A 72,089-nucleotide genomic window follows, 5' to 3' on the forward strand; every position below is an offset into this window, starting at 1 on the left:
GATTTTCTTAATTTGGTTTGATTCAGTTTCAAAATTTTGTTGTTGCAGGTGAAGTAAAGTTTTTAAGTTTGTCGAAGTAGAATTCCGAAGATGGACTTTTAATACTTAAAAGTGATGAAAAATTTTGCAATGTCCACCAAATATTGCTGTTGAATTCCCAAGTGTAGTCATTACTTATAGTAACTGTTCATGTAGTTGATGTTAATGAAGTTGGATGGCCAGACCGGCCGTTGCAGCTTGCGTCCAAAGGGAGGCCGCTCGGACCCCTCAAGTACCCTGAGATACCGCTCGCCCGCACTATGAGGGGAGCAGAGGTGTTGAAACACGCCGCGCCCGCGGAGAACATATACAGGCTGCGGGCAAGTAGCAGGTCGTGCGCCGCACATCAGCCTTGGCCGGGAGGAGAGCTCCGGCTCGCCGTGCACATGTCGTCCTCGCTGGGGCCGAGGGGGCCCGTCCTCGAACCCAGCTGCGGCACAGCGCCGCGCGGCTGCGGGGGCACTGAAACATTAACGCTAGGCGCCAGAATTGTGTTGGACCATCATGTTTTTGAGGGCACAGGCTTGGTGAAGAGGTTGAGGGGTCAGCGGCGTGCAGATGTCCATGGCATTTAATATAATTCAGCCACAGTGTGTATTGGAGCAGGAGACGGGAGCGTGGTAATGGCCGAGGCAAGGACAGAATGGCAGTTTAACGGATCGGGGAAGGTTTTACAAAAGGCTTACATATAAGACAAAATATTATAGAAGGGGCAGAAAGCCTTAAAGGTTGAACTCAAAAAAAAAATATAACCTTCATATTCCTTTCAAATTATATGAAGCAAGTTGACACAAAATTTACACTGGTTTCACCTGTGACAGGTGAACCCTAAATATCCTCTCGGTGGCTGGATTGCTTACTAACAATGTAACCGGCGTGAGAAAATCGAGAATGATGCATGGCCCATGAAATCTGGGGGCAAGCTTGCCCGCGGGAACAAAATTCTTGACCATCACCTGGTCACCTACCTTCAAAGTGGTGGGTCTCCGTCCACGATCATACTTTTCCCTAACCTTTTCATGAGATACCTTAAGATTGGCTTTAGCCTTCTTCCAAAGATCTTTAATATTATCCGGATCTATTGTCTCGGGTAGAATGTCACTCAGAGACCAGAGGTTAGAGAGCGGCGAGTTGGGAACAAACTTGAACATCAAAGAAGCTGGAGTGAATTTATGGGATTCATGAACCGCCGAATACAAAGCAAAAGCTAACCAATGCAGGGACGTGTCCCACCTGGAATGATCTTCATGATGATATGCAATAAGTGCGGACCTGAGATTACGATTAACCCGTTCAGCCAGAGATGGTTGAGGGTAATAAGCAGAAGTAGTTACATGAGAGATGGATAAGTCAAAACAGAATTTACGAAATAAGTTAGATGTAAAAGCCTTAGCATTATCAGATACAATATATTGGCACGGACCAAAAGAAGCAAAAATAGAATTTAAGCAAGTAATGGTAGACTGAGCGGTAGCCAGCTTAGTCGGAAATAACCAGGAAAATCTGGTAAAACCATCTACACACACAAGGATGAACTTGTTGGCATTACCCTTTGACTGGGGGAATGGTCCTACATAATCAATATACAGGCGTTCCATGGGGCGCGACGCTTGCTGAGAAGACAAGAGGCCTACCTTGGTGGACATGGTCGGTTTACTAAGCAAACAGGATTTACAAGCCTTTACTAGTTCACGGATTTCACCGTCCATACCTTTCCAGATGAACATTTCACGAATCTTTTCACGAGTTTTAAAGATACCAAGATGCCCTCCTAATGGGGTCTCATGATAATACTTGAAGATCATAGGTACAAGAACGGCTGGAACAACAACTTTCATCATCTTATCATGCCTCGAAGGGCAACATAGAACACCATTCCTCAGAACATAAGGGACAACATGTTCCCCAGAAGAAAGGGTTTCCATTATCGGAGCCAGCGTCGGATCTTCACATTGGTATTTCTCGATATCCCTAAAGAGCATGGGGGCATCTGTTAGGATGGCATTAACCTTAGATAGTATGGACTCGGAAGATGATGAACTGTCGACCGGTTCGTGGGTCTCGACGTCGTTAGAAAACATACGGCTGAGTCCATCAGCAACAACATTTTCGGTACCTCTGATATGTCTAACATCAAACTGGAAGGCAGAAATACGGATGGCCCAGCGGGCTATACGACCAGTACGACGCGGCCTACCTAAGACCCAGCTTAAGGCTTGATTATCTGTCTCCAGGTCGAATTTGACATGTTCCAGATAGAGACGGAACTTCTCTAAGGCGAATAAGACTGCCAAACCTTCGAGCTCATAGATGGAGTACTTGGCTTCTTGAGCCGACAATGTCCTAGACGCATAGGCGATGGGGCGCCTCCCTAGTTCAGTCTCTTGAAGAAGGACTGCAGCTACTGCTGACGACGATGCGTCGGTTTGGACAATGAATTTCTTCGAGAAATCAGGCATAGCAAGTACAGGGGCATTACAAAGAGCTAATTTAAGGTCTTCAAAAGCGGCTTGTTGAGAAGGTCCCCACTCGAATTTGATGCCTTTCCTACGAAGAAGGTTTAAGGGCGCCGCTCTATTAGCGAAGTTAGGAATAAACTTCCTGAAGAAATTCACCATACCAATGAACCTGGCGATACCTTTAATGTCCTTGGGAGGTTTGAAATCACGGATGGCCTGTGTTCTAGAATGATCGACTGCTACACCATCAGGTGACACAATATGCCCTAGGAAAGACATAGAGGGCTTAGCAAAGGCAACCTTGGACAACTTAACAGTTAACCCAGCCTTACGAAGGCGATCGAGAACCTCTCGCAGATGATCTAGATGTTCTTCAAAAGTCTCTGAAAATACAACGACATCATCCAAGTAGTGATATAAGTACTCAAATTTGATGTCGGAGAAGACCCTATCTAGTAGCCTAGTGAGTACAGCTGCTCCCGTGGGGAGCCCGAAAGGCACGCGGTTGTATTCGTATAAATTCCAGTCCGTGGCAAACGCTGTAAGATGTTTAGACTCTTCGGCAAGGGGAATTTGATTATAGGCCTGATTCAAGTCCAAGATAGTAAAGAACTTGGCCTTACGAAACCATGAAAAACAAGAATGAAGGTCGGGAAGGGGCACAGATTGTAACACCACCTTCCGATTGAGAGCCTTGTAATCAATGACAGGCCTGAAGCCTCCTTGGGGTTTCGGGACTAAAAAAATAGGCGAAGAATACGCTGACTTAGAGGGCCTAATAATACCGTCCTTCAACATCTGATCGATGATTTCTTTTAGAGCCTTCATTTTAGGTGGAGATAGCCTATAAGGTGGAAAACGGACAGGAATCGAATCCGTGACCTCAATTTTGTATTCAATAAGGTCAGTAACACCAAGAGTATCAGAGAACACCTCGGGAAATGACTGACACAATTTGCGAATACTATCAGCCTGCTCCTCAGGTAGATGTCTAAGGTCTAACAACATCTCATCCTGGGTAGGCGAAATAGAAGAACATGATGCAGAATTACACTTTAATAGAGGGATATTACAATTAGAGGCAAATTTGAAAGTGCAAGACCTACTCTGAAGATCGAGCACAAGACCAGTGTGAGAAATAAAGTCCGCTCCCAATATAATGGGGCAAGACAAATGCTTGGCCACAAACAATTTAACTTTCCATGTGAATTGAAAAATACGAATTTTGACATATAAGGAACCGAGAATTTCTAATGGGGATGAATTAGCCGAAACATATTGAACAGGAGATGAGACATAGTCAGGTAGTTTACAAACAGATTTCAATTTTGAATACCAATCAGCCGAAATAATAGAACAAACACTACCTGAATCTAAGAGAGCTGTTATAGGCTCGTTATTTAACTCGATCTTAAGAAAAGGAACCGGTGCGGGGGAATCCGCCGCAATCCTAAGACACTCTTTGGGACCTTCAAAAGATAAATTTGAAAATTGCTCGTTCCCTGAATTTACAACCTGTTTACCCGGGGCTGAGTATCGGGAAGATGGATTAGTCGACTCAGCCGAAGCCACTAGTCACTTTTTATTATTCGCATAGGTGGAATTTGCACCAGAAGTTGAGCAGGAGGTGGTGCTATTCGAATTGGGACAATTCTTGGCGATATGTGAGAAAGCCCCACATTTAAAACAGCCTTGTGATGACCCGGCTCCATTCCTTGTCCCACTTGACTTGATCAGTGGACACTTGTTGCGCAGATGGTCAGGCGACCCGCAAGCATAACATTTACGGGGATTGACTGGTCGGCGAGGTGGAGGCCGAGTATTACTAAAGGAAGGCGGGGGTTCTTTCGCGACACGCAAAGAATCGGCGTATCTAACTCCTTCCGCTGAGACGGCCAATGCTTCAAGTTCAGAGAAAGTTTGCGGGCACGCCGCGAAACACAAATATGACCTGTAGGGTGGTGAAATCCCTTCCACAATAGCTTGTACAATCTGATCCTCAGGGAAATGAAGAGCAAACACCCTAGTATAAAACTTAATGTCCTGTATGAAATCAGCCAAGTTTTCATCCAAGCGTTGTACACGGTAATAGTACTTCTGAATAAGGGAGGACCTGGCCCTAGCCGGGATGAAGTTAGCTGGCAAATGGGCATGGAAATCCTCAATAGATGATTGCTCGGCAATGGCTCTTACTATTTTATCTGAGAGAATACCAATAGCATACGGATAGATGATTTGCAAAATTTGACATGGAGAAAGAGAAAACACAAGGGCATGATCCTGAAATTCAACTAGAAATCTTAAAAAAGAAATTACATCACTGGTGGTATTAACGGAAAACTTAGAGATACCTCTGAGCAACATTGCCAATGGATGAGGCAAGCTGCTAAACCCGGGTGACATAGTAGGTAAAGGTTTCAATGGCAAGGAAGTTAATTCAGAACGGATGTTACTCAATGATGCACGACGTTCAGATTCGTTGTCCAATGGGGCAGGGATAGTTTGAGCAGCAACGGTTATCCTATTAACTTCTCCCTTGGGAGGCGCTTCCTCACTACCTGCATTCACTGTGGTGGGTAGATCGCTTTTGGGAGGAACCTCCCCTGTTAACAATTGAGTGACCTTGCTAGATAATTCAGACATATTTTCAAGCAGCGTACTAGCTTCCTTCTTCTGAACGTCATTCAACTTTAGAGACAACAGATCGTTAACCCTATTCGAAAAGTGATATAGCCTAGCTTGCACGCGCTTAATTTGATTAGGAGAAGGATCATTTTCGTCAAGAAAACTAACTACAGAAGCTAGCCCAGTAATATTCTCCGTGATCGTGGAAAGAGAGTCGTCAATTTCTTTCTCTCACAAATTGGGGATGGAAATGGGCAAATCTAGGGACTCTCTAAGCTTGTTTGTGTCTACTGCAACCGTGCCTCCAGATTGTACATTTCTAATAGTCAATTCATAGATCAACTCCTCCTTGCGCAAATAGTTAAGATGGAGAACATCGCGAGGGCCGGGCATGGTGACAGAACAATTTTGAAAAACTCAAAAAATTCCAGCAACTGGGAAAATAGTTAGAGTTCGGAACAAACAATGTTTAGCCGTCAAAAGGGGCTAAATTGAGACCCATTCAACCACGCTCTGCTACCACTTGTTACGGAGTTTTCCGTGGTAGGTAGAGGTGAAAGAAGGTGCGGGTGTGAATAGGTCTCCAGCTACGAAAGCAAAATTAATTTAAAATTTAACAAGGTTATATTTTCTTTTCAAAAACAAAGAATAACAAGCATGGCAGGTACAAAGTAGCAAGTTCAAAAGGGTAGTTACAATATTTACAGGATTTGGGCTTCACGCCCTGAAAACACAATTCTTGAGCAACTAGCCCAACTTTACGATATACAAATTTCAACAACGGGGCAGAAGACCCCAATCGAACCCTGGAGCACTTGCTCCAAATTGCACAGTAAAGCCTCCTCGAGGCATACAACATTCAGTTCTCAAAAGAGCCACTCGCTCTCAAATTTAAGCCTCTCCCAGGCCACACCAAACTCCACCTTCAAACTGTCCTCAACGGACATAAACACAGGGGTAAAATACCCAATCTACTGAGGTCTATTAAATGAAAAGCAGGTTAATTAAATGACCTCTAAAATAACAATTTGAGAGGAGGCGAACTTGCACTCCTAATACACTTTGATTAAGACCTACTTGGCACTAGGCCGTTAATACAAGGGCTAATCCCATACTAAAGAGGTGACTTAAGAAAAGAACAATTAGTTTTACGTTATCGAAGAATAGGTTGAGAAAAATAAGTTCACCTCAAAACAATAAGAGTGGGAGCTCGAGAGGGTTAGCACTCTCTATCCCAGTATGTAGCCTTAAAAGAGAATATATGAAAAGAGTAGTTACATTTAGGAAAAGGTTACATGGTGGAATGCTTAGAACCCGCCCCGAGAGTTAAACTGCTGAGCAAGCAAAGAAAGAAGTTATTAATCGGCCATTACCTTGTTGTTGACCGCTGCCGAGGAAAGAGGCGCTTCCCGCCTCCTGCTATGTACTAAATACACTGAAAGATGGAACAGAAGTGGCCCGGAGACCCTAAAATCAGCAGTTTATATCCTCTCGCGGAAGGTTCTAGGCGTTAGGGGAATGAAAACACCCTCCCACAAACTTTTTATTGGCTCGGGTACAGAAACATATCCAAGTTGGGGGAAGATACATCGGATTGGTCGGAAATAACTCAAAGAAATTCAGGATTGGTTAAATGCAAAACAAGGGGAAAGAGAGGGGTATACAGCCAACTTAACCAAAGACTAACAAAAAATTTAGCAAAGAACAAACATTTGAAATAAAAATTTCTCCAACAAAATAGTTCTTTGACTCCGCACTAGGTTGCACTATTGTTGATCTTCAGTAGTGTCCTCTAGAAGAGAAAGTTCACACTGCTTACTTCAAGCGAAACAAAACCACATCAAAAATGACACAGTTCAAAAACTCAAAATTTTCCACGTGGTGACATCTTCAGAGAAAGTAGAGAATTAATAGCGTAGATAAAGTTCAGACTTCCTCCAGCAGAGGAGTTTCAACTGGCGCACATTTTAAATTAGCGGAGTGGAGGTGTACCGCCCGGTACAATTATTATTATTACATCCCACTAAGTACTTTTCTATGGTTTTCAGAGACGCCGAGGTGCAGGAAGTTTGTCCCACAGGAATTATTTTACGTACCAATAAATCTACCGACATGAGTTTGATGTATTTGAGCACCTTCAAATAGCACCGGACTGAGCCAGGATCAAACCTGCCAAGTTTGGCTCAGAAGGCAATGCGCAATCCTTAATTACGTGCAACTTCCTTACAGTTACTAAGAGAACAAATCAAAACTAAGGTAACACTATCGTCGTTATTTCTTGCATATCATTTGTCTGAGGAAGAAGAGGGAGAGAAATAGAGAGATAGAGAGGGAGAGAGAGACATAATCCGGGACCACTTACGGTAGCAGTAGTAGCCTATAATTGTAAGTTTCCTGTGTACACCAACTTGATTTTACCGATGGCTGCTGGCGGCACAAATGAATCCATAATACAACCAGATAACTTGCAGATATTGCAATTGTACGTGCTCAAAGTGACAAAGTCCTCAGCACTACTGCTTGACTTTCCTGACAGGGTCCCTTTCCTGTTGTATCGGACAGCTCCTTAGTTGCTTCCACGAGAGAGAGTGAATACCCCTCCAGCCCTCAGTCCTGAGTTAAAATTCCTGGACTTACCAGAATTCGAGCCCGTGGCATCCGGATGAGATGCAGGCACGCTACCTCTACGCTACGGGGCTGGCCAAAACAAAATACAAGCAGTTTTTCTGGCATGGTATTCATAACTTACCTGACAGATGGGCGAAGTTTGCACTTTACAGAAACATAGATTTAAAATTTCACGCAAATCATATCAGCTGTTACCTTATACTGACGCAGAGCGCTTAGGATATCAGATTCCCGGTCACAATAATCAGTAAGACCATGCCCAGAGTCCCTTCAAATTCATACATGAGCATCAAATACGTTTGATCGTAAAATACATTCTATTACGTTGTCAAATACCTATCATTAAAAAAGACATTCTAGACTATTATATCACCGGGTTAATTGGCCGTGCGGTAAGCGGTGTGCGGCTGTGAGCTTGCATCCGGAAGATAGTGGGTTCTAACCACACTGTCGGAAGCCCTGAAATGGTTTTCCGTGGTTTCCTATTTTCACACCAGCAAATGCTGGAGCTGTAGGGTAAGATTGCCTAATTCCGTGAGAGTGTCTTACAAATGAAATTTTTTAATATTATTTTTCTGCTTTCATGCAAGTCGCCGAAGTTCAAATCATGGTTCACCTGCCTGAAATGTATGAAGGTTACATGACAAGTTATTTTTATGTTACTCAGTTTAATACATAAAAATTTCACAGTTCCGTGATACCGTCATATGTGCCCTAATTCCATGGTAGTGGTATCCCAATTCCGTGAGGCGTTTCCTCATTCCGTGATACATAAATAACTAAATGTTATATATTAACTGTACTTACATTCTTTCAGAAGGTGACTCTATAACTGAATTACAGTATTATGTTACAAAATACATACAATGATATATATCAAACTGTTGGTTCTCACATCAAAATGTTCACTACCTTTAAAACATTGTCTTTGTGAGTAGACCATTCTAGACTACATTCTAGACTATCTTATCACAAATGAAATATTTCGAAGCCCTGTATATAGACCAGTATTCCTTTAGAAATTTCTTGACAGCTAGTTCCACAGCCTGCTTTTCTTACTTCTCTTCGGGAGAATGCTTAGCATCTCCTGGTCCAGAGATGTGAGATTTCTTGGTTTTAATCATAACGCCACCTCTTTTAGCAATAATTGAAAATAAAATAAATGTACTATAGATGTGTGTAGGCCTGCATGTAGGAGTTCATCACGTTCCTGGTGTTACAATTTTAATTTTACCTTATAAAATTTCCACTCACATTGTAGTGTAGTATATTCGTCTCGAAATGCATATTGACGCTGGGTGAAATTATGTGTTAACGAAATTACAGATCCCAGTCCAATACAGAGCTTTAAAAGTTAAATTGTGTAGGGAGATATACTCTGTATATAACATGCATGAGAACAAGGCAGAGAAAACAAAAATAAATCATGAAACTCGAAAGAATCTACTGTTCTCTAGAAAAGTCTGTGAGTGAAAATGATAACAGATCTGGAAAACCTACATCTTCATCTACCGCATATACATAATACCAGGTGTATGCATTAGTTTTCTCGGTGAAAAAACACGTAATTTTCAAGGGAAATTGATCTTTTGATTTATTCAAAATATTGGCCATTCTACATACTTCGACCATCTTTCAGGTAAGTTATGAATACCATGCCAGAAAAACTGCTTGTCGTTTGCGGCAAACGATTTGTCGAGTCATTTTCCAACTTCCTAGAAATTGCTGGTGCTGCTCTGCAAGCGCGTGCCCCATTGATGCGAAGAGGTGATAGTCAGATGACGCCAGGTCGGGGTAGTACGGCGGGTGCGGAACGTTGTCCCATCCAAGCGATGTCAAGGTGTCCTTCACTGGTTTTTCTGTGTGAGACGGCGTATTGTCGTGTAACAAAATCACTTTTCCATGTCTTCTGGCCCATTTCTGTCGTCTTTCTATCAATTCGTGATTTAAATTAATCATTTGTTGGCGATAGCGTTGTGCATTAACGGTTTCGCCGGGATCGCGTACGTACATCATGCAAACATATCGTCGCTGCCGGGACAAAACCTCCTATGTGAAATATTTTAGCTTAGAACTTTGGCCGGTGAGGTGCTGTCATCTCAGGTGCAATATCGTGTGAATATTTTCAAGGCATTCTGGCTCTTCGTAATGAATGTGCTGCGGGTCAGTATATCACCAAAAATATTATCACATAGGAGGTTTTGTCCCGGCAACGACGATATATTCTTAGAGTGCGGTACGGTAAGGTTCATATTTCTTTATAGGAATGCAAAGGAAACTGGACGCAACGAATATTGGTCTGACGGACTAAATGTCCATATGTGCCTGGGAGGCGTGACCAGTCTTAAGGAAAGTAATGGACGGGAAGAGCATTGTGAGGTATTACCTTTTGCTCGAACAGCAACGATATATTGTTATCTTTACCTAATAATATTGATGATTTCCCAACTTACAGGCATAAAAGACAGAAACACATCTATATTCTCGCACCAGTTTAGAAATGACATAGTAAGGCATTCGCCACATGCTGGACCCACTTTTGAAAAGGCTAATTTCACGCTTTGTCTTGAGAGTTCTACGACGTGCACGAGGGATGCCTTTTGTCGCAATATTCAATCACAGAAAGTATCATGGAATTAAGGCTACCATAGAGTTAGGCATCCTTACCCTACCTTAATTAAAGCCACGACCACTTCCTTCCCACCCTTAGCCCTTTCCTCTCCCATCGTCGCCATAAGACCTATCTGTGTCGGCACGACGTAAAGTAAGTAACTAAGTAAGTAAGTAAGTAAGTAAGTAAGTAAGTAAGTAAGTAAGTAAGTAAGTAATAATAATGATGATAATAATAATAATAATAATAATAATAATAAAATAGACGGTTCTATCGAGTACAATAATTACTCTATGAAATTGTTAGGCATTGTATTGGTGTTAGAACTATGCAATGATGAAAATGCCTGGAAGAAACATATATAAGGTACCATTTCATTTCTTCTACCTTCATATAATTCCAAGCAGTATAATTGCATACGAAAGTATGTGCAGTTTTTCCGCGTAACGCGTCTATACTTGAACGCAAAACTGCTTTTACAATATGAAAGAGTTCGCTTAAATTACGTAAACCATTGAAACATTATTTCATGTGATAATGGCCTTAATTATGCTATCCAAAATTTATTACTGGTAAAGCTATCATGAACTAAAAGCTGGTGTACTGGTTGCCCGCAGTCAGTTCTTCAATTATTCATTGATGACCAGAATCGTATCAACTGTTCAAAGCTTAATAAGGGGAGAGTACTTATTTCGTCAACAATAATTTAGGGCAGACAATACTGCCATTTTGTGGAGAAGTATCATTTGTCTAAAAATGTGTTTTTTTCGAAAATAACTTTATGTAAATAATACTAAAATTCATAATGTATGTAGTTTTATACTTAGACCGTATACTTCGTTCCGAGTACAAAGACTGGGCGGAATCCTAACAGCTCCACTATCAGCTGTTGTAGATAGCCTAGGCCAGAGATGACGAACCTAAGACAGGCGTACCACTATAGCTCATTCCATGTTAAGGAAACAGTATTGCTTTTATGACAACAGGGTTGCTATATCGAACGGCCCTGCTCAACACCATCACGGGAATACAGAGGCATAAAAATTTGTGAAATTTAGTATTTAATTTCAAGACATAAAGCGGAAGTAACTAAGCTGAAAGTTATTTTATGAACTAAAGGTGACGTGGAGTTTACAGGGCCTGTATTTGTTTTGTGGTAAACTTCGGCACATAACAAACCTCAGCATTGAAGAGTAAGGCAAACTGGGAGGAAATAGAATTAAAATATTTTTTATGGGCTCGAGGGGTGAGGGATGCATTTAATTGCGTTTAATAAATTTATCCAGGCAATAAAGGCTAGAAACCAGACGCAACAAATAAATACTGCAGATAACTCTACAAAAAGATCACAGTATTAATGTTAAAGAAGGAAATCATACACATAGGCTTATCGCATAACTCTCACTCAACATAAGACGATTACGAACTGATTTAAAGCCTAAAAACACATACAAAACACATAAATACTTTAGTTGACTTCACTACAGAAGTGAGCTGCCGGCGGTTCACAGAGTGAGGGACTACACGAAGCGTGTACCAGAGCAACACAATAGAAGGAAAATGAAGGAAGGCAACGAAGCGATGGCTGTTCCCGTCATTGTGCTTCCTACCTACAAATGTATTTATGAAAAAGAACATTTTACGTAGTTATCCTTTTTATTTATCTTTCATAATACATTACAAAGTACAGTTTAATATCACTTAATCACGAAGAATTATGGTTATCTCAGAGGGGGTGTGTTCACTCGTTGTAGGTCCATAAGAGCCGTACTGTTTCCTTAACGTGGAATGAGCTATAGGTGACACGCGAACATGACTTCTATGGCACGTCAAACAACATACTAACATATTTTCACACGTAATAAATAGGTCGAAAATGTAGGAACATATCATACTCTTACTTTAATGGAAATTCGCAGCCTGTTTCCAGTCATCTGACAGGGGCAGGAATGGAATGAATGAAGCCCGCATCAGGACAATTCTAGTTCTATTCTAAAGTATATCACCATGTTATCAGTTTAAAATCTTTGTGGCCAGGTGGTACTTGTGGCTCGGTTACCGACCGCCCACTATTGCATACCCACGATGAGCGACTAATTTGTCTGCCCTACGCTGTAGGGGTGTAGGCCTGCCTCCTACCTGGATACCCCTGGTACGATTTCGGCCATGTCGGAGGTTTTTATGTGGATATGGGGGCTTGTTCGATGTCCACTACCTACATGAAAACAGTTGAGGAACTATATGGCAGTTAGATAGATAACCCGGCCAGGAAAGCCAAGAATAACGGCCGAGAGAATTCTTCGCGCTGACTAAGTTTCCCCTCGTAATCTGCATGCCTTGGGGTCGGTTGGAATCCAGGATCCATTCCGTTGGTTTGTTTCCTTTTATCATTTTAAATTTGAAGGATCGTTTGTAGATAGGTGCGCGTCTCTTTCGCTCAATGATCAGCGTACCGGGAGCCTGGCTAGATTCCTAGCAGGGTCTGGGATTTTTAACTGCATCTGGTTAATTCCCCTAGCTCGGAGCTGAGTGATTGTGTTCGGCTCAATAAATCTTACTTCACATACAACGTATTACACTACAAGCCACCACAGGAACAAGCGACAGTGAATATATTCCTTTATATTTGGTTGGCGCTAGGAAAGGCATTTGATCGTAAAACTGGGCTTATTCCATACAATGTGCTGACCCCAGGTATTTGTAAGAATACCAGGAGGAAGAAGAAGTAGTAGTAGTTCGACCATAGGTAACCTTTACTAGAAAAGTGGCTTAATGGGTTTTACGTCCCACTAACTGCATTCATGCGGATTTTGGAGACTGCAAGGTGGCGGGATATTGCCGTGGGGGAGTTCCGTTACTTGCCAGTAAATCTACCAATACGGTACTAACATTGCTGAGTATTTGAACCCACCATCCTGGACTCAGAAATCTAGCTCGGCTTGTCCTATTCACTAGTGAGAGAGTTGCTAAATGTATTGAACGTAGCCTACATAATAACATGAATGAATAACTGACTATGGAAATATGAATTGTTAGTTTACTCGGCTTGGCCTGGACTAGGAACGCCCATCACAATGCAGATTACGTTCCATTTGCTAAAGCTCACAATGCATCCTTTTCATAATTCTCCTCTACTCCTTCTTGAAGAATTCCCCAATCAACTTTCCTTTAGAAGTCTAGTGAGTCTCGACCCAAATACCTGCCTTTATCCCCGTGGGTTTGGTTTGGAGCAGCGTGTTCTTATGTGCCGACCTGCCTGCAATCTACTTCTTGCCCTCCTCTCTGCGTGCACACTTCTCTCATCCCCTTCATTTCCAACATCGGAAAACTCGTCCAGACGAAACTGGCTAGCTCGTGGATGGATTTGCTCCACATGTTAGTTCGATGCGTGGGGGCGGCTATAAAGTAACAGATGAGCGACCGGATCAAAATGGTTTTAAACTTACATTTGTGGTGTACTTAAACTCGTGCGTGTGGCCATATAGGCTATATAAAGAACGAATGTTCGGCAGTCGTCTCCATTTCATGACCAAAGGACGCGTAAACCAGGCTGGAATGAATTACTGAGTGTGTTTGTGTCTTCAAAAACCATCCGTTAGTAATCAGGCTAATGATGAATATTTGACATTCCTCACAGTAATTTATCGTTTAAAATGTACTTACACTGGCGATACTGGCGGGCTTCTCTACATGGACAAATTGCAATGAGTGCTAATGGAATGGAACGCGATACTTCATAATATTGTGAATAAGGTCAATTGTGTTCCTCAAATTAAAGGGCCAAAAATTCAATAAGAAAATACGTCTCCTTCCTGGAATTTTATTCATGTCTGGATTAACCCCAGTTTTTACATCCAAATGCCAGCCATCGTGGAGGGGTGTATTCGTCATTATGTTTCTCTAACATGGTTTGTAGTTTAATGTGTTGCATGTTGATGATGTGTAGTTAAACGAATACAAATACCCATCTCCCGATCTAGAGGAATTAATGATATGGAGTTGAAATACCCGACCTGGCAGGGATATGAACCTAGGTCCCTCTGAACCTAAGACAAGTACGCAGACCATTCAGTAAGATATGTACGGGGTCATGGCAACTACTTTCTCTTTCCAAAAATGTTCGAAAACTGAAAATCTAATATCGTCATTGCGCCTGCAAAAACCGGTGCTGTGATAATAATTTTTGAGAAATACTGACCCGCAGCACATATATTACGAAGAGCGAGCTTGACGGAGTTCCCGAAATATTGCACCTTAGACGACAGAACCTTACCGGCCAAAGTTCTAAGCTAAAATATTTCACATAGCTGTTTTTTCGGCGCAACGACGATATAGCCTACGTTTGAAAGTGTGTGAAATGTATTTTGTGATGTTGCCAGCAATGAGGCATCAGTACGGAGGTGATCACATTCTAAATATCGGTCATTTGGTGACAGCGATGCCTTATGAAGGAACCATAGTCAGAAATTACTTACGGCTTTAGGGATGGAAGGCCTTGCTGTAGCCTCGTTATATACCTCATATCCCGCATGACTTCGGTCCCATTCCTATAGTGAAGAGGCTCTTACGTGGAAAATCACTGCTAACGTTTATGTCATCATGACCGCAGTTTGGCGTGATTTAGCACACATTAACGAATTTCACGTGGTTGATGGTATTCTTAGCATTGCTCATCGATGGCCAACAAACCGTTGGCTTTCTCACATACTATTTTGAAGGAGTTCAGACAACTTGTACGTTAATAAAGGGATATTTTCAAATGTCATGTTTATTCTGTCCGTTGGGGTTCGAATCTAACACCTCTGGAATGCAAACATACAGTGGCCCGTCTGGTTGGAAAGCTAGCAATTAATGGTGGCACCATTCCAAACTACTGTACGTAAGATAAAAGATATCAGCCCCGTATGTGCATTATGTTTTTCTATACATTGATTTAACATGTATATCGCATTAAGTGTAAATGAAACGGAATGGCTTATGGCTTTTAGTGCCGGGAGATCCCAGGACGGGTTCGGCTCGCCAGGTGCAGGCCTTTTGGTTTGAAACCCGTAGGCGACCTGCGCTTCGTGATGAAAATTAAATGATGATTAAGACAGCACATACACCCAGCCCCCGTGTCATGAAAATTAACCAATGTTGGTTAAAATTTCCGATCATGCCGGGAATCGAACCCGGGACCCCTGTGACCAAAGGCCAGCCCGCTAACCATTTAGCTATGCTTTATGGGTCAGTACATGACGTGTTCTGCTCTGAGCACATGGCTTCATTGAACTATATCACCCACTTCTGCAATAACATTTTACCTCCGTCTGAATGAATGCTTACGATTGCACACCTAGGCAATTCTACTTCTGAGCTGCAATTTGGGACACCTCAGGTCGATGCCTTTCTAGACCTTTTGGGGGTATCAGGTTCTCTAGTATCAAGTTTTGAGTTATTATAGTGCCTCTTTAAATTTCTGTACCTACCATTTTACAATTTGTTTTACGTTGCACCGATGCAGATAGATATTTGGCGACGATGGGATAGGAAAGGGCTAGGAGTGGGAAAGAAGCGACCGTGGCCTTAATTAAGGCAAAGCCTCAGCATTTGCCTTGTGTGAAAGTGGTAAACTACGGAAAGCCATCTTCAGTGCTGCAGACAGTGGAGTTCGAACCCACTATCTCCCGAATACAAGCTCATAGCTGTGCACAGTCAAATCACTCGATTCTACCTTTATACATCACTATTCCTCGGCTCTACGTAGAGCATTAGTACAGATTAGTGAAGAGCACGTGGTATTTGCTTTATTTCTGTCCAAAGTTGCACTGCACTGCGTTGTCCCGCCTCTTACCTGGAGGTCCCGGCTTGATTCCAGACCAGATCAGAGATTTTACCCTCGTTGAAGGTTGGTTCGAGGTTCAAGCAGCCTACGTGACGGTGAGATAGTGGCCCTGGTATAGAATGCCAAGTATAATAACCGAGAGGCTTCGTTGCGCTGACCACGCATCACCTCATAATCTGCAGCCCTCATGTACTACTCACGTACTAGACCGAGGTTGTGAAGCTAAGAGGTTTAATTGTGTTTATTTGCTTTTTGAACGTTGCACTAACGTTTGAAGGCGTTCGGCGAAAATGGGATGGGGAAGGGTAAAGACTAGAAAAATATTGAACATGGTCTTATTCAAGGTGTAACTATAGAATTTAGGTGATGGGAAAATTGTAAACCACGGACTTACATTTTCAAGGCTGCTGGCGGTGGGGTTCGAATGTAACACCTCTGGAATGCAAACATAAAGTCGCCCGTTTGGTTGGAAAGCTAGCAAATAAACCACTGTCCTAATCCACCCGCTGCGATATTTATGTATGTATGTTGGGTAATCAGCCCGAAGGCTGGTTTGATCCTCTGCAGCTTCGCCAACAGCTGTCATAAATAGCCTAGGCGTCACTGAAGAGGCGTACTAGGGAAACGAGGAGTGAGGTAGTTTCCCGTTGCTTTCCTCACCGAGCCAGCAGTTGCTCTTACATATCAGTCTGCCAAGCCCACTGAAATGTATGCACCAACTGACCTTATGAGCGATATTTTCACACTATTCATAACAGGGACTGGCTGCATAAGGAATGGTATTACTAGCATCACTCATACCTCAGTCACTTTCATATTGTCAAAGCCAAGGATGAGACTGTGACAGGTCAATGAAAGTAACAAATTTGATATAGCCAATACCAGAAGACATAGTGCACTGTAAACACTACATCTCGCCAGCAAAGGCATGCGATATTTATAATGTAATAATTCAGGCTAACAATGTTTGCCGACCTCAGAGGCTCAGTCGGTTACTCGTTTTTTCTGCTTCTTCGATCCTAGTGGACATTTAAATTTAATGCCACAACTCTATGCCGTTAGATTCCGGCATATTGAAGAAACCCTACAAGACACTCCGGCGTCTCTAAAACTCTGTAGCAATTGAAGGGACGTTAAATAAATAAATAAATAAATAAATAAATAAATAAATAAATAAATAAATGAATAAATAAATAAATAAATAATCACAATAATAACATCTCGTATTTTAGCATGCTGAGTATGCTGATATTTCATCCTGCAGCCCAGCGATCAGTTCAGCACCTTACCAGCTGCGCCATACAGCCAGTATAGTCTGTCATTTTATAATAATAATAATAATAATAATAATAATAATAATAATAATAATAATAATAATAATAATAATAATAATAATAATGGCGTTATTTGCTTTACGTCCCACTTACTACTTTTTGACGGTTTTAGGAGATGCCGAAGTGCCGGAATTTAGCCCCGAAGGAGTTCTTTTACGTGCTAGTAAATCTAACGACACGAGGCTGACGTACTTGAGTATCTTCAATTACCACCGGACTGAGCCTGTATCGAACCTGCCAAGTTGGGGTCAGAAGGCCAGTACCTCAACCGTCTGAGCCACTCAACCCAGCATGTCAGTTTATAGTAACCTTTCCTATCATTTTTGTATGTAAGCGTAATTAATTTATAGGCTACTAAACGTAGCAATAATTTTAACTTTCTTTAAAATATCCCAGTTATTTTTGGGGTCGATGGTCGAATGTATGTTTGCACGACTTATTTATGCACTCCGTCAGTAAAATATATTTAAGGTTCATTTTTTATTATTATTAATATTTGCTTTGCGTCGCTCCGAAACAGATAGATCTTATCGCGACCATGTGATAGGAAAGGCCTAGGAGTGGGAAACAAACGGCCGTGGCCTTAATTAAGGTACAGCCCTGGCGTGAAAATTGGAAACCACGGAAAAAACCTTCGGGGCTGCCGACAGTGGGGTTCGAGCCCACTATCTTTCGGGTGCCTTAAGGTTCATTTTCCTTTACATGTTTGCATTCGAAAATGAACACAACGAAAGTTGTTCTGATGTACTACATACCAATATGTGCCTGGGAGGCGTGACCTGTCTTAAAGCAAATACTGGAAACGAAGAGCATTGTTAGATATGGCCTTTTGCCCGAACAACGACGAATTATTCTGGTGAAAATTCCAAACATTCATTCACGGGGATTTGAACCTCACCTCTCTGGGCGGAAAGCTAGCAACCGAAACACTGCTCTAATCCACCCCCTTCGGATTTTCAAATGAAATAGTTTAAATGAGAGAGACTTCAGGCTCTTATTGCATCTTAAGGCCGTTCTATTCATTTCTTATCTTCTCAATGCCATCGTGTGTTCTAAGGATATTTCTAAACAAGGCACTCCAACTTCACGTACAAAAACTGGATGTTTGCCTGAAAATGTCATTGCTATTTAGCGGGATTTCTGTGAAGAATAAGTTACAAGGATTTCCAAAGCTGTCGAGCAAATAATTGGTTGCAGAGATTGTGGAATAGATTCGAATTAACTGCAGTATTAACAAAGGAAGTGAAAATGGTGGATCTGTATCGTAGCCAGATTTGCTGTTACGAATTGTAACTTTGCCCTACAAGCCAACAAGGGGAAATGAATATTACTGCGATATGATCTCGTGTAAAGGTATAATAAATTTGCTCTTTGTTCTTTCACGCGCAAACGAATATAAACTCCTGTAATACGAAAACAGGATGCAGTATATTGCTTGTTGGGGGACTCTTTGGATTATCTATTCAATACTAGTTGTTCCTAACGCGTATAAGTAATGCCGCAGGCCTTTCTGAGCGAACTAAATTCTCCACAATAATAATTTCCTGATAAACACCATCATTTCTTCAGCATATAGACACTTGTTTGATGCTTGTTGTTTAAAGGGGCCTAACTGCTAGGTCAACGGCCCCATATAGACACTTGAATAACTGAATATAATCTACGGATGTTGGTTCGGTTCTCACTGAATTCCGGTTAGGCATATTTGTACTGCACTCTACATCTTTTAGTGTTGTACTACAGTGTATATACGCGACACTACCTAATAAGTTGCAACTCTCTTTGAATTAATATAGACTCTGTCAGCCATTCCTGTTCTACACAACTGAAGACGATTGCGTTATTTTCCTTTATTATTTGTATCACGTGGTCCCCACCATCCAAGTCCATCCATGCTCATTAATGCACCGCCATTTGAAGAAGTCAAACTTTTTCCTTCGTTCTGTTTGGATCGTTCGTTATACACCTTACCTACGGTGCCTTTGTGATGTGATAAATGTGTCAGGACAACAAGGAATTCATAATTATGCATCACTTAAGGTCAATCAGTCTGTAAGAAAAATGAGCAATGTATTAAATCGTGGCCGGACGTAGAGTTTACGACTCTCTTCCACTTAAACCTCTTGTCTCACATAATGGGAGCCTTAACTTTCCCTGTTCTGTAGGCATTTAAGATTTGTACGAACAAGCATTTCTCTTCTATTTAAATAAGTCAGTCCGAGCATCCACAACAGAATATTCAGATAGTATGTATATTTAACTAACAATACAACATTTTATATCGGCCTGGCTCTTTGCATGAATGAGTAGTGCCGAGCTCTATAGCTGCAGTCGCTTAAGTGCGGTCAGTATCCATTGTTCGGGTTCGAACGCAACTGTCGGCAGCCCTGGAGGTAGTTTTCCGTGGTTTCCCCTTTTCACACCAGACAAATGCTTGGGCTGTGCCCTATTTAAACCCAGGACCGCTTCTTCCCCACTCCTAGCCCTTTCTTTTCCCATCGTCGTCATGAGTCCCGTCTGTGTCAGTGCTAAGTAAAGCAACTTGTAAAAATATTAATGGTTAGCGTAGCGGGCTTCGCGGTTCAGGGTCACGGGTTAGACACCTGGCCATATCTGGTTAATTTCTTTGCTTTGAGTAATGAGTGTTTGTATTTGCCTTAATACAAAAACACACTACACCTCACTTCCATCAGAAACAATAGTTGAATATCGTCGTTGCCGGAACAAAACGTCCTTTGTGATAATATGTTTGGAGATATACTGACCCGCAGCACATACATTGTGAATAGCGAGAATGCCTTGACAATATTCCCATAATATTGCACCTTATATTACAGAAAATTACCGGCGAAAGTTCTAAGCTAAAATATTTCACATAGGAGGTTTTGTTCCGGCAGCGACGAAATATTCCTCGACATGGATTTAGCGTCAGGAATGGCATCCGGCAATAACTGGTCCAAGTTCTTATAAGCAATACCCATGACCCCACAAGGATGTACTTCCTCTTAAAACATTAATCACCACTACAACCCACAAGGATGTAGGACAAGTGATGGAAGAAGGGGACTGACAGGAACTTCCAAAAAATCAGTACACAAGCCTCATCGTTGACGTGTCATCGCCTTCGGAAAGGTTATATCAGTGAATGTGACTCTCCTGTGGTAATCACTAAAGAAAACCCTGTGGACCTCAAGAAATAATTTTCATAATCGAGTATTAAAAACCCAGAAAACACTCAAACAGGAGTTCCGCCGTCAGTACCGGCTGTGGAAAGTGGAAATTCACAACTCTATGCCCAGCCATGTCGTGGAGAAGCATGCTACACAGGAAGAATTTTCATACTTCGTCTCCTAAATAACGTTGAGCAAGTACATTTCTACGGGTTGCGATCGTCTCCTTCACGGCCGTATGCTGAATGAATTCCAACTTCACAGACCCCAAATACAGTACAGACCGGGCGAGTTGGCCGTGCGCGTAGAGGCGCGCGGCTGTGAGCTTGCATCCGGGAGATAGTAGGTTCGAATCCTACTATCGGCAGCCCTGACGATGGTTTTCCGTGGTTTCCCATTTTCATACCAGGCAAATGCTGGGGCTGTACCTTAATTAAGGCCACGTCCGCTTCCTTCCAACTCCTAGGCCTTTCCTATCCCATCGTCGCCAGAAGACCTATCTATGTCGGTGCGACGTAAAGCCCCTAGCAAAAAAAAAATACAGTAGACAGGACAATGGTTAAGCAATCATAAAATACTCGGCCGTAGTAAGCACGAAAGTATCAACAACGGCTATTATATTGTTTCCTCACAAATATTATTTGTGTTTGAATTTTTTGTTATGAAGACAAATTTTCATCACGTCGATGTACTTATGTTTATAGCAAATCTGTAGAGAATTGTAACCTGGTCCTCTCCATGTCTCTTAGACCAGACTATACACTTCTTTAGCTCACGCAGTAAACGCAGTAAACCTTTGTTATCAGGATATCGGTTTCAGGTACACCTCGCCCATAGTGTCAGGTATTCTGTAGTGTTAACATACTCCTTATAAGGAAAATGTTTTACAGGCTTGCTTACTACAACAAAAATACATACGTCTACATCTTACATGACGTTGTTTTAAGCCTTAGTTTGGATTAGGATTTTATAAGATCCTAAGTATTTTAAGATCTCTAAACTTCGTGAGGCATTTTGTCGATGATGATTTTCCATTATATGAATTGCTGCCAAAAGGAGACCTTTAAACTAGTATTAAATATTAGAATAGTTTCATTTAAGAAACGAAGTTGGTGTCGATATCTCCGTTGTTGACAGCCCCACAGAAAATCGTAGCATGGTTTCTTACGAGTTCCTTTATACCATTTAGAAATATGAATATGAAATATCGATATTTATATTGAGTTAGGCTTTATTTCGGCTTTTAGTGCCGGAAGTGTCCGAGGACATGTTTGGCTCATCTGGTTCAGGTCTTTCCATTTAACGCAAATGGATGACCTGCCCGTCTGGGTGTAAGAAAATGATGACGAGTTAGAAAAGGGGAAAACTCCGTGTTGGCACATGGTCTATTCCTGTCGTATTACACCAAGAGGTCTGCACAAGGCTTAACGTTTCCATCCGACGGACGAAGTGCCATTTGCTCTCACTTCAAATGAACACTGAGGGAGGGGGTTTTGGCTAGCAATCTAGTGATTAGGAATTGTATACTACCACCTCTCCTACCCTGACGGATAACATTCTGATGGTGAAAATTATTTTCACCGAAGGGCCTCGAATTGGATAACTACGGAGTCAAACCATAGGCTATAGATAAGGCGCCTTAATGATCACCACCACCAGGCTTGCTCACGTCTTAGGCGAATAACTGTAATCTTTCTCTTTGAGCGGCTTTATATTTCTGTGCCATATTTTCATTTTTCACACCATTTTTTGTACTCCATTGAATTTATTTAAGCGATGGATCTTATTAATTCACTGTTGCTTAATGTATATATTAGGAATATTTTTAATTTTTTTTGTAATTATCACTCATCCTAATTAGCTGGAAAATTTATCACGCGTTTCAATTGTGAAACCAGAAGTTTCATATAGCTGATTACAATTTTGACGTTTCTTGATTGATTCAGAATATTGTATGTACTTCATTATGTCAGGTTTCGAAGTAAATATGCGTAATCTAAACCAAACGAAACTCCATGGCGCAAAAACCCCGAAGAGCCATGACCGCTGCTCAGCAAGAAGGTCTGCAGAATACGGGGTGTCGTGTGGTCAGCACGACGCATCCTCTTGGCCGTTATTCTTGGATTTCTAGACCGATGCCGCCATCTGACCGTCAAATAGCTCTCAATTGTAATCACGTAGGCTGAGTGGACCTCGAACCAGCCCTCAGATCCCGGTAAAAATTCATGGCCTAGGCGGTAATCGAACCCGGGATCTTCGGGTGAGAGGCAGGCACTCTACCTCTAAACAGCAGGGCCGTCGCACAATCTAAAATAACCATAATTACGTTATTTTCGGGATCACTTTCCACCTCACTGGACTCGAGTGTCGTTTCGGTTAGGATGACTCTCGTATTCCACGACGTAATTGATCAATCCCCTTGAATGTCTTATAAGCAAATTCTACTCTACTGTATATCACCAGGTACACTTTCATGCTCGACCTTAACACAGTTTAGGTCACAAAAATAGTATAAATATTATTTTAATCTTCGTAATGATATCATGTTTGGTACTTTCGATTTCGGCTAACGCTCCGATAGAGACGGAAATTAACTAACATGCATGTGATGAGAATTTTTCTCATATTCTTCTGTGAACGTTAACGCACTCCCGCGTAATCAACACTCTCATTCATCAGCGTTTGTCACATAGGATCTCTGTTAAAATGTGGGGATCAGTTATCCTATTGTCACTATATTCATATTAAAATATAACATCACTCGACATCATTTCGAAATTACTCCCCTCTAGGAAGATGTGCCTGCTTATGAAGCATCTTCGTAATCACTGACACGACATGACTTCACAGGCCCTAGCCTCCTTCAGAATTTTGAATGTTTTATTCAGTATTACGATCCTCCAGTTCGTATTTCTTAGGATCCGAATGTACTGCCTTTCTTGATCTTCGCGCACCATCTTCAATCGTTTTAATTTTCTGGGTAATTATCTCGTTGTGCTAATCATTTATTTTGTTATTAACAAGAAACTGAAGCACATTCGACCAATTCATTCTGTAAATGACTGAATATCTCTTTCCCGTCAAAATCTGTAGTAAATGAAGTGACGTATGGCTTTTGGTGCCGGGAGTATCCGAGGACATGTTCGGCTCGCCAGGTGGAGGTCTTTTGATTTGACACCGGTAGGCGACCTGCGCGTCATGATGAGGATGAAATTATGATAAAGACGACACACAGAACCAGCCCCCGTGCCAGCGAAATAACCAATGATGGTTAAAATTCCTGACCCCGCCGGGAATCGAACCCGGGACCCCTGTGACCAAAGGCCAGCACGCTAGCCATTTATCCATGGAGCCGGGCAAAATCTGTAGTTATTTATTTACTCGTATCAGAAGCATACCTAATCATACATTTAATAAAGTAATAATTATACTATTTACAAAAATTACAAAAATTACCAAAGGAAAATTCACCAAATTTACTGTACATCAAGATGGTGCTTTTCCAAAACTGAGACACACCTATTGGCACTGTCATTAGCAAGCATTAACTCTTGCTCTGAAAATAAATATGGGCAGAGGGGACACTGATACATGTGGCTCACTGCTTGTTCTTCACCGCAGTCGCACTTGCTGTTTCTGATGTGAAGCCCCATAACTTAAGTGAGGACTTAGCCCTGCCGACACCGGTTCATAATCGGTTAAGGGACCTCCAAACACTCCAGTCTTCATTGTAGCCAGCCGGAAGATGTTCACGCGGCTCCATCCATTCTTGCTGCTTTGATTTCCACAAGGAAAGTCTTGCCTTATCTGGTGGTCCTTTCAAGGGCTTTGATGTCTGGAGGAAACTTTTCCTGGATTTCAGCCTAGATTGAGATTGAGATTGATGATGACCAAACAGCGGATGAGCTTCAACGTTCTCAACCTTCAGTCGTTCTTGTTGATCAGCAGTGACTTCTCGACGAATACTTGGAGGTGCAACGCCAGCAAGACAGTATAGCTTCTCAACAGGGGTAGGTTTCAGGCATCCTGTGATGTATCTACAAGCTTCATTCAGGGCAGGGTCCACAGACTTGGCGTGGGATGATCTATACCACACAGGGGATGCGTATTCTGCAGCAGAATAACACAGAGCCAATGCAGTGGTTCTAAGAACTTGTGCCTTTGCACCCCAGTTTGTACCTCTCAGCTTCCTCAGGATGTTTTTTCTGGCACTGACTTTGTGTTTGAAAATCTGTAGTGAAGCCGTTATAATTCGTTATAACTTTCAGTATCACTAAAAAATGGGCGCCAATATTAAAGCAAAAGGAAAGAAGTATTGGAAATACACATTGTGAACTGTTTTCTATTACCCTTTCTTCTACAACTATTTTATCGAATTATTAATTTCGATTACGAATGTTCAGAAATTTTGCGTATTTTCTACGCGACGGGGCTGTGATTTCCTTTTGCAGACAAGAATGAGTATCAGGGATACCAGAAAATCGTTGCTGCCAGGACAAAACCTCCTATGTGAAATATTTTATCTTAGAACTTTGGCCTTGGTAAGGTTCTGTCATCTAAGGTGCAATATTGTCAAGGCATTCTCGCTCTTCATAATGTATGTGCTGCGGGTCAGTATATCTCCAAAAAATATTTTCGCATGGAAGGTTTTGTCCCGGCAACGACGAAATACCTTTCTCAGCATTTACGTAGCAATCCTTGATTTGCCGATATGCAGCAGTAGAGTATCGAGATCACAATGATATAGTTGTCAGTTCATTAATAATTCACATAAGTTTCTTTCGTTCTTTCTTTCTTTCAATCTTTCTTTCTTAATCAGTTTATCGTCCAGGGTTGGTTTGTCCCTCGGACACAGCGACGGATCCCACCTCTACCGCCTGAATGGCCGTGTCCTGGAGCGTGAGACATTCGGTCGGGGGGGGGGGGATCAGTACCTCGCGCAGGCAGCGTCATCTGCTATGCTGAACAGGGGCCTTGTGTGGGGGGGATGAGAAGAGTGGAAGAGTGGAAGGGATAGACAAGGAAGAGGGAAGGAAGCGGCCGTGGGTGGCAGTTAATAAGACTAACTCTTACACCGCTGATTGACACAACTACTGACCAAATACATTGTAAGTCATCGTAACTGCTTGTCAAGTGGTGGTGAAGATTTTATTGGAGAAAGCAACGAACATTGTAACTTATACATGATGGTTTCATTTGAAAGGAGGTAATAGTGCTCTAGAAGTTACTTGAACTGTTTATTATAGCTTCAAACCAAATTACATTTAGAGGTGTATGTCTGAATCTTCATTCATACCTTTTCAGTTACTGAATTCAGAACGTGCGGTGTGCTTGCAGGTAAATACTGTACTATTTTCTCAGTCTGTTTACGTCCTAAGTTATCTCTCTTCTTGCTTTTCCCATTGGTACTTATTGACATTATTTTCTGTAAACATCCAGTATCCATGAAAACAGATCGTCGGCATTACTTCGTTTGAAAACAGGTCATTATAAATACCATACAGAGTTCTTAAATTACAAATCCGACCTTGTCGTTCAATTGTTGGCCTTCTATTCCCAAGATAGCGGATCGGTGACACTTGTGGCTGCTGAAATGAAATAGTTCAGCGCAAGCAAGACAAGATTCCAACACCCTGGCATCTGCAAATATCGTTATCAGTTAGAACCTGGAGTTAAAGGAGTATTGTTATTATTATTTCTGCCTTTGTGGATTAGTGGTAGGGTGTCGGCATCTGGATCCCAAGATAGCGGGTTCAAACCTGGCAGAGGCAGTCGGATTTTTGAAGGGCGAAAAAGAATCCATGCGACACTTCAGGTCGTTAGATATCGGCATGTAAAAGATCTCTGGTGACACATTTGATTTTTACCCAACAAAATTCATTAAAACTCAGCCATAGATGCCCAAAGGAGATTAGGTTTACTCTGCCGTCCAGGGGGCCAGTAGTAAAACGAGGAAACGGAATTGACGAGCAGACAGGCAGATGGCGTCAAATTGAAATGTCTTCATACGTTACACGAGGCCTTATTATTTTTATTATTATTATTATTAATATTAATTGAATAAACAATTGAGAAGTTGAAATAAGTTGAAAAATAACACTGTTTCTCTTAACCAACTAGGACGCTGGAGGATTTACTAAGAACGGCTTAAAAGATGTTTCTTCAACGTGACAAGTATGTGCTTGGACGGATCGATACTTTCTAAATATCGCTTTTATCTCCAATAACCTGGCGAGTTAACTGTGCGGTTATGGGCGCGCAGCTGTGAGCTCGTATCCGGATGATAGTGGGTTCAAATCCGACTATCGGCAGCTATGAAGATGGTTTTCCGTGGTTTCCCATTTTACACAAGGCAAATGCTGGGGATGTAACTTAATTAAGGCTAAGGCCGCTTCCTTTCCATTTCTAGGCCTTTCCTGTTCCATCGACGCCATAAGACCTGTCTGTGTCGGTGCGACATAAAGCAAATAGAAAAAAAATTATCTCCGATATGGAAAGTTAGTGACCGTATCATGACGCCAATGACGTTCTAACAAATACCGCACCACTTTCGAAATATTTTGTAGTATATAGACGAAGGTGGTTTCGCAATCGGTTAAGTGCTGCTCTTCTGTTCTTAAGAAAGTGAACACGATCCTGGTTAAAGTCACTGCTATTTGAGGGTATTTAAATGTTGGCTTCTGACTTCATCATTAATTCCTTCGGAACAAAATCCTGACAGATTGAGGTCCCTTAAAATCTATAGCAACTGAAGGGAAATTGCTGATTATTCTTCCCTTTTCTTCGATTTCGGCATCCTTTGGCCCACGAAAAAAATTAAGGGGGTGAGTCCTATTTTCTTCTCCTAGAACGTCATATCGCTGTGGTTCTTCTTCCTTACCTCTGACTAGATGTTCATAGAATTTTTTTTTATTTTGCTCTTCCTGGAACCCTTTGAATTCATCAGTAGTAGCTCGAAACATATCCCTCTCCCAGATATATTTAGGACTGATATCAATTTCCTGCCTCCGTGGCTCAGACGGCAGCGCGTCGGCCTCTCACCGCTGGATACCGTGGTTCAAATCCCGGTCACTCTATGTGAGATTTGTGCTGGAAAAAGCGGAGGCGGGACAGGTTTTTCTCCGGGTACTCCGGTTTTCCCTGTCATCTTTCATTCCAGCAACACTCTCCATTCTCATTTCATACCATCTATCAGTCATTAATAAATCACTTTAGGAGTGGCGACCCCATCGTACTAATAGCCTATATCTGCTTCATTCATTCCATCCCTGACCCGGTCAGTGACTGGAAAACAGGTTGAAGGTTTTCATTCTTTTTTCATAAATTTCCTCAAATTTCTTTCTCGTTCTATCAACCAATTGTGTAGTTGTTTTTATCTTGGTGAAGTAGTTAAAGATTTTCTTCGTTAATCGACTCTCGTTCATTCTCGTGAGCTGCCTATAAAAATTCAGTCTCGTCCCACGTACGGTATCTACTATCTTCTCCGAATGTCTTGTATAGATCTTCATTTCTCCTCTTTTTCCATGTACCAAAATTTTCTTTTCCGGATCCTAAGAGCTTTCTCAAAATATTTCTTTTTTCTATAGCCCCTCTATTTCTCCTTTCTTTTTCAGTATGAGACATCCCCGAACTGTAGGTTCCCTGTGGTTTGACAACCGTGGTATCGTGTCTAATCTTTGCCCTCTAGGATATCGCTCTCTTGTTGTATCTATTCTGCATTATTCTATTGGCTAACTCCATCTTTCTGGCCCTTCCTTTGTTTGCTTCTTTAACAAGCCCATTCGGCTGGATCCATTCACCAGGTTATTTGAATTAATCCGAACTCCTTGTTTTCCCTTACTTTGTTTCCAGATTATTTTCGTTATTATGTTTGTATTCCATGTAATATTTTTTTCGTATGCGATACTGAGTGAAGATGGATTTTCGTGGTTTCCCATTTTCACGCAAGGCAAATGCTGGGGTTATAACTTCATTAAGGTCACGGCCGTTTCCTTCCCACTTCCAGCCCGTTCCTCTCCGATCGTCGCCATAAGACTTATCTGTGTCGGTGCGACGTAAAACAAATAGCAAAAAAAAAAAAGGCAATCCACCAGATTTTTTCACGACGTTGTGACCAACTACGAAGCGCGATTGAACTTATTTAGCAGATGAATTTGCTTTCTTCTCTTCCCATAAACGCTTCATACTCGCGCTCTGTTTATTCTTTCGTTCCACCGTCCATGCAGTTGTGGTTCTCATTTGGGTTATTATTATTATTATTATTATTATTATTATTATTATTATTATTATTATTATTATTATTATTATTATTATTGAATATCTCAGTGAATTACTATGTTTACCCCACACGGTTAATATTAATAAGAAAGGACCCCAGTTGAAAAACCCTGTGAGTCTTCTAGTTCGAAGAAAAGAAATATTTCGTTGTTTGAACCTGGAAAATATAAGTGGTGTGGGGGATAAATGTGTACTTCATTTGGTTTAATCGGTGCACGTTTATGAAAATGGTAATCTCACGTTCCTATTTGTAAATTATTAGTAATCATGTGCTTTTATTTACCACACATACACGAGGCGAAGCTGATTTCCGAGATTTGATATTTACATTAATCACTATCAAATACACTGTATATTCAATAAACCACATTGTCAAATAGAAAATGTTCCATTTTGTATAAATAACTACATTAGTCATTTTCTGTGGCTTAGTCGCTTACTATTGTCAGTAAATAATAATGAAAACATGAACTGGCTTTTAGTGCCAGGAGTATCCTGGAATATGTTCGGCTCACCAAATGCAGGTCCTCTTGATTTGACACCCGCAGGCGACTTGCACGCCGTGATGAAGATGAAATGTCCGATTCGTTGGCTGAACGGTCAGCGTACTGGCCTTCGGTTCAGAGGGTCCCGGGTTCGATTCCCGGCCGGGTCGGGAATTTTAACCTTAATTGGTTAATTCCAGTGGCATGGGGCTGGGTGTATATGTTGTCCTCATCATCATTTCATCCTCATCACGACGCGCAGGTCGCCTACGGGAGTCAAATAGAAAGACCTGCACCTGGCGAGCCGAACCCGTCCTGGGATATCCCGTCACTCAAAGCCATACGACATTTCATTTTTCATGAGGATGAAATGATGATGAAGGCGGCACACCCAGCCCCCATGCCAGCGAAATTAACCAGTGATGGTTAAAATACACCGACCCCGCCAGGATTTGAATCCAGGGCCCCTGTGACCAAGGCCAACACGCTAATCAATTAGCCACGGAGTTAGACAGTAAATAAGAATAAGAATAAGAATAAGAATAAGAATAAGAATAAGAATAAGAATAAGAATAAGAATAAGAATATCACGTGGCTATTCGTATCCCCGTGCATCGTTTGTACGTCGGACTCTCCAGTGAGAGTAGGCACCTACCGTGTATGTGAACTGCGTATTTTTATAGCGGAGGATGATGTTGTCTGTGGTGTATGAGTTGTAGCCGGGTCAAATAACAAGTCAAAGTTGAAATCTCCGACCCGCCGGGAACCCAACCCGACGCCCTCTGAGTCGAAGGCGACTACGCTGGCAGTTCAGCCTAGGATCCGAGCTCTATTCTCAGTAATAAAGAGTAAGTCACATTACTATTTTCTCTCACAATTTTTGGATAACAATATAACATTTTGAGTGTTTTTCTCACACAAGTATAAAGAATGAGAGTTTTCCACCTAATCAATACTTTATTATATAAAGTGTCTAAAATATTTCATTCACATTAAATCACAGTACCGGTTTCGACCTGCTAATTGGGTCATCGTCAGCTGCGGATGAACCTGCTTGTTCATTAGCGATTGTACAATGTAAAACACTACTTGGACTAAACATGAATGCCTCATATTCCAGTAAAATAAAAGGCTATAATGTTAAAATATAAAACAGGGTACAGTTCTTAAAGTCTAAAGAGTCTCTGACATCCTTGTGTCAAGTTTAAATATCTTGTGCTGTAAAGCCAACATTATATCCAACGGTTGTACAGGTAAATTCAAAAGCGCATTGTTGCTTTATAAGTACCTATGCTCATCCTCAGTCCATTATTCCGCTTATGAACATGCTTGTTTTTACTAAGACTTCTTATTGAGATATAAGTTGCTGTATATGAAGTACTGAAATCAATAAAAGTAAGTGTGAGTACTCCCCTATCATCCTTGTGTTACACTCGGATAAAGTCAAATGATGTGCGAACTTGATATCTCATTGAGCATTCTCCTGAACTAAGGCCACGGCCGCTTCCTTCCAACCTCTAGGCCTTTCCTATCCCATCGTCGCCATAAGACCTATCTCTGTCGGTACGACGTAAAGCAACTAGCAAGAAAATTTTAGCGTTATGGTTTTTTTGTTATTGGTTTTACGTCTCTCCGACACATATAAGAATTAGAGTGACGATGGTATATGCTAGGGCTATCACTGGAAAGGAAGCGACCGTGGCCTTAATTACAGTACAGTTCCAGCACACGCCTGCTGTGGAAATGGGACACCACCGAGAATCACCTTCAGAGTGGCCGACGATGGAGTTCAAACCAACCATCCATCTTCCAAATGCAGGTCGACATCTAAATGATACGAACCGCTTAAACAATGCACTCGGTTCCTTTGACTGTGTTAATGGTATCTCGTTATACCCAGGCCCCGATTTACAAATGGGCGGACTGGGCATTTGCCCAGGGCGTCAGTTTTTGAGGGGCGGCGGCCGGCGGATCGAGTGATTATGGCCTACGTGTATTACGTCTTAAATTCATTACACTCAAATTATTTTTACATTCCACAAATTATTCCAATTATTTTACTAGACTATATAAAACACTTTTAACTATTCTAACTTTAAAACCCGAATTTAATCTATATATTTAAATTTTATGAAGGAAACTTGTCTTATTTCTAAAATTATTTACTTACATATAAACTATTAAACTGGACTAACGGCTTAAAAAAAACAGCCTCATTCTTATTTGGCTGTTATCTTTATTTGGCTTGATAACATTAATTATGAGAATTAACTGTATTTGCATAATGTGCTGTTTTAAAACTCATAATCTTGAAAACTGTAATATTTAATTTGTAAACAATTACTTTTTAGAACGAGCAGAGGGGCGGGCGGCTAAATATTGTTTGCCCAGGGCGCTAACTACTTGAAATCGGGGCCCGGTTATACCATCGCAAATTACGTTATGGCTATATAGGAACTATTAGTTCAATTCGTTCCTCTTCGGGCAAAAGGTCAGATCTGCCAATGCTCTTCCTAGGCCTATCAATTAAATTCCTTAAGGCTGGTCACGTCCCCTAGCCACGTATGGATATTTAGTCCATCACAACATTATTCGTTGCGTTATTTTCCTCTGCATACGTGTAAATGGAAATGAACCATACAGTACCACAGTCTGGGAGTGGATGACTTTTTTAAAGCACTCCTTCAGTATAATGTACTTAAGGCTCATTTTCCTGTACACATTAGCTTACGAAAGTGAACACAACGAAAATTGTTTTGATGAACTGCATATCCATATGTGGCTGGGAGGCGTGACCAGTCTTAAGGAAAACTATGGTTAGGAAGAGCGTTCTGAGATATGACCTTTTGACCGAACACCGACGAATTACAAACTTATTTGAACGCGCTCGATGTAACAGATCAAGAAGTAGGAGTTAGTATGTTTGTTTCGGGAGAAGATAAGAAAAAAAGGAAACACGCACTGAAAACGCTGAACACATTCAATTGGAAAAATGAGTTATGATTTACAACAAATATATTTCATGAGTCATAGTACCACGAAAATCATATAATTTTAGTTTATGAGGCTATCCTAATAATACACCCGATTATTCATCTATTCTCACAAACATACAGTCTCCCATTGCGACATTATGTAGTAGTCTGGTCTAATCGGATATATAGGGTGTTAGGGGTATACCTGCAGATATTTCTTCTAGCAATAGAGAACGATGTGACGAACCACTATATATCAAACTTTTAGTAATCCTCGGAAGTTTCTAGAATATGTAGTATGCCTTGTTCTTGTGAATGAAATACTCCCCTTTGATAACAGGCGAGTCACGCGCGATCCGTGCCAAACTGGTTTCTGTTTATGCTTACGAGCAAATATACTTCTGTAACAGCTGAACGCTACCTATGCAATGCACGAGACATACTTGTAACATACTTGTCAAACTGATTTTATGTTTAAGAGCAACTGAACTACGATAAGAGCTGAAGGCGGCTACTACAGTAGTGTATGCCATGTTACGTTACATTCTCGCCAGACTACTTTTGTTGTTGTTAGTATTTAGTTTCCGTCTTAGGGGCTTCAGACAATCCTGGTCATCAGTTTCGGACCCAGGAGATGTATCGAATTCTCAGCGTTAATACTGGTTACGTCCTTTAGGGGATTGGGATATGTGTTCATCAGTCCCGTGGTCTAGAGGGTATGCAAATTACCTGAAAAATTGTATCGGTGCGGGACCTGTACGAGCATGTGATATAATTATTGGTTGGGATAGGTGCGCCGGGACGTGAAATACGGTACGATCCACGTTATACATTGCGCAAAGGTAGCAGAAAGATGGCAGTTCCTTACGCTAACGAAAGCAGTCATGGAATAGGATGTCCAAATGAGTAGCATCGGAATTGAATTATCGAAACACATCGAACGTTTAGTTTCAAAGGAATAATGAACATGTTATACAACTAAATAAATTAAACGTACCTACATTTTGTGCCTCCTTCCGGGCTGAGTGGCTCAGATGGTTGAGGTGCCGGCCTTATGACTCCAACTTCGCAGGTTCGAACCTGGCCCAGTCCGGTGGTATTGCCGGGCTGAGTGGCTCAGGCGGTTAAGGCGCTGGCCTTCTAACCCCAACTTGGCAGTTTGGATCCTGGCTCAGTCCGGTGGTATTTGAAGGTGCTCAAATACGACAGCCCCGTGTCGGTAGATTTACTGGCACGTTAAAGAACTCCTGCGGGACTAAATTCCGGCACCTCGGCGTCTCCAACGACCTTAAAAAGTAGTTAGTGGGACGTAAAGCAAATAACATTATTAGTCTGGTGGTATTTGAAGGTGCTCGAATACGTCAGCCTCGTGTCGGCGGATTTACTGGTACATAAAAAGTACTCCTGCAGGACTAAATTCCGGCACCTCAGTGTCTCCGGAAACCGTAAGATTAGTTAGTGGGACGTAAAGCTATTATTATTATTATTATTATTATTATTATTATTATTATTATTATTATTATTATAATACCGAGCTCGATAGCTGCAGTCGCTTAAGTGCGGTCAGTATCCAGTATTCGGGAGATAGTAGGTTCGAACCCCACTGTCGGCAGCCCTGAAAATGGTTTTCCGTGGTTTCCCATTTTCACACCAGGCAAATGATGGGGCTGTACCTTAATTAAGGCCACGGCCGCTTCCTTCCCACTCCTATCCCTTCCCTGTCCCATCGTCGCCATAAGACCTATCTGTGTCGATGCGACGTAAAGCAACTAGCAAAAAAATTATTATATCAGGTCATTAAAATCTGAAATACCTGGAAGAACATAGTAAAATATGCGTGGTTTAGGAGGAAACAAGATGAAATGTACGTCACGTGAGGCAACGTCGGTCGCAGTATTTAACTGCAGATTACTATGCGTAAGACGAGAACCAGGTCAAGCTCGTGGGGATGAGTTAGCTGTAATCTCGTATTGTGTATAAACATCAAACATACACATCAAAAAATCTAAGAAACATAAACAAGGTTAAACGTTAGAGACATGTAGCTATTAACCTGTACGCCAGGCCTACGGTCGCTTTCATGAGTACAGATGAGTTATCAAATTATACACAATTCACAGAAGTCGAACGTATCTAAGAAGATTCCGCCACAACTACATCCTGCATTTTACTATGATGGTGCTAATAACAACGCAGAAGATTACGCTACTGCGTGTTAAGATGATGTCGGTAGAATACAGTATACCTGTTAAAACATAAGGCTACAGTAGAAGAAGGGGAATAAGAAGGTAACGAGAACCACACAATCAAGCAGGACAGAGCCGAACAAGGCGCACATTAGTGACACAGACGTAAGAGTGGCGTGGTCGTAGGAACTACAGTCGCATTAGTAACACTCTGTTATAGAAAAGAATGAACTAACATACAGTAGGGGCTCCGTAATTCCAGGTGGACGGTAGCAATACTATCTCGAATAAAAAAGCACGGATTTACGAACGTACACGAAAACGCCTGTGTACGAAAAAATGTACCTATGTTAACCATTACAGTACTACAGTTTAGAAAACAAAAATATGCAGATTGCCTTACACTACAAGAAATTTTAAACTTTCTTTTGTAAATTAACAAAACACTCTAGGCAACCTTCTTAAGTTTAATGTTAACTGATAGTTCCTATTTCAGTAGTGATGAATATCGAACAATCATTTTATAGAATTTTTATACGTGATAATGGTGGTGATGATGATGATGATGTTGATTATTGGTGTTTTCGCCACAAAGGACGTGGGTTCGAATCCCCGTCAGGAAGTCGTAAAAATGAAGAACCGAGATTTCCACTTCCGGAGGTGCATATGGCCCTGAGTTTCACTCAGTCTACACAAAAAATGAGTGGAAGTTTAATTCCTGGTGGAAAAGGCGGCCAGGCGTAAAGCTAACCGCTCTACCCCATCACGTGCCGAGGATACGAATGGTGGAAGCCTTTACCTTCCACCCCTCCAAGGCCCTTCATGGCCAGTATGGAGATGATGTTGCTTTGCTTTTTTATCGTGTAAAATCCACGTAGTTCTGAGTAGTCGAAGCGACACGTCCTCTGAAAACTCCAGTAACGTACTGTATTTACAGGAGCAAGGTAACATTAATAAAAAGATATTAGTCCACGTAACCGACCTCCTACTACACCCATCCAGGTATTAATTCAGAACCGGTGCTGGAATGGGGATGTTCCACAGCCCATGAGTGGCATATAGTGGGTTCGAACCCCTCTGTCGATAGCCCTAAAGATGGTTTTCCGTGGTTTGCCATGTTCACACCAGGCAAACGCTGGGGCTGTTCCTTAATTCAGGCTACGACTGCTTCTTCACGATCCTAGCCCTTTCCTGTCCCGTCGTCGCCGTAAGATCTATCTGTGTCGTGGCGATGTACATCAACTCGTAAAAAAATGGTAATCAGCTGTGAAGGACACTGCACCCTTTGATTGTGGTCAGGATGCACTCACTCTTCATGCAGTGTCTTACGCATGGTCCAAGTTGGAACTGAACGGCACGTGTTATACTACGCGTACGGTGCCCGGGATCATCGTTTACTATTGTCGGGATGTCTTCTTCCGCGTCTAGGATTACACCTGGCCATTCAGCCCTCGCTTTTCAAAGCGTGATGTAACCCAAACTGTATCGCAAATACGCTGCAATACAGCATGTATCGTTGCTGGATTCATCACCCGTCTGTTGGGAAGCCTTCATACCAATAAGGGACATGGTATAAAAATACATTAATTAAACGTACCTTCCTTTCGTGCTTCCAAACGAAAAGAACATGTTTAATGGTAAATTAAAGCATTCTAGCTTACTGCTGCTTTTGCAGTGCCTATTAAACGTATCAAAGTAAACGTTGCCAGGCTGAGTGGCTCAGACGGTTCAAACACTGGTTTCATGAACTTAGCAGGCTCGATTCTGGCTCAGTCCGCTGGTATTTGAAGGTGCTCAAATACGACCGCTTCTGATCGGTAGATTTAAAGGCACGTTAAAGAATACTTGTGGGCAAAATTCCGACACCGCGCATCTCCATTGGTACGTAAACATTTATTATTATTATTGTTATTATTATTACTAGGCGAGTTGGCCGTGCGACCAAGAGCGCGCAGTTGTCAGCTTGCATCCGTCGAAAGGCCACTAGCAATATGATTATAATAACTGTGTTAGTCTATTTTTACCAACTATTATGAAAATAAAAGTTAATCGCCCCACTCAAATTTCGTAGCTCGTAATCTGTCAGAAAACACTAAAGAAAATAGTGAACTTCTAACAAGCCCGAATTATTATTAATATTAAAATTGCAGGCATGTCTCCGAAATTACCGAAACATATACTTAAAAATGTTTTACGTCGCACCGACACAAATAGGTCCTACGGCGACGTTGGGAGAGAAAAGGGATACAAGTGGGAAGGAAGCATTCGAGGCCTTAATAAAGGTACAGTCCCAGGATTTTCCTGATGTGAAAATGGGAAACAACGGAAATTCGTCTTCTAGGCTGCCGACGGTGGAGCTTGAACCCATTACCACCAGAAGGCAAGCTCGCCGCTGCGCGCCCCTAGACGCACGACCAACTTACTCTAAGCTCTAATGACGGTCTGAGTAGCTCGGACGATAGAGCGCTGGTCTTCTGATCCCACCTTGGCAGGATCGATGGCGGCTCTGTTCGGTGGTATTCGATGGTGCTCAAATACGCCAGTTTCGTGTCTGTAGATTTACTTGCATTTAAAAAAAATACTCCGGTACAAAATTCTGGCGCTTCAGCGTCTTCGAAAACCGTTAAAATTAGTTAGTGGAACGTAAAGACATTATTATTATTTTATTATTATTATTATTATTATTATTATTATTATTATTATTATTATTATTATTAGTAGTAGTAGTAGTAGTAGTAGTAGTAACATTATTATTACGGAAGTTTTAATTAAACGAGTCCATTACAGTCATCATTTTACCTATCGGCACTTACTGTCCAGTAAGTAGCCTTCTGTCGGCCTCTGTGGTATAGTGGTTAGTCTGATTAGCTGCCACCCCCAGAGGCCCGGGTTCGATTCCCAGCTCTGCCATGAAATTTGAAAAGTGGTACGAGGGCTGGAACGGGGTCCACTAAGCCTCGGGAGGTCAAATGAGTAGAGGTGGTTCGATTCCCACCTCAGCCATCCTGAAAGTGGTTTCCCGTAGTTTCCCACTTCTCCAGGCAAATGCCGTGATGGTACGTAACTTAAGGCCACGGTCGCTTCGCTTCATTCCCTCTTCCTTGCCTATCCCTTGCAATCTCCCTATCCCCCAGCAAGGCCCCTGTTCAGCGTAGCAGGTGAGGCCACCTGGGTGAGGTACGGGTCATTCTCCCCAGTTGTATCACCGACCCAATGTCTCACACTCCAGGAGGCTGCCCTTGAGGTGGTAGATGTGGGATCCCTCGCAGAGTCCGAGGGAATACCAACCCTGGATGGTAAACAGATTACGAAAAAGAAGAATGAGCCTTCTATTACAAATGCCCGGCGGCAATTCCACAGTAGCTCTTTTTCCTTCGAGCAATGTTCACGCATGGATGCAACTACGGTTTTTTAAATTTGTCTCATTAATAACAATTTTACTGAATACTTATAGTATTTTCTTTGAGCGTCCACCGTCCTTTCACTGACCTAAAATTTTTATGAATAAGCATAGACAACTCGCATTTTCTATTGTCAGAAATTCATCATAGACTGTCGCAATAACAGCACAGAAATGTTGCGCCCATTTTTCATTTACTTATTAACTATTTCCTTTCTTTTTGTAAGCTTGGATCGCTGAGTAATGCCACTGACGTCTTATAAATCACACACAACCACACAACACTTGATTCGCATGTATGTGCTGGTACTGATCTTGGAGGTCACTGTAAGGATTCTGTGTACTTTTCACACAGAGTACCCTAGACCGGTTTTCGAGTACAGCAACTGGCCTGGCACGTGAGTTAACCTCTCCTACTTCCCAAGCCTTTAGGGGAAGTGCACGACAACATGTGTTGGCCTGCGATAAGAAACAGGCTCAACAAGCCCTATACTCCGCTAGTGTACTTCCACTACGCGTGGACAGAATGACATAACCTGCGTATCCTGCTGCGGCCGTACAAAACACATTAGGTCCTGAAATATGTGGCTCAGTTATGGGAAAACTAATAGGACACGGTAAAAAATACATAGCGTATATTCTGAGATGTATTTTTCTTTGCCGACTAGCTTAATATCTGCACGTATACCCCTAACCACCTGTGTTGTTCAGAACGTAGCATGTAGCCTAATAATTATTTATAGTCTAGATCTGCGTCTTTGTGGTGTAGTGGTTAGCGTGATTAGCTGCCACCCACGGAGGCCCGGATTCGATTCCCGGGTCTGCCACGAAATTTGAAAAGTAGTACGAGGGCTGGAACGGGGTACACTCAGCCTGGGGAGGTCAACTGTGTAGAGCAGAGTGCGATTCCCATCTCAGCCATCCTCGAAGTGGTTTTCTGTTTTTTCCCCACTACTCTTCCAGGCAAATTCCGGGATGGTACCTAACTTAAGGCGATGGCCACTTCCATCCGTCATCCGTGTCTATCCCTTCCCATGTTCCCATTTCCCTACTAGGCCCTTGTTCACAGTAGCAGTTGAGGCCGCCTAGGCGAAGTACTGGTCCTACTCATCAGTTGTATGCCCCGACCCAAAGACTCACACTCCAGGACACTGCCATTGTGGCAATAGAGGTGGGATCCCTTGCCGAGTCCGAGGGACAAACCAACCCTGGAGGGTAAACAGATTATTCAGAAGAAGAATTTAGAGATGTGAAATTTTACATGTCATGATTACAGAAATTTGACATTATCTTCGCTGTGGCTCATACATTGAAAAAGGTTTTATGCTCTCCCCATTTCACTTGGACCACGATTTATAGAACTCAAGTTTATGCTGCCATGGACATAATTAAATTTAATTAGCAGATGATTAAATTTGAAATTCTTATCGTATCGCTGAAGTAATTCCTATCTGGAGATTTCCTTCTCTTTCAGTTTATGTTCGTAAGCAGATAAAATACAATGTATCTATCTTAGTGAAAGTCGTATTGTTACGTGTCGCATGTCTCGATATCGATATCATTGTTTACTTTCTATTGAAGAAGTCAGTGTATTCATTGGGGAATTGACGTGTATTCTTTCAACCGCGTTTCCTTTCTCTCACTCGTGCCATTTGAGTATCATATGTCACGACGTGGAACATTCAAGGTAATCAATAAAAGGTTACGAGCGTGAAGAAGTAACAAAGAGAACAGGAAAGGCAAACAAAATAGCTTTGTATGTCATTGAATATGTATTATTTTTTTATGGTTTACTGTATTCATTTCTGGCGTGTACTCTCCAAGAATGCATACAAATACGTCGTTAAATTAGTTGAAGTATTCTAGAAGAAAATGTGATCATAATGTCAAGTCCAGGAGATAAATATACTCATACCCAGACCTCATGATTAAGAAAGAATTTCGGTCAAATTTTCTGAGTAGAATAACATAAAATATATTTTGGTCATGGTTCAATTGTACTCGTAACCCGCAAAGTTTCATCGGAGTTTCTGCCCAAAATTTTCAGGGGACCGCACTGCCCGAAGGTCAGTGGGGAATATTAATTATGACCTTCAGAGAGGCCGTATTTATTATTCAGGGTTATTCTCCTAAGACGTTACACCAAAATAGAATATATCCTTATCATGCTTAAAGAGCTCGTGAATATTTGTGCCACGATCTTCAGTGGGATTATTTATAACGGCGGTATGAAAACCAATTTGCCTTCTTAACATATAACTATAGTAATTTCTGACACTAACAGAGAAATTCGAACGTTTCAGACAAGTGATTAATGCACACATCAGACAACCACTTTTTGAAACCAACTTGTGGGCATTGAGGGAGCTGAGGACTGGCAATGGTCTTGCTGTATCAGACGGCGTTCTTGTGATCTCAGCCACACAAATGGCACTGTACAGTACGTACAAGCATGTCCCGTAAACACACTGTTATGTATACCTTGGGTTTTGCAAACTTGTTTATGACGGGCGTGTTCAAGACGGGATAAGGTGTTTATATGTTAGGATACGAAACGAAATAATGGTGTTGGTTGTCATGATCACCTGTGCCGGTCTGTCGCATTATGCAATAATGCAATAATGAGCACTGCTGTTGGTAGTTAACATTTTGAGCATACAATACATCAAAGTGAGAATCACTAGTTGAGGAACTCCTTTTATCCATCGTTTCGTAAAAATTACACCAACAGTCCACCAATGACTGACCGCGTGCTGAGAATCAGCGTAGTGGCTTTGTCGCATAAAGAAGATTTTCAATTTGTTTTACGTCGCACCTTCACGGATTGGTCTTATAGCGACGATGGGATAGGAAAGGGCCAGGAGTGGGAAGGAAGCGGTCGTGGCCTTAATTAAGGTACAGCCCGATGTGAAAAGGGGAAACCACGGAAAACCATCTTCAGGGCTGCCGACAGTGGTGTTTCAATCCACTACTTTCCGAATGCAAGCTCACAGCCGCGCATCTCTAACCGCACGGCCAACTCGCTCGGTGCATAAAGAAGAGATCGTTCTGTGCACAAAATGTCCAATTGCAAAACTCTCGTTAAACAGGCGATAACAGAGCAAGTGGCTTCGTGGCTTGTGTCAAGTAGCTATCAGCTTGAATTCGTAAGATAGAGGGTTCGAACTCCACCTTTGGCAGCAATGTAAGTGGGTTTTTCGTGGTTTCCCGTTTTCACACCAGGAAAAAGCTGGAGCTGCACCTTAGTTATGGTCACGGTTACTTTTTCTTCCCACTCTCAGCCCTTTCCTATCCCATTGTCGCCATAAGACCTAGCTATTTCGGTGCCACATAAAGCAAGTTGCAAAAAATCGTAGATGATATTCTGTTATGTACCCGTACCGAGCTACTTCGATAATGACCAATGTAGTTCAACTAGGATTTAATTCATTTGCTTTTCCGAACTGTTCATTTCACATATCGGCTGTTCTATTCACAAAACTGAGAGCATACGGCTTTTGTTACGTTCCGCGAATTCTGGAAGGAAACAATGTATGACGACCGACAATGTTCTAAGCCCCTAGACGTTAACAAGGTAACACTGACTGACTGACTAACTTTTGCTGTTAGTTGAGTTGTGCTCTGTATTTTATGCTAGATGGCAGTTTTGCTACAATTACTGCAATAAGTGACTGGTCAACTTCAACTGGTACAGATGCAGAATCGTGGCGCACAGACTGAAAATTTATCATTTATGATTCTGTCAGTGTATAAGTATTGGGAGTTTAAAATGAGAAACATGTTTGTAATTTAGTTTAAATACGAATTTCAGTTCGTACATCTAATCGCTTATCCAATTCTCAAAACAATTCCGGTATATCATTAGAAGATTTAGCTCTCATCCGAGGAAGGGAACTGAGGAGGATAGAAGTACTTTCATATATTGTTATTTTTAGGATATACAGATCAATTTAGACAGCCGATACTCTTCCTCTAGATTTATAAATAACCTCCCACCACAAGAAAAGAAAGAGAAATGCATTCTCAATCAACGAATTACTAAGCCTATAGAGAAATGTCAAATTCATGAACTTCTCTACTTCATCCTTAGTGAAGTTACCAGTCTATTATCCAACTTGAAGTTTCGTCATTGTGTGATATCCCAGCTGTTCAGAATGCAGTATCCGGTGACTGATTGCAAGGAAGGTTCCTTGGGTGACATGGCATTTGACAAGCGATTGTTGAAGAGCAATGTAACTGATTTATCCATTCCCGTGAGACTAGTGTCCGATAGCGGTGCCAATCCGTTACAGCCATTTCTCAGACCTGATGGGGATGGCTGCAGATAAAGGACGATCAGGTCTTTGTTCTCCATGTCACTTGAGAGAGTTCTCTTCTTCAGGGGAAACGTCGTCTCGCCGCTATGATATTGGCACGCCAATGTTACGAAGCAGTGTAATGTCATGGGTTCCTTTAAGAATAAACAAAACTCTTTATCTGAATACCAGTCATATTAAAAATATAATTTGAGTGAGCTGTTTCTTCTAAGGAATTACAGTGTAAGATTTCACATATTACTTCAATGGCATGTACAGTTAGAGGGTCATTTTATTATTTAAACCTTGATGATTATATTGTACATTGGAATCATATTTTACGCAATTTTAATTTCAGTGCATGTTAAAAAGTTATTTTCGAATTTTGAGTTTTTGAAGTAACCAATTACCAGTGGCTATAATGCTAATGTTTCCTAATATATTGTATTTAAATGTACTCACATGAGAAATGTCTTCTTCTGGATGATTGTTTATGAAATAAATTTACTGAAAATTATTTTAGAACAGGAAATTCACTTACAAATTATATACAGCAACCGAGTCACGATATTTGTTACACCAGAGCTGCTATTATTATATATTAAAAGGAATGATTGTTTTGCTGATGGCTCTGAGTCAAAGCTTCAGCAAAATGTACCATTTGAAATTCAGAAAACACTAGTCCTAAGAAGTGAATTTTGAAAATTATATGGTAGAGAATTCAATGCAAGATCGTTACGTCTAGTTGTCGTTTTAAAATCACTGATATCGAGGGTGTCGATCCCCACGATATTTTTGACGTAGACCGACCTCGATAGATGTAGTAGCTCAAGTGCGGCCATTATCGAGTACTCGGGAGATAGACGGTTCGAACCCCACTGTCAGCAGTCCTGAATATGGATTTCAGTAGTTTCCCATTTTCGCACCGGGCAAATGCTGGGAATGTACCTTAATTGAGGCCACGGCCGCTTCCTCCACACTCCTAGCCCTTGCTATCCCAACGTCATCATAAGACCTATCTGTGTCGGTGCGACGTAAAGTCAATTGTGAAAGAAAAACGAAATGACGTAGTATCCTGTATGACTGGCATCTGAATGTAACACCAGCTTCCATAAGACTTAGTATATGTGAAATAATTTTATGATTCTTACGCGTCTACAAAATTCCTCTTAATAAAGAAATTTAGTGACTTTCTTTTACGGCACGCGACTGGGTTGACGGTTCTTACTCGGATGTAGGCTTCCAAGAGATGTCCCAAACCAGACCTTCTCAAACAAATTAATAAGTAAAGCGTAGAAAGTTAGCAGAAAAATGTTGTTCATTGTGAGCGCAGAAGTGATCTTTGTTAATGACTGTTACCATGATTTCTTTTTTGCACCAACAAACATTAATAATTATTTCCCTACAACATTAGGTTTTAGCACTTATTTCATGAACCATTTCGAGCACATGAAAAAAAATGAAGTAAACCTTGCAACTTCCTGTTGAACAGTTTCTTCTTTGAACTCACTGTCACCGAGATCAATAGCTGAAGTCGCTTAAGTGCGGCCAGTATCCAGTATTCGGGAGATAGTGGGTTCGAACCCCACCGTCCCCAGCTCGTAGTTTAACATTTTCACACTAGGTAAATTTTCCCACTTCTAGTTCTGTCCTGTCCCATCGTCGCCATAAGACCTATAGTATATGTGTCCGTACGACGTAAAGCAGCTTGCAAAAAATTAAAAAAAGAACTCACTGTCCGGATTCATTCAAGTATGCATTCTGTGGAGATATCACCTCCATGGGTTTCACTCTAGTTATTTAAGTGTCACCTTACTTAAAGCCAAGAAACTCGTCATTGCGCCTGCACAAAAAAAACACTACGTGAAATATTTTACATTAGAAGTATGGTCGGTAAGATTCTGTCATCTAAGGTTCAATATTGTGCTAATATTATCAAGTGAATGTCGTTCATTTTGTGCTGAGGGTCAGTATTCTTTTGGCAGGCGCAACTATGAAATAAGACTGATACTGCTGATACAATTCATTATACATAGTGTTCGAAACGAACGGCCAGTAGCAATACTGTAGGGAAGTAACTATATTCCTCAAAACAAGTTTAGCATCAGATGTATTTTGTGTGCTTCTAAAGGATGCCAGCTGAGACAGTAGTCTCATTAAAAAGAGACATCACCGGGCGAGTTGGCAGTGCGGTTTGGAGCGCGCAGCTGTGAGTTCGCATCCGGGAGATAGTGGCTTCGAACCCCACTGTCGGCAGCCCTTAAGATGCTTTTCCGTGGTTCCCATTTTTACACCAGGCAAATGCTGGGACTGTACCTTAATTAAGCCCACGGCCGCTTCCTTCCCATTCCTAGGTCTCTCCTGTCCCATCGTCGCATAAAACCTATCTGTGTCGGTGCGACGTAAAACAAATAGCAAGAAAAAAAAATTGCAGCATTTCAGCGCACATACACTGTTATATTTCGTAGTCAAGGCCTTCCCTGGATACAATTCGTCGCTGTTCGGGCAAGAGGGCATATCGTCACTGTTCGGGAAAAAGGTTATATCACACAATGCTCTTCCCATCCATTGTATTCCTTAAGACTGGTCACGTCTCCCAGCCACATACGGATATGTAATCCTTCAGAACAATATTCGTTGTGTTAATTTTCCTTTAGTTACGTATAAAAGAAAATGAACCTTACCGCACCGCACTCTAGGAATGTATGTGTGCATGTCTTATTTACGCACTCGTACAGTATAATGTACTTAAGGTTCATTTTCCTTTACACGTTAGCATACGAAATTGTACGCAACGACAATTGTTCTGATGGGCTGCATGTCCACATGTGCCTGGGAGGCGTGACCAGCCTTAAGGAAAATAATGGATAGGAAGAGCGTTGTGAGATATGACCTTTTGCCCGAACAGCGTCGAATTGTCCGCCATGTTGGTTTAGAACACAGTGAGGTTGTTGGGACGTAACACCGCTATCATGTGACATAAAATTTTCAAGATCGATCCCTCAGTGGTCACTTGCGGTCAATAACAGCCGCTGTTGAAGATGACTTGAGAATTTTGGCTCACAGAAACCGAAATGCCTTAAAAAAAAAGGGCTGCGTGATGCTTTCCTAGAGTCAAACGGGAGCGCTGTATCTATTCAGATAATCAAAATCATCTTCATATAACCCAGCAGCGCTATAGAGTTCCTTGATGAGCACTCGCACATCACCGTGGTGATCCTTTTACCAATGAATGCAGCCAAACGATGATCTATAGAATAGATATGAGAGTGTATTCCACTAGATATCTCCAAATAATGTTGTAATTTTTGCTTGTTCTGTCCCGAGGATACAGATATTTTCAGCGACCAATTTGATTACGGCTAAGAAGGGAAGACCCAACATTCCATGACTCCTCGTGGATTTCCTTCTGCAAAACATAGTGCGCTACTGTGGAGCAAAACAACACAACATGAACTCTGTAAGGGTTAGAGTATTACTGTAATGGATGTAATTAAAAGAATTATTATCCGCATGACATAAGAAAGGAGGGCCAATTATAAATAAGGTGGAAAAAATACTGTCCGTATATGGATGTGGCACTTTTTATGTATCATTTACTGCCACGATTAGCGTTCCAGTTACTGGTATAAGGAAATGGAATAGTTTGCTTTGAAAATAAGTAATGGGACATTTCATTCAACTCGCGTATTTGAAACTCAGACGATCAACTTATACTTCAAGAAAGCGTTCGTTGGTAGAAGGATGCGTGATGAACGAGTGGTATAGTCACGACCTTCTCATATTGGTTCAGATTCCAGTCGGTTCGATTACATAAAACTGTATTTACGATATCGACAGTCACGTAAAAGAAGGAGTCTGCTTTGCTATTTCTCTTGTGATAACATTGGAAGAAGAACTTACCATTTAAAGTTTATAATAGTTTATCTTCCTGGTTAGTAATCACTTCTGAGCAGATGTCTAAAGAATGCTTCATATCTACTTTCATTCCAGTATTGTACTTTAGATATATTCTCGAACAGATGGTTTAATATGACTCTTTCATTCATTCAAGAGCTTCCTTCCATTTCATCCTACCGAATGAATTAGTTGTGTATTCGGGAGATGATGGGTTCGAAACTTATATTTGCTAGCTCTGAAGATGGTTTCCCTTTTTATCACCAGGCAAATGCCAGGGCAGTATCTAAATAAAGGTCTGTTACTTCCCAATCCTTTCCCTTCCCTATCCCATCGTCGGCAAGAAAACATTCTGAGCTGGCGCGTCGTAATGGCGATTGTAAAAGACCAAATTTAGAATGTAGAGATTAATTTGGACGTGTATAGTATTTAATACAACATACGGGATTTACAGTCCGACTCGTTGGCTGAACGGTCAGCGTACTGACCTTCGGTTCAGAGGGTCCCGGGTTCGATTCCCGGCCGGGTCGGAGATTTTAACCTTAATTGGTTAATTCCAATGGCACGGGGGCTGGGTGTATGTGCTGTCTTCATCATCATTTCATCCCCATCACGACGCGCAGGTCACCTACGGGTGTCGAATAGAAAGACCTGCACCTGGCGAGCCGAACTTGTCTTTGGACACTCCCGGTACTAAAAGCCATACGCCATTTCATTTTTACAAGGATTTACAGTGACTTACTTTGTAAATATTTCCAAATGTACTTCGTCAGCCTCTAGGACCCGCAGAACGGTAAGGTAAATGAAATGGCGTATGGCTTTTAGTGCCGGGAGTGTCCTAGGACAAGTTGGGCTCGCCAGATGCAGGTCTTCAGATTTGACTCCCGTAGGTGACCTGCGCGATGTGATGAGGATGAAGTGATGATGAAGACGACACATACACCCAATCCCCATTCATGCGAAATTAACCAATGATGGTTAAAATTCCCGACCCTGTCGGTAATCGAACCCGGGACCCGTGTGGCCAAAGGCCAGCACGCTAAGCATTTAGCCATGGAGCCGGACAACGGTAATGTGATGATAGCCTACAAGTTAGAGCCAATTCCCATAGTTGTTTAATGAAAAGCTCAGTTCTCGGATATTTAACCGAAAATTCACCGGATGTGCTCATTAATTTCTGACTATCGGCAATATTATAGCCATGCAGCTTTCCAGTCATTGCGCGGAAATTGTAAAATTACGTTTTTTATATTCACTAACAAGTAATAGTCGGTGCCGGAAACGAAAACTATATGGGCCCAAGGGCAGTTGAGCTCTGCGGGGCTCCGTTGACAAATACTTTTTATCAAGTATTTAACATTATCCCCTAATTAAAAAACAGCCAATATTATATTGAGCATTTATGACGATTCAAGTTTCTTTCGGGGAAAAAAGCGTTACATAATATCAACCTGGTTAAGCAATATACGCGGTAACAGCGCTACAGAAACAGAAATGAACATGCAACATCTACCTGTATATAAACTAACATTACTTTAAACAACATGCTCGTTCCTTGCACTTTTTCATTGAGTCCTCATTTTTCCAGTGGAAATAATGGCAAGAGAATTTAGTCGCATTTGTTTCACTGAAAGTGTCATAACATTTAGAAATACTGATTGCAAATTGTTTTTTTTTTTTTTAATGAGGCTACATGATACCAAAGGAAATTTGGACATAGTAAGAGGTGTCGGGCTCCCACAATTCAGGATCTGTTTGAAGGATATATGGTAATCAAACGACAATCATTATTTCAAAGAAACTCAGCTCGCTATTGTAATTCAAAAAGTACTCGCAAATTTGTTCGTAAACATTCGCAGTTCAGTCGGCCACATAATTTACTTCATGGGGCTTAAATTTGATCTGTTGTCTTGGGGCCCCTAGCAGCGCGGATCCCATAGGCAGGCGCAGCGTACTCTGCCTATTGGGTAATAGTAGATTGATTCTTGCACTTGACAGTACTGCAACTCTCAGAACTGAAATGTCCGAATTGTGGCTGGAGCTAATATTCCTATTGCTTTGCACATTAAAGCACCATTCAATATTACCATCAAACTGCAGTAGATTAATCCATTTAAATGTTATAAAGTTGGACACATCGATGAGGACTAACACACACATAGCCTCTTGTTTACTATAATCAGGTTACAATTCGCTTTTATAGTTCAAAGTACGTTCACGGTGCTCCGAGATTTCGAGGTGCCTACATTTTCTACCGCAGGAGTTCTTTCATATACAGATAAATCTATCGACACCAGGCTGCAAGTGCCACAGGACTGAGTTTGGATTGAACGCACGAAGCTGAGGTCATAAGGGCAGCACTCAACCATCTGAGCTACTCAGACTCGGCAGAAATAATGACCCGCAGCACATATATTTGAAGAGTGTCAATTACTTGAAAATATACTCGCACAGTATTGAACCGTAAATGACAGAATCTTACCGGCCAAAGTTCTAGGCTGCAATATTTCATACAGCGGTTATTACAGGCCTTGGACTAGGAAGAATGTAGGCCTATTCTTGATTCTATATTGTGGTGTGAATGAAAACCTACAACTTGTTTTCCAGTCATTGATCGGGTCAGGGGAGCAATGAATGAATCCCCCAACTTGCGGCAAGGATAAGAATTGTTTCGGCTGCCGAGGCCTGTCACACTCCTCTGGGGCAATGATTGATGACTGACAGATGAAATGAAATAATAATGGAGAGTGTTGCTGGAGTGAATGATGACAGAGAAAACCGGAGTACCCGGAGAAAAATCTTTCCCGCTTCCGCTTTGTTCAGCACAAATCTCACATGGATTGACCGGGATTTACTACTTCTACTACTAAAATATTTTCATTCCTCCCCTGAAGGGGGAGGCGGGCCTCTTAGGCAGTGACGACGTCTCTCAGGCCGGGAGATTTGTTCGGTGAAGGATATGTTCGGAGTAGGTGAAGGGGTTGCCGGCCATGGCCTATACTATGAACTGTCAGGGCATTCGCCATCGTGCAGGAGAATGGAAAACCACGGAAAACCATTCTCAGGACAGCCGGCGGTTGGGGCCAGCCTTGAGGTCCAGCCCTGCCCCTTCTCCCGAATGCAGAGGCGTAGAGCCACGGTAGAGCCGGTCTTGATTGGCCGGTCAGAGTGCAGAACTCTTGGACCACGGACCAGCCGTGGCCACTTATGGGCCGAGACCCACTCTGCATATCGTCGCTGCCGGGACAAAACCTCCTATGTGAAATATTTCAGCTTAGAACTTTGGCCGGTAAGGTTCTGTCATCTAAAGTGCAATATTGTGTGAATATTGTCAAAGCATTCTCGATCTTCATAATGTATGTGCTGCGGGTCAGTATATCTCCAAAAATATTATCACATAGGAGGTTTTGTCCCGGCAATGACGATATATCGATCGACCGGGATTTGAACCATAGAACCCAGCGGTGAGAGACCGACGCGCTGCCGGCTGAGCCACGGAGGCTTATTGCGGTGAGACCGGCTGATAACTTCCAAGTTCTCAGGTGCGGGTACGAGCGAGAGAAAGTAGCACATTGTTACAACAATATCTTCCTAAATGGTTTATCTGCACTTTCCTAATGAATGTGAGGGACTTTCACAATGACATGCTCTCATTCTTTTTCTTCTTTGGGTGTATCCTTCGATAACTTTAGTTATCCGAACAGTATGAGAAAATTATATCTTGGTGCGTGATAGACGAGTGGCAAAGTCATATGTTTTCCAACAAGGTGACCGTGGTTCGAATCGCTGTCATTGCATATGGGACTTTTGAAACGAAACTTGAAACTGGAGGTCCCACGGCTGTGATAACTACAAACTTGCTTTGAAAATTATTTCAAACCCATAGATAAATTTTCCACACGAATGATATTACGTTATTCGATTTTCTTTATTTCTTTTTTTTTTACAATTTTCTTTACGTCACACCGACACAGATAGTCTTATGCCGAAAATTGGATAGAAAAGGCCTAGGAGTAGGAAGGAAGCGGCCGTGGTCTTAATTCATGTACAGTTGCCTGGTGTGAAAATGGGAACGCACGGAAAACTATCCTCAGGGCTGCCGTCAGTGGCTTTGAACTCACTATCTCCCGGATGCAAGTTCAGAGCTGCGCGCCCCTAACAACACGGCCAACTCACCCGGTACGATATTTGAAGTAGAATATTATTTCCCACTAGCCTTTAAATATATTTAGCACGTAATCCTGAGACGTGTGTAAGAGTGTTATTTTAAGTGATTACATTGACGAACAATGTATAAACTTTAACATGATCTATTCATAGATATGTATTGAAGATTTTCTTTTATTTTAATTAAATAGCGCTAAAATATCATTTTTTAATAAATGAAGCCAGTGATGTTTTTTAAGTTTGACAGATGGATCGCCTTCCCACACTAGCCCCGATGTTCTCATAGTTTTACAATACTAATTGTTACGGCTCACGGTCTTACCCTGAGAGAGAAGAATATCATATATTTTGGTCAATGAAGGCATTCTTCTTCCTCCGTATAGTTCAAGAATAAGCTGGTTTCTTTTGCAATCTACCCGAGACATGTAGGCCTACTACAAAATTTTTGTATTGTTCAATTACGCTAAATAAATACCCTTGTCATATATGAGCAGGGTTGGCCTCGCCGATGCGGTAAAGGCGTGCTACGTTCACCTGGAAGGACTTGAGTTCGATTCCCGTCTGGAAGTCGAAACATTTAAGACTGGTGGCAAAGGCGGCCGGCTTACAGCTAAACCACTCTATGCAACAAAATGCCGAGGTAACTGATCGTGGAAGCCTGTAACTTCCACCCCTCCCCGGGCCTTCATGGCCAGTACGGAGATGACTTTGTTTTGTTTTGCTTTGCTTTGCTTTGCTTTAGTATACATGAGTACATTATTAAAAGGTAAGGGTGTATTCTGCCGGAAGGCATGTCCGAACCTCCGCAGAGGTGTGCCTGAGCCGGAGTTTACGTACGGTAGGGTGGCCGATTCCTTTTCACTCCCCACCCACCAGCAGAGCGTGGCAACCCATCCAAATGTTGACCGCGCCAAGTGTTGCTTAACTTCGGAGATCTCACGGGATCCGGTGTTTCAACATGGCTACGGCCGTTGGCAGTACATTATTATGTACACAGTATTTTGTCTTCTTTCTTCTTTCTTTCTTTCTTTCTTTCTTTCTTTCTTTCTTTCTTCATCTGTTTACCCTCCAGGGTTGGTTTTTTCCCTTGTACTCAGCCAGGGATCCCATCTCTACCGCCTCAGGGGCAGTGTCCTGGAGCGTGAGACTTTTGGTCGGGGATATAACTGGGAAGGAGGACCAGAATATCACCCAGATGGCCTCACATGCTATGCTGAACAGTGGTCTTGTGGGGGGATTGGAAGATCGGAAGGAATAGACAAGGAAGAGAGAAGGAAGCAGCCATGGCCTTAAGTTAGATACCGGTACCATCCCGGCATTTGCCTAGAGGAGAAGTGAGAAACCACGGAAAAACACTTCCAGGATGACTGAGGTGGGATTCGAAGCCCCGTCTACTCAGTTGACCTCCCGAGGCTGAGTAAACCCCGTTCAGCCCTCGTACCACTTTTTAAATTTCGTGGCAGAGCCGGGAATCGAACCCGGACCTCCGGGGTGGCAGCTAATCATGCTAACCACCACACCACAGAGGCGGACAGTATTTTCTCAAACTTGCATTTACCGGAATGGTATACGAAAGTTAGAGAAAATCTCTCCTCAAAATTCTCGCAAGAATAAGGTTTCTATTCTTAAAATACAGTAACACTTTTTTTACTGACATTTTAAAATATTTGATATGGAATCTAAAATTATGTAGAATAAAACATGAGGTGATTTCCTCCACCAGTAACTTATAAAATTTAGTAGGATTCATATTCTCTTGGTGCAATGAAGTCTTTGTCCTGTTTGAGATAAGGCTGATAATGAGCTCGTGGAATAACAACGTGTGATATGTGGTAGCTTGATGTAGAATCTCAGCGACAGCAATGGCATGTGTGTTATGTCCAAGCTGATGCGGAAGTTTGGCTTGGAGGTTCACTTAAGCAGAGCCTGTCATTGGGCGGCACCACCCGCCAACTGCACAAGAGGAATCTCCTCCCACCCCCTCTTCACTTTCTCATTATGCGTACATGATTAATTAGCTTCGTAGACTGAATCGACTCACCCAAAATTGCCCTCAATTGTGAGTGTATTGTTTGGGTGGTTATACAGCCATGATTACATGACAAGTACAAAACAGTTCATGACGAAACTATGTAACAAGCTGAATAGTATACCAAACTTGCCTAAGAAATTTAACCCCTGCCCTCCTACATTCACACACAATCGTTCATTTAAAATTCCTAGTTAGAGCATTCCATATTATATTATATTTCAGCTCTGAGCAATTCTAATAAAGAATATCGTCGCTGTTCGGGCAAAAGGTTACATCTCACAAAGCTCTTCCTAGCCATTATTTGCCTTAAAACTTGTCACGCCTCCCGGCTACATATAGATATCCAGTCCATCATAACGATTTTTGTTGTGTTCATTTTCGTATGCTGGTGTCTAAAGGAAAATGAACCTTATGTACATTATACTGTAGAGGTGCGTAAATAAGTCGTGCAATCTTACAGTCCTAGATTGCTGCACGGTAAGGTTTATATTTCTTTATACGGAAGCAAAGGATAATGAACACAACGAATATTGTTATAACGAACTAAATATCCATATATGGATGGGAGGCGTGACCAGTCTTAAGGAAAATAATGGATAGGAAGAGCATTGTGTTTATATAACCTTTTGCCCGGACAGTGACGATATATATTTTTGATTTTGTGAAATCGGAATAGTGTATTCCATCACACCGTCAGCAAGAATGCGTGTCAAATGTCTCACTGGCAGGAGGTCGATTTTCACACCAGGCAAATGCTGGGGCTGTACCTTAATTAAGGCCACGGCCGCTTCCTTCCAACTCCTAGGCCTTTCCTATCCCATCGTCGCCATAAGACCTATCTGTGTCGGTGCGACGTAAAGCCCCTAGCAAAAAAAACGTAAGAGGTCGTGTTTTTGATCAGAAATACCGTGTATCGAGGCTGGTTTAAAATATTCGGAAAGTCGTAATCCATATAAAAACTCTTCACTTTATCAAATTCTGAATTACTCTGATAGAGTTCGATGGTATTGTACATTGTATAGCAGTATTTCGGTCTTCATGCAGTACAGTAGTATATAAGAGAGCAAAGTGTTGGAAGTATCTTTTTCATGCGTGGACCGTTCTGGCAAAATTGATTCACGTATCTGTCTGGAATTTCAAGTCGTTAGTCATTTTAACGTATCGAAATGTACCCTACACCTAACGAAATGAAATCAGACGACTGATTCGTGAAATTTCAGAGGCAGACTTACAGCTAGTGTTTGGGAATTATTTTTATGCCGATGCAACATTTGTGTCGATAACAATGGACATTATGACGAACGACGAACAGCTGCTTTGACGAAAGGTAAGACCTACATAATTTTTCAACTTATTTCATTAATAACGCTTAGTTAATAATTTAGCGCTATCGTAATGGAACTGGCAGCCCGCCCGTGTTGCTACAGGTTACGGGCGAGTCTAGCAAGGGACTGCGGGCAATCTGTTCTCCTGATGACCCCTGAATAGTGCCGCAACTTTTCGCTGCCTCTCCCTGTATATCTCAACCCACTATTTTCAGCATATTTCCAGGAATCTTACCAATCCCAGGTGCTTTTTAAGAATTCTGTTTTTGTCTCTTTTTGTAAATATCTATATCAAAGGTAATTTTTAGTAGTTCTCTAGAATTATTCACCTCATCTACATGGACATAATCCTTTTCAACTATCATCATACGCTGACTAAGTACTTCTTCCTTCTGTGAGTCCTCACGTATACATTTGTATATTCTTGCTCAGTTGTGATTCGTGGAATGTCCTTCCTGGAACTTGTTTCTGCTTTAATGCACCTGTACATATCCCTGAATGTTCCCGTAAAATTCATGTAGCTGACAATCATGCTTGTTATCACATTATTTCTAGCTGACATCTTCGCTAAATTAAATTCCCTAGCAACGTCATTCAATGAATACTTAGTTCGAAAACCATTCTTACATCGATTTATTTCCAACCTTAACCTGCTCCTTAGTCTCTTTATTTTCCGACTACATGGCTAAATGGTTAGCATGCTGGAGTTTTTTCCAAGGGTCCCGGGTTTGATTCCCATCCGGGTCGTGGATTTTAACCTTAATTATTAATTCTTCTGGCTCGGGAATTGGGTATATTTGCTGCCTTCAACATTAGAATTCATCAAAGGTAAGGCTCGATCCTCACAGACACGCAGGCCGCCTGTAGGTGTCAGTTCGAAAGACCTGCACCTGGCCTTGGGAAGCCATACACCATTATTCTCTCTTTATTTATGTGTTATGATACATTAGCGCTGTACCGTACCTTACCAAATTTGAAGGTACACACATTTATTTCACCCTCGTCAAAAATTATTTTAGAACTATCCCCTAGACTGTTCGCATTTAAATTTACCCTCTACCACCGATCAAAACCACTTTATAGAAAAATCCCTCACGTCTGTCTTATGAAATATATCGTCGCCTAAGAAGCAATGCCTCCTATCTCACGATGCTCTTTCTGTGCTTTATTTTCCTTAAGACCAGTCACGCCTCCCAGCCACATGTGGATATGCAGTCCATCCGAACAATATTCGTTCTGTTCATGTTGGTATTGTACCAGTAAAAGAGCCCGACTCTCAGATTAAATTTGATAGGGGCATGAAATAGAGATCTCAGGGCAAAAAGAACTGGATTAATCGTAGCTAGGGCTCGGTACAGGTGGTAGGGTCCTATCTACAGAAAAACTTTGACTCTGATTGTATAAGAGTTTATTCAAATAAGTCATGAGTTTGCACATCACCTCTATGTAGAAATGGACTGTCTTCCTCGTATTCCAATAGTATGGCTTGGGTTCTCCAGCTCACCAAGCCAAGCTGGTTGAAACACGTTCCAGAAGACTCCAGGGATTCCAGGGACTCCAGATACTCCAGACAGAGGCAGCTGGACTGTCTGGATTGACGGCGAGTAGAGATGTCTCGAACTCTGAGGCCCGGGTTGAACCCCGATGATCCAGGCGATGTTGTAGATAGTCATGTACTACCTCAGCCCAATGAGACTGAGAGGATTGATGTTCCCAAGGTCACTAGTAGCACTGAGTCCATGAACACCTTAGATGATCAACTTATAAGCAGAGATCTTGATAATTGTACATCAAGACTTCCAACACTCCTAAAATGATATGAGTGGTATTAATAATTTTAGAGTTCATCACTAGGAAGATCCCCTTCCCTGTATGACTTTTGGCAATGAAAAAACACAAGTCCCTTCTTGTGACATTATAGTTAAACTCAAAGTTCATTACTGGCGAAGGTGCAAGTCTTTGCCTAAACTCGAACGAAAAAACACAAGTCCATTCACTTGGAAGTCTGAATATATTTAAAGTTAATCACTGGTGAAATTCATAAAGTCTTTGAGTGACCACTGACGAAAACACAAGTCCATTCACATAAATAAATTCACTGACGAAATTTATAAGTCTTTTAAACCAACACTGGCAAATGTACAAGTCTTTGAGTAAATGCAAGTGAAATCCTCTGTTCAAAGCCGTTGGAAAGTTAAAGTTCATCACTAGCAATGTTAATCAATCACTGTCTATTAGAAGAATGAGTTCCTCAACAGTTGCAAATATTCCACGTAAAAAACACAAGTCCATTTTACGAACACTTAGAAAAGTTCCAATCTCGTTTACGCGTAAATAATACAAGTCCGTTCAGTGAACACTTAGAAAAATTCCAGCTTCGAAGACGCGTAAATAATACAAGTCCATTCAGTTAACACTTAGAAAAATTCCAACTTCGAAGACACGTAAATAATGTTCAGTGAACACTTAGAAGAATTCAGGTCTCGAACCCATGGAAATAATACAAGTCCATTTAGTTAACACTTAGAAAAATTCCAACTTCGATGACACGTAAATAACACAAGTCCATTCAATGAACACTTGTAAATATTCCAAGTTCAATTACGAAGACAGAAAAATTTCTACCACACTCGAAGTCTTATGAGTCCACTTTATAAAACTTGGAAGAATCGTCTTCCCACACTTGTATAATGACAGAGTTCCACGATGATAGTAGCAGCAAGAGTGTCCTCGCTGACTACTCAGCTGAGACTGTGTGAATAGGCTACAGTAGGTTCCCTTTTTATTCAATCCGGGAGGTCTACGTCATAATATGGTTTGATTGAATATCTTCCGAATCCCTCGATGGATTTGCTTGAAACTCGAGCATTGGGACGTTTAGGTGATCCCAAACAAGATGACATATCGCTCGACTCGCTAGCACAATTATTATAGAAATTTCCAAATTTTCTCCATCGAACTCACTATAACAAGTGACGTGGAATCCAGAAAATACCAGTCAAGGCTGGCAACACGTGTTGAGACGAGCGGGCGGCCCAGCTAGCCCCTGTGGATACGTCACAGCTCACAGTCGTCATACACTTCGCTAGCTGGTCCTCGCTGTTGGTAGACAAACCATCCGCGCCCGGAACATTACGCGTGGTAAATAAACGTAACTTATGCTCAAAAAATACTTATGTACAGGTCGTAACCGGTACAGTATATATACAGGCATACCAAAATAAACACAACCAGCCACTGAGGATCAGAATAGGATAAAAGCTTTAAGTTTATTATTCGTGACAGCGATATATTGTAAAACCTCAGATTGATAGTAGAAGTGTTTAATGAAGGACAGTCATAGAATCTATCATGTGCAGCTGCAGTCGTGATAGAATTACACTTATAAAGTAATGACTGTTTTGTGGTTGCGGAAATTCGCGCATCTAAAGCAAATTGGCAAGTGACATCTTGTATATACATGTAATGTAACGTAACTCATGGTAGCGGGACAACAATGCATAATTTAGATAGTGAAGAAGCAAATCACTTACATAATATTCACAATGCATTTCTTGATTGGTTCCCTTATTAGAAAATGCATTTAGGTTTCGGGCTTCCACTATTACTGAAGTATCAAGTAGGACTTACGCACCTGACATTAAGAAACGTCTAACCTTATTTCAGTATTTAAAAATTAATGCTTTCATAATCTGTCTATAATAATTCATAAGCTGGCTATTATAGCCTAAATTGGCTTAAAGTTTTTCAATTACTAAATAAGCAAATGACACGTACCAAGAAGAATTAATAAAATTAGAGCTCTGAGATTGGTTCCTGAAACGTTAGGTTGATTCATTTGATATTGGCCCGGCGAGTTGGCCGTGAGGTTAGTAATGCGAAGCTGTGACCTGGCGTCTGGGAGATAGTGGGATCGAACCCACTGTTGGCAACCCTGAAGGTAGCATTCACCGAGCTCGATAGCTACAGTCGCTTATGTGCGGCCAGTATCCGGTATTCGGGAGATAGTAGGTTCGAACCCCACTGTCGGCAGTCCTGAAGTTGGTTTTCCGTGGTTTCCTATTTTCACACCAGGCAAATGCTGGGGCTATACCTTATTTGAGGCCACGACCGCTTCCTTCCCAGTCCTAGCCCTTTCCTGTCCCATCGTCGCCATAAGACATATCTGTGTCGGTGCGATGTAAAGCCAATAGCAAAAAAAAATATAGAAGGTAGCATTCCGTGGTTTCCCCATTTTAAAACCAGGCCCATGCTTGGGCTGTACCTTAATTAAGGCCAAGGCCGCTTCCTTCCCACTCCTAGGCTTTTCCTATCCCATCCTCGCCATAAGACCTAACTGTGTCGCTGCTACGTACCAGGGGTATGCATAAGGTTAGGCGATTTTTGTGTCAAGGAAAACACGTAATTTTCAAGGGAAATCCTTTTTTTTTCAAACTATTAGCCATTCTACACAATTCGACCATCTTTCAGGTAAGTTATGAATACTATGCCAGAAAAACTGCTTGTCTTTTGTGGCAAACCATTCGTCTAGCCATTTTTCAACTTCCTCGAAATTGCTGAAGTGCTACTCTGACGGCTAATCAGACGGCGCCAGGTCGGGGCAGTACGGCGGATACGGAAGGATGTCCCATCTAAGCGATTTCAAGATGCTTTCACTGAATTTGCTGTGTAAGTCGGCGAATTGTTCGTGTAACAAAGTCACTTTACCATGCCTTCTAGCCCATTCCGGTCGTTTTTCAATCAATGCGTGATTTAAATTAATCATTTGTTGGCGATAGCGTTATGCATTAACGGTTTCGCTGCGTTTCAAGAGTTCATAATACGCAATATCGCTCCGGTCCCACCAGACACAAAGCATGGTCTTCTTGCCGAAGCTATTTGTCTAAACCATGTCTCACATGTTCTGACCGATGGAGCGTGTTCACCATACGTTTCTACCAGCAAGCGATGACTTGATTAAACAGGAGAAGCAATGCGTGCCACAAATGTTCTTTTTCAGGCACAAACGTCGACATGATCACTGAACGATACACCACAGACGCTAGTGTTTGGCGGACTCAACTTGTATGTGTTGGTAGGTTAATGCCAGTCGGACAAACTGACGTATGTGTGAAAATCATACGCTGCGTACTGTTTGCTGCCGCCATCTCTTAGTGAAACCGGAAAATACTTATGCATACACCTGGTAAAACTAATTGTAAAATAATCACTAGCAAAAATATAATATTGTTATTGAGAATTTGTTCCAGAGCCATTCGAGATGACTGCGGTCAGACAAGGGGATGAACTTTCTCCATTCTTTTCAATTGTATCTTGGAAAAGGTAATCCGAGAATGGAGAATTGGCTGAACAAAGGAGAATGAAACGAAAATCGGTTTCAGTTAGACCCCAAACACAAAGGAGTGCGTGTTGACTCTCTGGCTTCTGCGGACGACTTCGCCGCATTTGCAAACAGCATCAGTTCAGCAATCAGGAAGATAAACCTTCTTGAAGAAACAGCAGAGAAAGTAGGACTAAAAATCTCCTTTGACAAGACGAATTACATGACGAACATCAGTCATGTTCCATAACGGATGTTAACAGACCTTGGAATGATTGGAAGATTAAAGAAGTACCTTGCTGAAGTAATTCAAAGGAAATGGGCTAGAACAGGAAGCGACCAATTTGAGCGAGCGTTCCAATTGACTAAAAACGTATATAATAAGAAGATTGTGTTTCTGAGTCAAATTAAGACATTTAAAACTGTTGTTACACCGGAAGGCTTATATGCTTTGCAGAACCTGTTCATGAATTGAAAAGGACTAGTCAATCAACTACTTAAAAGAGAACGCAGGCTACTACAGAAGATCTTAGGCAGCAGATTGGTTGACGGGCAGCTCGACTGAAATCCAATAAAGAATTATGCAGGAAGATGGAACCGATAATAACAACAATTAGAAAGATAAATTTTCTAAAACCAAAGGCATGTAAGTTGAGATTGTTCCAAGAGTGTGAGAAAGATCTGAGAGAGGTTGGCATAACGGATGATGAAATCAATGACAGGGTTTTTTTCAGAAGGATGGTGGAAACCTATCGGTGTTTAATGGTGGATACAGAACCTAGAGGAGAGTCCCGTTACCAGAGAAGTGGAAGAAAGCACTGATCGTTAGGCTGAAGACATCCTGGCAGGATGTCAAAGCCGGCAGACGAACAAGACACAGGCAATGAAAATGAGATTGGTTGTTAACACGCAGTCCATACAGGTTCAATTTGAAAAAAGTTATTATTAAGTTACTATAATCCTGATACAGAAAAACTCCTCTTAATTGTAGACATATTGAAAGTACAAGGGAAGATGTTCAAAGTAACGCCTCAGTAATTTATCTGAGTACTTTGTCGGAGAATTGTACTACAAATATCGAAATATAGGCGTCGGCTAATTCTTATTCAGTGTGTTCACACAGTAGTTTGTATATTACTACTACGTTTGGAATGTTCACACCATGACTAAAGATTTATTATTATTATATTATTACCTTTTTGTTTGCTTCTTACTCCTTTCACGGAGATGGTACGTCGTTGACGATGAATTCTGTATAATTTAAGTGGAGCGTGCAACGTGTGACAGAGTGAACACTTTTGCTTTAAGTTTAGAAAAGGTTCCCTAGTTTCAAAATCATTACTGTCCCACAAGTTGCTTGTAGGGAGTTAGGAATAACCTGCCACTGTCAGTTAAAATATACTTACATATTTTTCCGAAGTGTACAGTAACAGTTACTCAAGTCATTCGTTCACGAAGGCTTGATTGTAATAACTATTATCTTTACAAAGAAATGTTTGAATGATTGGTAATGAAACCATTACGGCACTCTTGGCCAAAATGTCGCACGCTATTTATTTTGAAGGAAACAGTAACTTTATATAAACGCGAGCTAAAATGATTGGTTAAATATTCACACATCACTCAAGTCCAGTGGGTTATGTTTCTTCTTTAACCCTTCTCAACTTGCAGCGCATGAAAGGTGTAATTTAATATCCTGCGGTACACTCGTATGATGTTACACATTATTCTCGAATATAAACAGACCTAGTGTTGAACGTTAGGTCTCTTTTTTATTTGTCCTCGTAGATGAAGAAATGTCTAAATAACTTATGGAAGTAGAAATATCTCATTGTCATTACTTAATTTTGGTTTTTTACAAGTAATGATCCATTTTAAATTAAATACAGTCCTCGCAACGAGTGTTAATACGCAGGGCTCGATTAAAACGCTCTCACACTGTTGAAGAATATTATGTTCTTTCGAAGTAGAAAGTGAAATGAAAAGAACGGTTATACTCTGCCATACTGAATCAGTCTTCAAAAACAACGTAACATAATTACACTTCCAACAATGAATCCATGAATATCCCATTCATATTACGGAATGGCGATTTTTAATTACAAATAACAAGGAAATAATATTAATAATAATAATAATAATAATAATAATGTTATTGTTTTACGTCCCACTAGCTACTTTTGATGGTTTTCGGAGATGGCGAGGTGCCGGAATCTTGTCCCGCAGAAGTTTTATACGTGCCAGTAAATCTACCGACTCGAGGCTGACGTATTTAAGCACCTTCAAATAACATCGGACTGAAGCAGGATCGAACCTGCTAAGTTGGGGTCAGAAGGCCAACCCCACAAACGTCCGAGCCATTCAGCCCAGCATTTTTATTATTATGGAAAGTATTGAACTATTCCTTAATAGCATGTGTTTTATTTCCTAAAAGAGATGTAAATTATTAATGCTTTGTTTCATTTTCTTCCGTCACAATGGTTACTAGGGTGATAATCGAGTAACGCCTGGTTCAGTTTCCAACTCTCTCGAAAATATAAACTCCTTTGTATTATCTGCATATGTAAGCACTGCAATTGGGAGACATCGTGGGGGAAATATTGATTACAGTAGTGCGACAGCAAAATTAAAAGATAACCTAAGTTGCATAAGAGCAAGAAAATACAACGAACAATGTATTATGAAAATATCGAAAGAAGAAACTTCAGGAAGGAGAATAAAACCTGAAAATTACAAAGTACTTTTATTAGTGTAACACAATAACTTCAGGTAGTTGCATAGACAGTCATACGAAATTTACAGAAATGACTTAAAATAATCACTTGTAGACTGCCCTCGGGTGTCAAAATTTTGTGAGGGGATATCCGATAACTTCTAATTTGTTGGTAATTGCATGCACATTGTATAAATGAACGTGAAGGGAATTTCCGAGGCGGTGAAAAAATGAAATGGCGTATAGCATTTACTGCCGGGAGGGTCCGAGGACAAGTTCGGCTCGCCGGATGCAGGTCTTTTTTTATTTGATGCCCGTCGGCGACCTGCACGTCGTGATGAGGATGAAATGATTACGAAGAGGATGCATGCACCCAGCGTCCGTGTCAGTGAAATTAACCCATTATGGTTAAATTTCCCGACCCTGCCGGGAATCAAACCCGAGACCCTTGTGACCAATGGCCAGCACGCTAACCATACAGCCATGGAGACCGACGAGAGGGTGAAATGTAACTTTGTATGTTATTCAATAAGCGACGTAATATGACATGAACTGACTACTACACTGACTGACAGAGCAAATGCAACACCAAGAAGGAGTGGTCAGAACTTTATGCCAATTGCAGGGTAGACTGACGTCACGGAGGTATGCTCATGATGTGAAATGCGCCGCTGTGCTGCGCACGTAGCGAACGATAAATGGGACACGGCGTTGGCGAATGGCCTACTTCGTACCGTGATTTCTCAGCCGACAGTCATTGTAGAACGTGTTGTCGTGTGCCACAGGACACGTGTATAGCTATGAATGCCAGGCCGCCGTCAACGGAGGCATTTCCAGCAGACAGACGACTTTACGAGGGGTATGGTGATCGGGCTGAGAAGGGCAGGTTGGTCGCTTCGTCAAATCGCAGCCGATACCCACAGGGATGTGTCCACGGTGCAGCGCCTGTGGCGAAGATGGTTGGCGCAGGGACATGTGGCACGTGCGAGGGGTCCAGGCGCAGCCCGAGTGACGTCAGCACGCGAGGATCGGCGCATCCGGCACCAAGCGGTGGCAGCCCCGCACGCCACGTCAACCGCCATTCTTCAGCATGTGCAAGACACCCTGGCTGTTCCAATATCGACCAGAACAATTTCCCGTCGATTGGTTGAAGGAGGCCTGCACTCCCGGCGTCCGCTCAGAAGACTACCATTGACTCCACAGCATAGACGTGCACGTCTGGCATGGTGCCGGGCTAGAGCGACTTGGATGAGGGAATGGCGGAACGTCGTGTTCTCCGATGAGTCACGCTTCTGTTCTGTCAGTGATAGTCACCGCAGACGAGTGTGGCGTCGGCGTGGAGAAAGGTCAAATCCGGCAGTAACTGTGGAGCGCCCTACCGCTAGACAACGCGGCATCATGGTTTGGGGCGCTATTGCGTATGATTCCACGTCACCTCTAGTGCGTATTCAAGGCACGTTAAATGCCCACCGCTACGTGCAGCATGTGCTGCGGCCGGTGGCACTCCCGTACCTTCAGGGGCTGCCCAATGCTCTGTTTCAGCAGGATAATGCCCGCCCACACACTGCTCGCATCTCCCAACAGGCTCTATGAGGTCTACAGATGCTTCCGTGGCCAGCGTACTCTCCGGATCTCTCACCAATCGAACACGTGTGGGATCTCATTGGACGCCGTTTGCAAACTCTGCCCCAGCCTCGTACGGACGACCAACTGTGGCAAATGGTTGACAGAGAATGGAGAACCATCCCTCAGGACACCATCCGCACTCTTATTGACTCTGTACCTCGACGTGTTTCTGCGTGCATCGCCGCTCGCGGTGGTCCTACATCCTACTGAGTCGATGCCGTGCGCATTGTGTAACCTGCATATCGGTTTGAAATAAACATCAATTATTCGTCCGTGCCGTCTCTGTTTTTTGCCCAACTTTCATCCCTTTCGAACCACTCCTCCTTGGTGTTGCATTTGCTTTGTCAGTCAGTGTATATACAACGCAGTGAGAAGGGTTACTGGACGGATTAAACACACACACTCTCTGCAGCAAACATTTAACCGATCGCAACCAGTTAATTTCTTCTTGTTTACTGATCCGTTTGCTGCTAAAAGGGCTCCTTTTTTGGAAGAACTTGTCCTACTCTGTGGTAAATAGCAAACTTCCATTCACCGTAAGGGGGATTATGTTCTATCTCAGACGTTTTAAGTTATTCTCCTTAAGACTGTTCACGCCTCGCAGCCACATATGGATATGCAATCCATCAGAACTATATTCATGTGTTCATATCCCTATGCTTACGTGCACCGTACCGCGCTGTAGTAACGTACGTTTGCCTGACATATATACGCACTCCTACAGAACATTGTGAGATATGACCTTTTGCCTGAACTGCTGTGCCAAAACCGCGAATGTTACAATGCTTTGCCTTAAGACTGGCCATGACTCCGAGCTACAGATCAATCAATCAATCAATCAATCAATCAATCAATCAATCAATCAATCAATCAATCAATCAATCAATCAATCAATCAATCAATCAATCAATCAATCAATCAATCAATCAATCAATCAATCAATCAATCAATCAATCAATCAATCAATCAATCAATCAATCAATCAATCAATCAATCAATCCTGATCTGAATTTAGGGCAGTAGTCCAGGTGGCAGATTCCCTATCTGCTGTTTTCCTAGCCTTTTCCTAAATGACTGCAAAGAAATTGGAAATTAATTGACCATGGTAATGTCCGAAATTTAGTGGATGGTTCTCATCACATTCAGATTCGTGTGTGCCTAGGGTTTTTTTTTTTTTTTTGATCAAATTTGGGCAAGTTTACCCGTGAATCGAACAAAACATAAAGCTACACTCTAAGCTGCAAGTAGTCTCGGCATCGTGGGTAAGTAGCCTAGTTCATTCCACAATAACACTGGGTCACATAACCCGTATCTCGTTATCCCGTGTGAGTTAGATCTCTGGATACTTCCGCGCTTGTTCGGAAGAGTGTAGTAAATAATGGGACATCACTTCAAGTCTCGGAGGCGGCAGATAATAGTTATCGGTCCAGTTGCGTACTGTTTTCATTTAGATCTTCGTTTCTTGTAGCAGGCGTTGGGTTACAGACTTCGCGCATAGATAGTCAAGATATACGAGCGGTTAATAGGGACCGTGTCAGGAGATTCAGTCTGAAGGAGAAGAATCCATTCTCAGAGCAGAAATCCAATACTCCGATGTGTCCGGAGACCGAGTGCAGTGGAAGCGAAATCTAACTCACATGATTATTATTATTATTATTATTATTATTATTATTATTATTATTATTATTATTATTATTATTATTATTGAAAATGAATATCCACAGCCTCTTTCCAGTCATTCGACTGGGTCAGGAATGGAATGAATGAAGCCCCCCTGTAGCGGCGAGGTTAGGAAATGTGCCGCCCGCCGAAGCCTGTCGCACTCCTCTGAGGCAATGATTAAAGTATGACAGATGAAATGAAATGATATTGGAGAGTGCTGTTGGAATGAAATATGCCAGAGAAAACAAGAGTACACGGAGACAAACTTGTCCCGCCTCCGCTTTGTCCAGCACAAATCTCACATGGAGTGACCGAGATTTGAACCACGGTACCCAGCAGTGAGAGGCCGGCGCGCTGCCGATTGAGCCACGGTGGCTCCTATTATTATTATTATTATTATTATTATTATTATTATTATTATTATTATTATTATTATTATTATTATTATTATTTGGACAATTTCCTAATTATCTCACAAGTTCGATGCCACCTCAGACCAGTGGTATCTGATGGTATCTGAAGGTGCTCAAATATGCCAGCCTCAAAACGGCGGAATTACCGGCACTAAAAAGGGCTCTTAGAGGAAAAAATTCCGCCACTTTGGCGGCTTGAAAACCTCAAAGGAGTTAGTGGGACGAAAGGTATTATTATTATTATGATTATGATTATGATTATGATTATGATTATTAGTATTAGTAGTAGTAGTAGTAGTAGTAGTAGTAGTAGTAGTAGTAGTAGTAGTAGTAGTAGTAGTAGTAGTAGTAGTGAGGGTGTGTGATTAGTGTGTAGTGGCTTAGCTGCTGGTGAATGCATCCCTCCACTCAGAGCTGACATCACGATATGCACTCCATGAGAACAATTTCCGTTGAGTTAATTTTCCTATGCGCGTGTGAAAAAGAAAATCGACCTTACTGCTTCGTACTATACTATTCCATTACATATTTACTCATTCCTAGGGTATTCAATATTCATTTTGCTTTACACTGTAGCATAGGGAAATTAACATAAGGAAAATGTTCGGTTGGACTGCATATCCGTATGTGGCTGGGAGGCATGATCAGTCTTAAGGGAAGTAATGAATAGGAAGAACATTGTCCCATTCGCGGTTCTGGAACCACAGTGACGATATCTCATTTATTTTGACTCATGAAATAAGTGGAGTGCGCTGTTATGTTTCTAAGGAACTTCGGACAGGATATGGCTGGTCAATAGCCAATTCCATGTAAACTTTTCCATATCGGATGACACGAGGTTTTCATCAGTCGTTCTGGAGTACAACGTGCAGTTTGCAAACTTCATTTCGAAAGCAAAGAAACTTTTCCTCAATCTTCTACAGAATACCTAAAACTTTTTGGCTTGGTCGCTTTAGAAGAAATAAAAAATATCAGCAAAATTGCTTCTATACTATGTAAGCTATCAGCTACAGTGCAATTTAAGGTTTTCAAGTTACACTCTCAGACGCAACTTCTATCTCTTTCACTTGACTTAGTTTATAGGAATGAGATAGTGAACACCACACATTGAAGAAAGTGCATTGCGTCTTTATGGATACTGAAATTCAGGACGCAACTCCGAGTGTTCGTTAAAACTTATAAAATTCTGAAACTATTAAACCTTTAACGTTTAGTATGCAAGATGTGTCCGTTAGGCTGGTGTTGTGAAAATGATACAGAGCTCTGTTGCAGTACACACGAACTTTAGATTTTTCTTCAAATCAGACCCGGGTTTCTAAGACAACTTCGGTGATCTGTGTGGTAGTGTACACTTTCTAGTAGCTTTCATAGTCACATACTTTTATCGGATGATCAGTCTTCAAAACAACGTGACGTAATCACTTTTTCTACATTACCCATACAACAATGAATATTTCCTTTACGATTTGCTTTACGTCACACCGTCAAAGATGGGACTTATGGTGACTTTTAGATAGGAAAGTGCTAGGAGAGGGAAGGAAACGTCCGTGACCTTGTTAAGGTACAACCCCAGCATTTGCCTGGTTTGAAAATGAGAAACAACCGAAAGCCATTTCAGGGCTACCGACAGTGGGGTTCGAACCCTTATATCTCCCGAATGATAGCTGAAAGCCACGTGAGCCAAACTGCGCAGCTACTCGCTCGGTCTGATCACGGCTCAGTCCAGTGGTAATTGAAGGTGCTCAAATATGGGACCTCGTGTCGGTAAATTTACTGGGACGTAAATGAACTCCTGAGGGACATAATTCCGGCACATTGACGTCTCCGAAAACCGTAAAAAGTAGTTAGTGGGACGTAATCAAAGTAAAATTATTATTATACAGAATTATATGATTAGTATGGAAATGAATTAACTACTTTGTTATAGTAAGTTGTGTGTTTTATTTCGTAAAGGAGATACTTACGTTGCATTCTCTTGCGTCACAGTGGTTACTAGAGCGATAATTGAGTAATGCCTGGTTATATTCCTTCCGCAGTGGATCACAGTTAGTGATTTCAAAAACGGATGTTCCCGAGGGATTCTTTGAATTCATTGTCATATTTAGTCCTTTCTGATTACTTTCCCTTTCGTGTGTGTCCAATTTTCGAAATATACTTTAAGTGCAAGAATTTCATAAATTGAATTGAATTGGAATTATTTCCTGATAAAGGTCTGCGTGACTCATTTTCACATTACGTTTTGCATTGAGTACTGTTATTATTCGGGGCTGCCTACATAAGTCCTAGAGCATGTTTGGTTCTGCCGAAAGGACGTCAGTTTGATTTCCCGTCAGGAAAAGGGTAAATTTAGAACCAAGTCTTCAACTTCTGGAGGAGGATATCCCATTCATTCAACTTAAAATGAAGAGTACCGGGTATTATTAGCTCAGTAGGTTCCCGCCTGGAACGGTATTATGCCGGTATGATTATTATTATTATTATTATTATTATTATTATTATTATTATTATTATTATTATTATTATTATTATTATTGTCTGAAGCAATCTATAGATCAGCCACTTCCAATGTGTGGTCCGCAGACCCCTGGGGAGCTACAGTTCACAGTTGTAAGAATTTGAAGCGTGAAGTTTTATTGTATAGACACAATTAATAGACCATTGTCCGACTCGTTGGCTGAACGATCAGCGTACTGGCCTTCGGTTCAGAGGGTCCCGGGTTCGATTCCCGGCCGGGTCGGGGATTTTAACCTTAATTGGTTAATTCCTACGGCATGGGGGCTGGGTGTATGTGTTGTCTTTATCATCATTTCATCCTCATCACGACGCGCAGGTCCCTTAGGGGAGTCAAATAGAAAGACCTGCACCTGGCGAGCCGAACCCGACTTGGGATATGCCGGCACTAAAAGCCATACGACATTTCATTCATTTCATTTCATAGACCATTATGCTAAATATACTGTAGTAATATGTATTCACTGTTGTATAAATTACATACAATATGTGTAAATCTGAGCTTGGCCGATAGATGGTTCATGTTAGCAGTGGAAAAAGAAGAAATACTACAAGGCAGTGTAAATGATTTAATTGTGAGACACTTGGAGTTGGTAGTATCCACACTCAGACCATATTTTCCCCCTCTGGTTGAGAAAATCTAGTGGATCAGAAATCCCTTCCTTAAAACTGAACATCAATTGCCCTCAGTTGAGGAAGATGAACTATCCGAAGTATCTTCAAAGAGAGAAAATTAAAAATAAATTGAAGTATGGTATGTGTGGAGAAAGAGATGGAGATATACCACACCTCTACGTCTATGATCAATTTTTGGGTTATTGCCATTTCCTGTACCCAACAATTTCTAGAAAGGAAATCATTTAATTCTGTGAGTGTACCTTTTCTGCTCTCACACAACTGAAAACGAAGTACAGAAATGGAGGTAATGTAGAGGCTGATCTTCGGTTCGAGTAACTACGTTTGTAAAACGCTTTGTTTTGGGGGAAAAATACCATCTGTCCCATTGATCCAGCAAACGCAACAAGTGAATTTTTTCAGGTTTGCAGATCCAGACCGTTATAATTATTAGCCAAGTCTTATATTGTTTTATAATTTCTGTGCATTTATACAGTATCTAATGGAAGTTAAATTAAACTTTCAAGGAAAGTAAATATTAGTCCTAAATATCATACGAATAAGATCAGACATGGTATCACTGCAAAAATCTGTTTTTTTTAAACTGAATGCAGTACTGTGTTCTGTGGCTAAGGAGTCCTTGGACGTGCATGCGATATGCTCAGGGGGCCCCAGAAAAAAAGAAGTTTGGGAAACCCCGCTATAGATCATTAAACTGTTATTTGTGCCGCAAAAATGGCAATTAATGATTCGAGCAATTCTTAAATCATTACTGCTATCTTTGTAAACGTCATACATTTTAGTAATTCCCATGCAGTTATAATATGTGAATGTGATATACGTATATGATGATGATGGTGGTAACGATTATTACTGTTTTAAGTCATCGTTCCCTGAGTGAGTTGGCTGCGCGATTTGGGTCGCGTAGCTGTGTGCTTGCATTTTGTAGACAGTGGGTTTGAACCCCACAAATGACAGCTCTGAATATTTCCCATTTACACGCCTTCTGAATGCTGGAGCTGTAACCTAAGACCACAGCCGTTTTCTTTCCAATGCTATCTATTTTCAATCCTTGCGCCACAGAGAAGTTTGTTGCGTTAGTATGATCCTAAATCAGTAGTTACACCATCGGACCCTGATGACACGAAATGAAATGAATGATATAAAAATACCTACCAACAAAAATGAGAATAGGAGTGCAAACAGCAGAACCTTATTTAAATAACTTAATTATTAAAATCTAGTAAGAATAGATGACACTAATTAATTAACGTCTAACTAATACAAATGTTAGGGCAAAGTAATACAAACTAACTTATTTTAAGATATAGATTGTAAAATATTACATTTTAAAAGATCGGAAAAATAAATTTAAACGGGAAAATTTAAAATTCTTAAATTCAAGATTGAGTGTTATTTCTGGGTAATAATTTGTATTGTTTTAGGGTTTAATAAAAAATTAAAGTCATATCCGTACAGGCCATGAAGGCTCCTGGAAGGGTGGAATGTAAGCGGGTCCATTATCTGTAACCTGGTACTCATTTTTGGTGTAGGCTGAGTGAACCTCAGGACCATACGCACCTCCGGGAGTGGAAATTTCGTTTCTAAAACTTTTCGAATTCCTGACACAGAATCGAACCCACGTCCTTCTGGGAGAACCGAGCACGCCTTTACCGCCTCGGTCAGGCGGCCCCTTTTGGGTATTAATCAAAAATAAATCTTCATGATTAATATAATTAGGTTCAAGAAGAGGTTGAGCTAAGGTTTGAGAAGGTTACTATCATATCATTTGACTGGAAATGAAATACGTGACCAAGAGAAAATCTTCCAAGTAATAATTCCTCTTCCTTCGTGAGTCTATGCCTGATCAGTGCACCAGCTATCACGTTTTTTTAGACCTTGAGGGATATTTTCTTCAGTAGTTGGTGCACACAATCGAAGGGAGGATTTTCAATTCATTAGCCAATTATCTTTTCACTTACACACATGCAAAGTGTATAGAAAGGGTAGAGGGCGAGTCTTTACTCGCAAGAAGGCAAATCTGGAGGTGATGGGAAAGAAAGCAAAGCCAAGAGGTTTAATTTCTTTCACTACCTTTTTTGTACTATTGGCCTGTATTTCATGACCCTCGAGCAACATCGTAACATACTCAATTTGAGCGGATTTGTGATCAGTGGATGTGAACGCTATCTCTTCAAACTGCAGACTACTGATGAGTGCACCTTGTGTAACAGGGTCTGCGCTGGGCCATGCGAGAAACAACGTAGGACTAGCGTCTGTAGTAGTCAATGTTGAATAGACTAGATCCACATGCTAGAGGCAATGCTACACGATGCGCGTTCTCCTCCAAATCTGAGAAAATCTAATTAACAAAGAGTGGACCATACTATCCTCCTTATAATCACCCCAGTTACCTCCTTTTGTTTTGCAGAAGAGGAGAGGCTCTCCCTGTATATTTTAATTAATTAAAAGGTCCCATTTTCTCAGGTACACTCAGTGTGAATTTACATTCACGTCTTGCCAAATCATGTGTTGGCATAAATATTAAGAAAATGTACTAACTTCGTGAAGCCTCCGTGCCTCAGACGGCAGCGCGTCGGCCTCTCACCGCTGGTTTCCGTGGTTCAAATCCCGGTCACTCCATGTGAGACTTGTGCTGGACAAAGCAGAGGCGGGGAAGGTTTTCCTCCGGGTACTCAAGTTTTCCCTGTCATCTTTCATTCCAGCAACACTCTCCACTATCATTTGATTTCATCTGCCAGTCATTAATAATTGCCTCAGAGGAGTGTGACAGGCTTCGGCAGCCGGCACAATTCCTATCCTCGCAGCAAGATGGGGGCTTCATTCATTCCATCCCTTACCCCTGTCGCAGACCGGAAAACAGACTGTAGGATTTCATTTCATTCATTCACTAACTTCGTGATCATAAACTCTGATCTCTTCTGCTTACGAACATTGGAGTTCTGTTATCCGGGAAACATCCAGTTGAATGTTGTAATGCTGTGCGTATATATTTTCAAATTTTTCGGTATTTTTATATATTTCGGGGTGGGAAATGCGTCTCATGGGTTCCTATCATATAACACACACATATTTTCTGGGGTAAGAGTGAAGAAAGTACGCGAGAAAGTCTCCACTCAGTTACAATGACTTTGACTCGAATCTCTAAATTTCATCGCGTAACATCGAGGGGCTTAAGTGATCTACAACAACAGTATATATTGGAAATATCAGACAAATTACTCTGAAAATGTAGGTATTCAAGCTTCATAAAGGAATTCCACACTCATCTAATTCATTGCTGTGTGCATTCCGAGCGAATGTTGGATACCGAGTGAATGATGTAATTGTCTCTGACTGCCGATCGAAGAGGATGAGCAATTATTTTGGGTTCACAACTGTCATTCGGATGAAAGTCGTATTGATGCTATTTTATTTCCGAATTATTATATCTAAGTAGATAGAATTCTGGACTTCACAGTAAGGAATGATGCTGTGAT

The sequence above is a fragment of the Anabrus simplex genome, chromosome 2 (assembly GCF_040414725.1).
Source record: "Anabrus simplex isolate iqAnaSimp1 chromosome 2, ASM4041472v1, whole genome shotgun sequence".
Taxonomy (NCBI): Eukaryota; Metazoa; Arthropoda; class Insecta; order Orthoptera; family Tettigoniidae; genus Anabrus; species Anabrus simplex.